This window comes from Lactuca serriola, chromosome 1, assembly GCF_051521515.1.
Source record: "Lactuca serriola cultivar US96UC23 chromosome 1, Lser_US96UC23_V15, whole genome shotgun sequence".
NCBI classification, from domain to species: Eukaryota; Viridiplantae; Streptophyta; class Magnoliopsida; order Asterales; family Asteraceae; genus Lactuca; species Lactuca serriola.
In genome coordinates, this window is record NC_136408.1 from 50,914,225 (window position 1) to 50,982,788 (window position 68,564).

A 68,564-nucleotide genomic window follows, 5' to 3' on the forward strand; every position below is an offset into this window, starting at 1 on the left:
ATTGTTGTATTGTATTTGAATCCGTTTGTATACTTTGTAGAGTAATAATTATACTTAAATAATTATTTAGTTATGTATTCTTGTTACCCGTTAAGGCTTAGCTTAGCTTACCTTTGGGGTTATGGTTTTAGTAAGTGTTTGAATACGTTACTAACGAAGCATCACTCAGTTTTACTATTGAATAAGAGATAAGCGAAAGAGTTGTTAAGTAGGAACATACCAATAACAACCGTTGGGTCTTGGACTGCTTCGCCTTGACCCCAGGTCAGGACCATTTCTGATCCTTCTGCACCTTGATTGTTATCCTTGGGGCAACTACGCCCGAAGTGACCGGTTCCTCCATACCCATAGTAGGTGTGAATGGTCTCATTATTGGTGTTGTTGTTAAGGTTGTTGCGATTGTTGTCATTTTCATTTGGCTGACGATTCTGGCATGGATAAGTTCTACAGAATTTGGCGGTGTGATTCTTTCGGTTGCATTTGTTACAACGCATCTCCCGGCAGGCTCCATTATGATGGAATTTGCACTGGTTGCATTTTGGAAGGTTTTCAGCATATGGTCTCCTGGTTGCTGGTGTAATAGGGGTCATGGTCGCATGAACAGCAACAACATGTTGCTTCCTTGAGAACCCTTGAGTGGGTTGTCCCTTTCTCTTACTTCCATGATTTTGCTTCCTGCTCTTAAGCTTGGGGTTTGGAGTTCCTTGATAGGTTGTCACTTGTTGGTTTCCATGTTCGTTCCTTTGGCTGGAATTGTCAATGCTATTCCCGCCTCCATTGGGGTTGTTTGCATTGATTTGCGCCATCGCGGCGGTTACTGCTGCCGTTACAACAACTTGGAATGTAGTAGAGTCCATCTGCAGGAGCGGTGTCTCGCGGGTGCGCTTGTTATTCTTGCGGGGTGGCATTTTCCTGTTGCATGTTGATAAGCCAGATCGTAAGTAATGATAGTCATTCCTCATTGTACTCCAGAAATTTTGCATCTTGTTGTATAATTCTTACTGCTTCCATCTACATCCCTATGCTGCATTTACGGTAGTAGGTAATCACAGATTTGGAACGATCGTTACGTCTACCCCAGAGGATATGGATTGTTTTGGTTTCGAGATCCTTAAGTACCATCTTAGTACACGAAAGAGAGTCATATCGGATAGTAAGGGGGAAAAGAAAAAGTTCGATCCTAATTGTGGCGGAAAGTGTCAAGTGGTGGTGCTGATGAAGTGGATGCACCTCGGAGACGAGCTACTTGTTGTTCGGTATCTTGTAGTCGTACTTTCCATACTAACTGTCTCGCTCGAGAGTCTCCATTCACTTCCTGTGTTTTCCTCTCATCTCTCTCAATAGAAAACCACATTTGTTCCGTTCGATTTGGGGTGTCCTGAGCTTGGTTATCAATACCTCGGGTGCGTCGGACCATGACTGGGAGGGCCTGGTCAGCTCGTCCTCTATGACTAAGATCGAAGAGACCTCAGTTCCTACCGTAGTGTGGTCGTATCCCCTGCTGATGAATCTATATCCAAATATCGTGTGCCTAAGGGGGCATGGGACCACCGGGGCCCACACGATATGTCGGTACTCTGGTTTTGCATGGAGGATTGATGACATCGGATTCTCCATCCGATTCATCATCATCATTTCCCTCGGGCTCTTCCTCCTCGAGGTCTACTATTCACTCGGTGGGGCCACTGCAAGTTCTACTTTGTATTCCTCCTCTGGTTCTTCCTCTGAGTCGAGCCACCCTGCTATTCCCTGACTAGGGAGATAGGGGTTTCTTGGCTAATGATACTCGTCTATAGTGTATTGCACGAACGGCTATGAATACTAGAAACAAATAGCATACCAATTACTCCTATAGTAATTTAATTTTGTTTAGGTTTGGTTCTATAAGCTCTTTGGATAATTAAATGGTAAGTTTTTGATTCATTGTCCATCGGTATTTTGAATGAATGTAGTTGATCAGGTTACATTCACCCCCAATACGACTACATAATTGCCCGAGTTTAATAGCGATGTCCAAATCCTCCAAAGACTTTTACTGTTATTGTTGTGTTTTTATTCTAAAATGCACACAAAGGTATGTATTTTAATTATTATGTTCAGAGTTGTTTAGTCCCATTGTATTTATAGTTGCATATCTTGTATGATTAGATATGCTAGTTCACTATAAACAATGCTCTGATACCAATCTGTCACACCCCCGAACCAAACGGCAGAAACGTCCGGGGGCTTGTGCGTGACTTCATCTTGAAATATCATTACAATGAATATAATTGAAACATAACATCATCATCATCACACATGTAATATTACAACATTCATTGTTTACATCGAGTATTGTATTTGAATATTACATGTCAAAATAGTACGAGTATGATGAGACAAAATATAACACAATATCCATTAGTTTGTTTCGTTCATCCTGCCTCAACGGTATCCTGAGAATACAAGTTATTTTGAAAACGGTCAACATAAAAATGTTGGTGAGTTCATAAGCATGTTTGTGAAAATGATTTGTATAACTTTGAAAACCACCAGAAAATCTGATATTTTCTGAAAATTGTTTAGTGTGTTTGTGTTAGATCTTGTATTAATGCATGTATGTTATTGTTTATTTGACTAAAAAGGTAAAGAGAATGTAGAGAGAATGTAAGAGCATGTAAAGAGAATATTCCCAGACAACCCGATGTTGTCTGTACAAGAGAAAGTTGTCGTACCAACCCCCGAGGTTGAGTACTAGTAAGAGAATGTTTCCGAGTAATCCAAGAGAATGGTGAATGGTGAATGGTCATCCGTAAACTTCATAACGTTAATTCCTCTAAGCGAGCTGTCATAACCATACTAATTTATGACAATTTCACCTGTCTTGGCATCGTTGGACGCCGACGGAAAATAGAATAAGGTTTTTGTCACCCTAGACTGAGTTAGTCTAACTGTAGCGAACAACTTAGGTGTGGGATGTCATCCCCGTATAGATCTATACACAAATCCCCGCTCTCCCTCCAAGAGACTCTGGTTATAACTACAGGCTACGATCGTATACTTAATAGGTGCCAACCGATAAAAATTCGCTAGATCCTTAATCGAATTTACGCGAAGAAAAATGTATAAACTCATTCTAGGACCAATGATCCCTGTAAGTGAACCACTAAGGCATCACTAAACATGTAAATCATTTCAAGACCTAAAGGGAATGAGATTATATAACATGGGCCCAAAATATATGTGAAAGGACAACTAAGGCCCACTTCACATGTAAGATATTTATAGGCCCAAATAGCATGCAAATAGTATCCACTAAAATAGCATAAAAAGAATAACGCATATAAAACCCATTCCTAGGCCCAATAAACATGTAAGTGGACCACTAAGGCCCACTATACGTGTCTATTATTTCCAGGCTCAAGGAATGTGAATGTCTATCCTAAGCCCAATATACATGTAAAAGGACACTAAGGCCCACTAAACAAGTATATTATTTCCAGGCCCAACAAGGATATGAATACCTATCTCGAGCCCAATATACATGTAAAAGAACACTCAGGCCAACTAAACAAGTATATTATTTCTAGGCCCAATAAGGATATGAATACCTATCTCGAGCCCAATATACAGGTAAAATGACACTAAGGCCCACTAAACATGTATATTATTTCCAGACCCAATAAGGATATGAATGTTGTTTTTAACCCGTTTGTTATTGTTTTGTTTATTTTAGCTTGATTATTTACATAAATGATATCTAAAGCCCACTTTTTGTAAAAATGACATTCTTGGCCCAATAAGCCAAAAATTTACAATTAAGGCCCAATTTTGTAAGAATAACACTTTAATCTCCAATTTTGTTAAAAACTTGTGTTGATGACTACTTTGTGATAAAAATAGCATTTTAAACCCATTTTTGTCAAAAATATCATTTTGGCTTGGTTTTGTGAAAATACATATTTTTCTGGTTTTTGGCTTTTCCGAACTAGTTTTTAGAAAATTTGTAGAAAATTCATCGTAAGTCGAAATCTGGATCCGTAAATTTTGGAAGTTTGGAAATTTTGTCTACTTTGTTCACAATTTTTCTCATAATTTTTGATGGCTTCAAACTAGTGTGAAATTACTCATCTTCACAGGTTGGACCGAAATTATTTCAAATATGATAGGCAGTTTTGTAAAATTCGCCAAAAATTTTAGAAAAATCGTATGAAAACGTGCGAGTATTCATTTTAAATCTATAAACCTGAACTTTATCCATGTAAAACAGTTTTGAAAAATACTTCCATTTGGATGGTCAAAACAGTCCGAGATTGGACCAAAAGTTTTCTGTCAAGGGCTGTTTTGTGGGTTTAGTTTATAGATCTTTGAACAAAACACTTATTTTTGCTATATCAAGTATACAAATCCCAGATCTACATGTTCACATGTAATACTTGTGATAAAACATACTTTTCTCAAGATTCATATGAAGATCCTAGTGATAAACTTCAAGTTTCTTAACATATTTTTAGATTAGTGAAGAAATCAACACATAATCACCAAATAATTCATGGAAAACACACATAGACATGCATATACACATAGATCTACACAAAGCAACTTGTATTCTCCCCCAAAAATCATATAAAAACAGAAAACAAGGGGTATGAACTCACCTTGGGGTTTGGTTCGGTTTTGGTGAGAAGATAGAAGGAGAATTCGGCCTAGCTTGCTTTTTGAGAGGAGTTTTCGAATTCAAGATGGATCTAAGAGTCATGATACACGAAAATATGGTGTAAGAGGAGTGATTTTTGAAGAGATTAAGAAGCTAAACCATGGATCTAAGCAAAACTTACCAAAGATGATGATCTAGGTGAAGATCCTCTTGAAACTACACCAAAACTCGAGAATTTTGAGGGGAAATGTAGGAGAGTTCTTAAGAGACTTCTTGTGAGAGTTTTAGAAAGTAAGAATAATGGTGAGGAGGCCTTATGGCCGTGAGTTTTGAAGAGGGGAGAGGGAGAGAGAAGGATTGCCTAGTTATATGAGATATCACCTTGTTGTATGTGGGGTTGAGGTGGCACTTGCTCATAATTTCTCATTTCTTTTTTTTTTGTCTAGTAAACACCTTAGGCCAAGAATTTGGGCTAGGAGGAAGGAGTTGAAGTGGTTTGGGCTCAATCTTGGCTTTACTCGATTTTTATGAAGTTTAAGAATACTTTTCGGCCCATTGGGCCTTTAAGGTAGTTCACTGCCCAAGTTGTATAAAGAAATGGACATTATGGCCCAACAAGGCCTATTAGAGATGAAAATGAATTATTTTAGGCCCACATGGCCCAAAAAAATCTAGTTTCATGATTGTGGGTCCAATTAGAGCCCAAATAGTCAATTTGAAAGTTTATTGGTCCATTAGACCCACTAAGAGAATCCTAGTCCATAAAGAACTTGAGTCGGGATTTCTAGGGTTTCCAACCCTTATTTGAACATATGAGATATATTTGAATAGGAATGGAGCATAGTATTCACTTAGAGTACAAGTTATTACACTAGGTGAATGATTGCATGAGAGTAGAATTTCCTAGCAAGAATGCTAGTTGTGACATACACACACACACATGCATGACATTAGACCTGGAAATTCGTGTATTCGTGTCATGAAAACGTGTCAGCCACGAATTTAACACGATACGATTACACGATGAGAAATAAGCTTTATCTTAATTTTTAAGATGTATTCGTGTCGTGTATTCGTGTTGTGTCGTGTCTCTCACAGATTCGTGTCTTCGTGTCTGAAATTGTCAGGTCTACATGACATACACTTTTGATCTTTGAAATACTATAAAGGTGATAAAATTTTATGACATGCATATATCACATAAAATCATAGCATTTTTGTAGTAAGGAGCATATGTTCTTTTTACTAGTTGTACCATGTTAAACAACTATAACACACACACACACACACACACACATATATATATATATATATATATATATATATCATGTTTGTAACTAGTTTATTTGTAAACAATATAACAATGTTTAAGGTAGTTAAGTTTGTAACCAAGATGCGATTTTCACATAAAATGATAATTTATTTTTGCATAAACAAAATATGTGAGCACATGTATCCCCCTCCCCCCAAAATGTATAAGGGCTTTAAAATGGGGCCATAAGCACTTACCTTGGATATGTGAATTTGGTTTAGACTCAGGGATGTGGTTGTTTTTTGGGAAGCACCTGGAGATGGATCTAATAGCAAAAAAAATTAATCCCAGGTTTGGACTTGAAGCACTCACAAATTAAACAACAAAAATTTTAGACTTGGTCTTGGAAAAACCACAAAAAACGGTAGCACAAGGTGGAAGGTGGTGGTGGCCAAAGGTGGTGATGGTAACGGTGGAGGTTGCCAATCGACGACAGTGATGCTATAGTTTCTTTTCTGTTCAAAGAATGACGATAGAGTGAGGGGATGGGGTAGTAGGTGGCAATGGGTGTTTAGGGCTATTGGTCACCATAAATTAGGAGCAAAAGAGGTGGTTCTTGGTGGTGGAATGATACCTCCAATGGGGGTGCTTTTGGCCGAGAAAAAAGAGCAAAGAAGAGAGGGAGAGAGAGGGGTGTTTGGCTATGATTTTTGTGATGAAATGAAGAGGCAATAGACTCTATTTATAATCTCATGCATGCCTCACATGTCCATGTGTAACATTTTGATGATGAGGTTTTTTCAATTTTAACCCTAAGTATGAAGAGTTATTGCATTTTAGCCCTTGTGCATGAGAAAGCTTGCAAAATTCCCCATAGTGGCATTTTTGTAATTTTAGGATGAGCTCACGTACATTGGGCGTACATAGCGTACGCGGGGTGTACGTGCTTGATCCACAAACCCTAATGTTTAGGGTTTGGACCCTATATAAGCATCATTAACTCTCAAGTGCTCACTCCCTGACCAGCCTCCAACCCTCATTTCGTCTATTGCAACCCAAATCCCTTGTGTGCGCGTGTGTGTGTATGTTTCTTTGAGCTCAAAAGTGTGTGTTTATGGTGCCTTTGAAGCAAGGTGAAGAAGGAAGCATCAACTTGGAAGACCAAGACCTCATATATCTAGGAACACCTCACCTCCAAGCTTCATTTTGAGGTATAAAGTAATGAACTTGATGATCTTATCATTAGATCTTGCTTATGTTCAAAGTTTATGCTTTTTAGCCCCATATTCTTGGTCCTTTTTGGTATGAGCTACCCTAAACCCAATGATTTGTCCTTTTGGATGTTTTAGGGTAATTGGAGTGATAAAAATATGATCTTCGCTCTTAGTTCTTCCCCATGCATGAGTTTGGTGGCCTTAATGGCTTAAGATGTTGGGGTTTTTAGTGTTAAGAATTTATTAACCATGCAAGACCATAAAGTTAGAAACTTTATGGTCAAGGACAACATTTTGGGCTTGGATCTGGTTTTGGACGAAAAGTCTTAAGGTATTAATCCCTTTTGAGAAGGGATTGTTGATCAGGTGCGTACGTTGGGCGTACCAAAGGGTACGTTGTGCATACACGGTCTTCACCCCGACTCCTCGCTCAAACAAAGTCAGCCCTGCATATGAGGTTGGGTCGACTCGGCTGGGTTGAATCGGCTAGTTTGTTAGGTTTGACCAATCTTGACCAAAGGGTATTTTGGGTAATTTGGTATTAATCTAAGTTGGGTAATATTTTGGATAATAGGTGTCAGGTGTAGCCGGTTTTCGGAGCGGAGATTTATTCATCTTGTGTTCTGGCTGAGAGGTAAGTTTTCCTCACTGTAGTTATGAGTCAAAGACACCAATATCAGCCCACTAGATTATGAATCCTGGTTACAGGATAGTACTATGCTAGTATATGAATGATTAGTAGATCTGTATGATTATTTGTATTGGCTGGTTATGTGTTATGTTTATCTGTTACATACGTCAACATATTGTGGTTGTGTTGAGGCGATCCTGCTTTGTGATGAAGGTCAAGACACTTGAGGCGGTCCAGATAGGCTGTAGGCCTCGTGAGGTGGTCCAGTCAGGCCGAAGATTCGTAGAGCGATCCTGATAGGTTGTAGGCCCTGCGAGGCGGTCCAGTCAGGATGAAGGCTCATATTTGCATGCTTTGATTGTTTTGTAGTGTGTTGGTACTTTGGGGGAATCTCACTAAGCTTTAGCTTACAATTTTAGTTTATTGTTTCAGGTGTTTCATAGGATCATGGCAAAGCGAATGTCTAACCATGCACATCCTCCTATTTTTCATGATATTGACTTTTAGGAGACTCTGACATGACTTTTACTTTTGAAAAAATGGTATTTTGTAAAAAATGATGCTTAATGGTTGTTTTTTGAAAAATTTTAAATTCTTATGATTTTTGGAGTGTTTCAAGTTGGTATCAGAGTCATGGTTTGAGAGAATTGGATAAACATTCGTTTGAATCCAGACTCAAACTAGGGAACTGCAAAGTTTTTAAAATGCTTTCAAAATTGTTTTCAAAAGTAGCCAAGGAAGGATGCGATGTGTACGATCAGCCAGAGCAAGAACGTATACCCCAAGTTACCCATATTATTATTTGATGTTATGTTTATGGTAGAACAACGTGCTAGTGGTAGGCTAGGGATCTTAAGGAATTGCATGACAAAATTTCATGATATGTGATTCCTGATAGCCTAGGATTACATCTTGTATGGAATTGACATCATTATTTTAGTTGCTTAATGTATGCATGATAGTTGTACATAACTAAGATTTTATAGCTTGAGAATGTTTGGTTTGGCCTTATTTCCTGTTCTTTTTTGATGAAGGTATTAGGGTAGAATCAAGTATTTGATTGTCTATAGGATCCAGTGTTATGTATGATTAGCATAAACAAGTGTTGCAGGGTTGGTGGAAGTTTCATGGATGGGTTTATGTGTGAGCGGTCGGACAGTTGAGAAATGTCTAGCCATTCTCTAGGGAGTGAGGATAGGATGTATGAGTATCCTAGTATGTGATGTTAGGGTTGTTGTGATGATCTTTTGAGACAAATATGGATAGGTGTGGAATGTAGTATGTGCCAGTACTACCGAAAGCACATCACCCGTACACATAATAAGGAAGTCACAACCCCTAGGGTTTCATTATTTAGAATAGCTCGTATGGTATGAAATGCGTCTTGTATTTTCTGGTTTATTTTTGGTATGATGCTCACGAGGGGATCGGGTTTAGGAGCTGGAGCGGGCAAGGTTGACTGAGGATCAGATTAGGGAGTTGATTTCTACTGAGGTGGTTACTGATCGATTCCGGAGTTGTTTGGGTCGTCCAAGACCGCCATGATTGAGCTTTTTGATGATCATCATGCTACACTTTCTAAGGCTACTGTTGCTGCAACTACCACGGTTGTTGCAGCCGCTGGGGTTCGAGGAGAGAGAGCCTTCTAGTACTAGGACTTCGATAATACGAAGCCTCCAGTGTTCGATGGAGTTCAGGATCCAATCATTGAGATAAGGTGGTAATCCGATGTTGAGGGGTATTTCTTTACATGCTCCTGCCCTGCTGACCAGAAGGTCAAGTGCGCCTTTAACCTTCTTCGGTCAAGGGCGAAGGAATGGTGGAGATTGGTGACTGGCTCGTACACTCCTAAGTAGAGAGCTGTTGTGACATGGGAGCAGTTCTCTGAGATGTTTTGCATGAGATATGTTCCATTGGTGGAGAGGGAGAGGTTGAACTAGGAGTATTTTGATCTGAGGCAGGGGACTAAGTCGGTAACTGAGATCACCAAGATGTTTACTGAGAGGGCTTTTTGTTTAGGGTTTGTTGCTTCTGAGAAAGCTCAGATGACCTGGTAATTGAGCATGCTCAAGACAGACATCTGCCAGTTTGTGTCCACTCAACATTATGGTACACTTGTGGAGCTACAGGAGGCCGCAAGGAGACGGGAGATTGAGATGGAGCTCTAGGCAAGGGAGCGGAGAAAGGCTTTGGTGCAGACGCAGACTGCAGCAAAGCGGTTCATGGTCACTAATGTGAGATATGGGGGTCATAGGGGCCGCACTTGTGGCAAGTGTACCAAGGTTCATGATGGTTCTTGTCGATTTTCTTTTGGATGCCACAAATGTGGCAAGGAAGTGTTGGAATAGTGTCTAAGGCTGCAACTATATTAGGCAAGTATTTGACCCGATTGTGCATGGTCCTTTTGGGTTGCCTTCACCATAGCAACTTGATAGGATGATTTATTATGAGAGAATAAATATTATTAATATATTATGAGAATAATATAAGGAATAATAATATTGTTATTTGATTAATATAAGTCATAGATTAATTAGTATTAATTTGGTGACTTAAAGAGATTAATTAAATAAGAGGGTATAAACTGTCAATTGTTTGATAGTTACACTTTGGGCTGTAAATCCTTATTGGATAGAGGATGGACGAATTCTAGGGCTTGGGATAGCCTCAATTTGTCCAAGGCATATCTTAGGTAAGGATTAGGATTGCTTTAAGGAAAGATTATTCAACTAGGGTTTAAGGGTGAAACCCTAAGAGCCTTACAAGTATAAATAGACCCCTAAGGCAAGGGAAATCGGCATCTCTTCTAAAGAAAGAAAACCCTGGCCGAATTTCTTCCCTCTCCTCTCTCTCAAATCATCCTCCTTGCTAGTTGGTGTTTGTAAGCCATTAGAGGAGTGACAATTGTGACTCTAGAGCTCCAAGACAACAAGATCAAAACAAGAGATTCAAAGGTAAACTTCTAGATCTGATTTTGTATTGTTCTTATACCTAATTAGTCATTAGAAGTCTTGGATTCAAAGCATGTTTAATTAGAGAAACCTAGATCCAAGCATTAGGGTTTGAATGTGCACATAGGAATGTTCATATGGCCAAAATCCATCAGTGGTATCAGAGCCTAGATTGGTTTCTATTAAATTATTGCTTGTTTGTTTGAATCTTGCTTGAAAATTTTGAATTTTATGTTTCGGAGTCATGGACTCGGCGAGTTGGCCTGACTCGGCGAGTCCCATGGTGCACTCGGCGCCGATCCAAGCGTCAGGAAGGGCCAGATTCGAGATTTTTTCATATTTATCTTATGGAAACTTGCCTTTATCATATTAGATCAACCCTAATCCGATTTTTTGATATATATGACTATAATCTTGATCTAATTAAAGATATTTATCAACTAATAAAATATTTAATTTCCTTATGTGATAATTAATTAATTATTTTGATTAAATTGGTAATTATCTTGCAATAAATCATTAAATAAATCAAATATGGATAATTATGGAATTAATTGTTAATTGAGATTATTTGTTATTTGATCCTCCATGTTTTAAATGTTTAAAACTTGTCCTCAAGTTTTGAAATTTATGCTTTATGATTAAAAGTTTTAATTTAGAAAAATTTAAATTTCAAACCCTAGAATTTTACAAGTTTAAAATACAACCCTATATTAATATAATATTACAAGATTAATATATATATGTATAACTAAAATGCTAGTCTTACCGTTAGTAGGCCTCATTCACGAAGTCGATCTATAAGGTGGGTATAAGGTTGCAATGGCGCTTAATGGGTGTACACTCACACCCACCGCTTGCTTGATCGGTGGAGGGTCGTTAGCCGAACGGGTAGGATAGGGCAACCTCATCCTCTCATTAAAAGTATAATAAGAAATATAAAGTAACTACAAATTTTTTTTTAAAATTTCCCAATCTTAGTTACTTTAGGAAAAGTGAATTGATGCAATCCCATGAAATTACACTTTGCACCTTGCTAAGAAGTTAGTGGAGCGTGTGTGGTTTACCGGCACACAAATTGGTTCTAAGCGAAGGTGGCAAAGGGTGATTCATTGTTTATCATAGTTCGATGGAGCGTGTGTGGTTTACCGGCACATCGAATAGGTGATCGTTACAATGAAGGCACCATGTGAATTTGCATGGTAATTCACACCCGCTTTGTGATCCTCGGTATCCCAGTCACAAACAAGAGGGGCATATCGAGATTTAAACATGCCATTGAAATGTTTCAATGAATCTCATCTAAACCTAGGAATTCTCAAATTCATTTAGAACTTAAAGTTAGGTTTTCATGGTGGAGAATTAGTGAATCGTCATTCACTTACCTTCAATTTGTTTGCATATTAGATTACGGCATCCCTTTTCTAATATGTAAATATTGTTGTTTGATCCTAGCCCTAATTTTTCTTATTGGGTGATAATTAGGGATTCATATTCTAATCTATCTTTGTCCTTTCTATTTGTAGATGTCGAACGCAAACAACGCTGCTACTAGTTCACTCACATTGATGAGCCTTTGTCAAAAGGCCACCTTCGATGGGACGAACTTTAGCGAATGGATAAGATACATTCACACTATTGCTCGCTATGAGGATAAGGAGTATGTCCTCGATGAGAAGCTCGAGAAAATCAACCCTGAAATCGCTACTCCGGCTAAAATGACCGCTTTTGAAACTCACGAGCGAGATGCAACGAAGGTACATTGCATCATGATAGCCACTATGAACTCCGAATTCCAAAAGTCCTATGAGGACATGTACCCGTACGAGATGCATCAAGACTTATTGGAGAGATACCACCAAAACGCGAGACAAGAGCGTTATGAGATTTTCACTAACATGATTTCCACTAAGATGGGTCCTGGAGAGTCTCTTACCGTGCACCTGCAAAAGATGCAAAGGTATGTCGACCGTCTTCGCAAGTTGAATGTTGACTTTGGGTAAGACTTGGCGATCGACATGGTGCTTCACTCTTTGCCTCCAAGATACAATCAATTTAGGATGACCTACCATATGAACAAAGAAGAGGTCACCCTAAGCAAACTACAAGGTCTCTTGAGGATCGCTGAGAGCAACTTCAAGGACAAGTCTATTGCACCAACTCCCAATCCACCCACTGCTCCTGTTTTGGCTATTGGACAAGGAAAGGGAAAGAAGAAGAAGGCTTCGTCTAAGAACTATCGCAAGGTTAAAGCCCGAGATGGTGCCTCTTCTAGTGGGACCAAAGTTGATCCTGCTAAACCCTGCCCTAACCTAAAGGAGGCAGAGTGCCACCACTGCCACAAGATAGGACATTGGAAGAGAAGCTTCCCAGAGTACCTACAAGCCATCAAAGAAGGAAAGATTAAGCCGTCTTTCGCAGGTATATACACAATTAAATCTAACGATTCTAATCATGCTATTTCTTGGGTTCTTGATACCGGTTGTGGTTACCACATTTGTTCTAATGTGCAGGGACTAAGAAGAAATAGGGATGTGGATGCTGGAAGAATAAATCTAATCATGGGGAACAGAAGATCGTCGCCTGTGACCAAGATTGGAGTGTATTCTTTAGTGCTTAGGAATGGTTTAAGTTTAGATTTGAACAATTGTTGCTATTCGCCAGAAATGGCTAGAAACATCATTTCATTTCATGGTTTGTTTAGACAAGGTTTTAGATTTTCTTTTAATAATGAGAATGGTTCTATTTTAGCTTATCTAAATGGTGTCTTTTATTTTGAAGCTATACCATGTAATGGAATATATGAAACTGTTATGATTGTTGATAACTTAGGAAATGATGTTTTGAACATAGAATCTTCCAATAGTATGGATAGAGCATCCTTGTGGCATTGTCGTCTTGGACATGTCAACAAGAAGCGCATAGCCCAACTCCAAAAGGCTGGAGTGTTGGAGTCATTCGACCTTAGGGAAGATGACACATGCGAATCTTGTTTACTTGGAAAAATGATTAAGTCGCCCTTCACAAGTACGTGTGAAAGGGGTGAGGGTCTATTGGACCTAATACATACCGATGTATGTGGACCGTTTAGATCAACCACGAAGGATGGGAACCGCTTCTACGTGACTTTTACCGATGACTATAGTAGATATGGGTATATCTATTTAATCAAGCAAAAGTCAGAAACTTTCGAAAAGTTCAAAGAATTCAAGAATGAAGTGGAGAATCAATTGGGCAGGAAAATCAAGATGCTTCGATCCGATCGAGGAGGAGAGTACCTAAGTCTTGAATTCCACGATTATCTCAAGGAGTGTGGAATAGTTTCACAATTGACGCCTCCTAGGACACCGCAGTTGAATGGTGTGGCAGAAAGGCATAATCGAACCTTATTGGATATGGTTCGCTCTATGATGAGTCGTGCTTCACTATCAATCTCTTTTTGGGGGTATGCCTTAGAGACTACCGCCCATATCCTTAACCGAGTCCCTACTAAGAAGGTTGCCAAAACACCTCACGAGATGTGGACAGGGAAAGCTCCCTCGTTAGCACATATCAAGGTTTGGGGTTGCGAGGCTTTCGTAAGACGAGATACTCACGACAAGCTCGAACCTCGTAGTGAGCGATGTATTTTCATCGGCTACCCACATAAATCCTTTGGATATCTCTTCTATAGACCGAAGGACAATTTTGTTTTTGTTGCAAGGAGAGGAGTTTTCCGAGAGCGAGAACTCATTGGCCAAGGAGACAGTGGGAGGCAAATCGAGCTTGAAGAGATTCAAGAGTCGATAGATGAAGGAACCTCTACCGCTGGCACTCAACCCGAGGAGGAAACTCCGGTTGAACCAATTGATGAGTCCTTACCTCTTAGATGTTCCGAAAGAGTTAGAGTTCAACCCCAGTTTTATGGTTTTCATATTACTACCGAAGGGGACACGTATATTTGTGATGGTACACTAATAAACCTTGATGAACCTAATAGCTATAAGGAAGCCATGGCAGGCCCGGAGTCTACAAAATGGAAAGAGGCAATGGATAGCGAGATCCAATCCATGTATGATAACCAAGTTTGGAATTTGGTTGATAATGTGCCCGGACGTAAGACCGTTGGGTGCAACTAGATCTTCAAGAAGAAGACCGACGTGGATGGAAACGTACACACATATAAAGCGCGATTGGTCGCGAAGGGCTTTACTCAAACTCCCGGAGTTGACTATGACGAGACCTTCTCACCAGTTGCGAAGATAAAATCTATTAGAGTGATGCTAGCCATTTCCGCATTTCATGATTATGAGATTTGGCAAATGGATGTCAAGACTGCTTTCCTTAACGGAAAGTTGGCTGAGGGTGTTTACATGGCTCAGCCATCGGGGTTTGTGGATCCGAATCATCCGAATAGAGTGTGTAAGCTTGAGAAGTCTATTTATGGACTTAAGCAAGTGTCTCGCAGATGGAATCTTTGCTTCGATGAGAAAGTCAAAGAGTTTGGATTTGTACGAAGCGAAGATGAATCGTGTGTATATGTCAAAGCCAGTGGGAGCATAGTTAGATTTCTCGTTTTGTATGTCGATGACATACTACTAATAGGAAACGACATCCCGACTCTGCAGGAGGTTAAGTCCTGGCTCAGGAAGTGCTTCGCTATGAAGGACCTCGGAGAGGCTTCCTATATTTTGGGAATAAGGATAGTAAGAGAGAGAAGTAAGAGACTAATAGGACTTAGTCAGAACACTTACTTAGAGAATGTACTAAAACGTTTTAGTATGGAAAACTCGAAGAAGGGAGAATTACCGATACAAAGTAATGCCAAATTGAGTAAGACTCAAAGTCCGATTACCGAAGCTGAAATAGCAGAAATGAGCCGAGTACCATACGCTTCCGCAGTTGGCTCAATCATGTATGCTATGACTTGTACTCTCCCTGATGTAGCCTTTGCTTTGAGCATGCTTAGCAGATATCAAGGGAACCCTGGCAGAGCCCATTGGATTGCGGTTAAGAATATCCTTAAGTACCTTCGGAGGACGAAGGAATGGTTCTTAGTCCTTGGAGGGAGTGATGACTTGAAGGTGCGAGGGTATAGTGACGCCAGCTTTCAGACCGACATGGACAACTATCGTTCATAGTCGGGCTGGGTCTTTACCCTGAATGGAGGAGCAGTAACTTGGAAAAGTTCCAAACAGGAAACCATAGCTGATTCAACGTGCGAATCAGAGTACATTGCAGCGAGCGAAGCGTCAAAGGAGGCAATATGGTTGAAGAACTTCATCGGTGATCTTGGAGTTGTACCTGCCATAAAGGAGCCCATGGAGATTTTCTGTGATAATGAAGGAGAAGTTGCCTTGACCAAGGAACCAAGGGATCATGGTAGATCTCGACATATCGACAGAAAATATCACTTTATTAGACATCATGTAGAAGAAGGACAACTCGTAGTGAAGAGGATATCATCAGAAGATAACCCAGCAGATCCGCTTACGAAGGGACTGAGTAGGGTTAAGCACTTGCAGCATGCTAGGAGTATTGGGCTGAAGGATGATATTAGTATAGATTAGATAGTAGTAGAAACGTGTAATAGATAAATGTAATTAACATTAGATGATTAAATAAAGGAGTTTTATTTATGAGTAATGTTATTGTCTTATGTTAATTGTTTAACTATTGTTTCATTTTGCATGTTTTGACTTCCAGAATAATTGAGTTTATTAAGAATAATCGAATTATTCAAATTTTCCACAATCGTTCATATGTTGGAAGTAGATATGAATGAAGATTGTCGTGAATTGGTGCGTAGATTGTCTAAATGGTATTAGACATAGCAAAAGATTGTTGCGACGTTCATGAGTGCTTATGAACTAGTTTTGAGCATTGGAACAAACCCGTGCTTGCTGGAATCACCTTATGGAATATGATATAAAAGAGTGATCGCAAGACGATAATATCATATAGTCTTAAAACCTAGATATATGGTTTGTTATTTGTTAATTGGTTGTACATTGATAATGCGAAAACGCATTGGTAACTCGATGTTATAAAACACATTGTTGTGTATAGTTGATTAATGAATAAGTAAATGCATATAAGTCGAAGTTTATATGTAACTTTTATCCTAAGAAGGTAAAAGCGATATCTCGGCCGGTCGATGATTTGATTTGACTTATGTGCCGGGCCCGGTCAGAACTGAATTGATGTGTTCGATTAAGTTCTATGTCGAATAAATCAGAGATCGAGAAACCTAAATGCTTGACTAATCATTCCATAGAATTATCAGCATGATATCTAACAGAGGACTGTACGATCCCTTATCTAAAGGACAAGATTGATTAGATCAGAGTTTGACAGCGTCTTTGAGAGCTACGATTGCAAATCGAATTGTACTTGTGCATATAGTTACTAGACTTATCCAAGTGGGAGACTGTTGGAATAGTGTCTAAGGCTGCAACTATATTAGGCAAGTATTTGACCCGATTGTGCATGGTCCTTTTGGGTTGCCTTCACCATAGAAACTTGATAGGATGATTTATTATGAGAGAATAAATATTATTAATATATTATGAGAATAATATAAGGAATAATAATATTGTTATTTGATTAATATAAGTCATAGATTAATTAGTATTAATTTGGTGACTTAAAGAGATTAATTAAATAAGAGGGTATAAACTGTCAATTGTTTGATAGTTACACTTTGGGCTGTAAATCCTTATTGGATAGAGGATGGACGAATTCTAGGGCTTGGGATAGCCTCAATTCGTCCAAGGCATATCTTAGGTAAGGATTAGGATTGCTTTAAGGAAAGATTATCCAACTAGGGTTTAAGGGTGAAACCCTAGGAGCCTTACAAGTATAAGTAGACCCCTAAGGCAAGGGAAATCGGCATCTCTTCTAAAGAAAGAAAACCCTGGCCGAATTTCTTCCCTCTCCTCTCTCTCAAATCATCCTCCTTGCTAGTTGGTGTTTGTAAGCCATTAGAGGAGTGACAATTGTGACTCTAGAGCTCCAAGACAACAAGATCAAAACAAGAGATTCAAAGGTAAACTTCTAGATCTGATTTTGTATTGTTCTTATACCTAATTAGTCATTAGAAGTCTTGGATTCAAAGCATGTTTAATTAGAGAAACCTAGATCCAAGCATTAGGGTTTGAATGTGCACATAGGAATGTTCATATGGCCAAAACCCATCAGGAAGGGCATTATGCCAAGGATTGTCGCCGGTGATAGTTTCATTTTATTCACTTCTTTTTATAGTTTATTTTAGCACATTTCATCAACATTTTAGTTAATTTCCATGCATATTTTTCTTTTTGTTATTTTATGACCATTTCGGGTACTTTCTAGTTTTGTGAGCTTAATTGCAGATTTTAAGGAGACTAGCGGTGCAGAATCTTTGGGAGGTGATTGGATTTGGAGGACAACAAGAATTTAAGGCTTGGTGATAATGGAGTTGATGCTTGGAGTGGGCTTGCTTATTAATTGAAGGGTTGGAAGAAATAAACTTTAAATTTGCGAGGTGCGAGAGAGTATTCGAGTGTGCGGAGATTAATGATCGGGCGATTTCGAAAGCTATGGATCATTTAGAGAAACCAAATTGGGCTTAAAATGAAGTAAACTTAAATAAAAATGTACTAGAAGCTGTTTGGACTCGAACTGGGCCAAGTGGGCTGAGTTGTTGAGGCCCAATATTCAAAGAACCCATGATCTGAACCCACCCGTGCACGACTCAACAGGGGCATTTTCGGGATTTTAGTTTGAAGGCTATATGGGGAAGGTTGGTATGCATCTTTTGGAGACTCTTAGACATCCGAAATTTAAACAACTCTCTTGAGATTTTGGAGCTTTTGGAAGGCCAAGAACCCTCAAGAACTTCATCATTTTTGCTATTGATTCTTGTTAAAGTTTTGGTACAATCTTTTCTAACTTTGTTTCTTTGAGTTTAGCCCTGCTTGGCTAAACAAAACTTGGTTGACTTTCATTGAATCTTTCGAAATTTTGTTGAATGTTGAAGAATCCATGAACTTGTTCTTAAATCTTTATGGGAATGTTTTGTGTTTTAACATCTTATCACTACTTGTATGTTTTTTTATTCATGAGTTTAAATGTGTTTGTGGTGATTAGTTGGCTAATTTCTTGATTAAGTAAAGGATCCTCAAATTAGCAAGCAACAAATGATTTTTGTGTTGTTTTTGCTTCACATAATCATAAAAACATTTCATCCAACATGGTAGTGATAGCATTTGACTCCTCTTGGATTTGGTGACATTTTGGTTCTTAATGCTAGTTAACTTTCACTAATTACATGCTTAATGAAAATTGTGACTTTGACTAAGGAAATTGTTATGAGCTTCTCTAACCATTTTAACAACTAAGAAAAGTCTAGGTAATCTCAAGCTTCTTGGATTACTATAGCCAAATTAAGGATTTAAAACAAGTATTGTACCATTGGATTCGAATGATATGTTCATCAAAAGTCAAAGTTAGGAAACCTTAAGTCAATCATCATTCCCTTATTTATTTTACATCAAACTCTTATTTTTGTTGAAATTGTCTATTTAAATCTTAGTTTAATTCTAGTTTATTTCAAGTATTTGAAAAGATCAAAACCCCCATTTTTATTTTTATTTTCATTTTACAAGTATTTTTACAAAGAGATTTTTCATAGAGTTATAAAATTGAACCAATCCCCGTGGATTCGATCCCTTTACCACTGTACACTATTTTAGTGTGTAACATTTAGGGTATTTATTTTGTTGGCCTCGACAACCACCAACCAGCAGGTCCATGTACGAAGAACCAGGATATGTTATCATTGTGAGCAGGTTGGCCATATTAAGGCCAATTGTACCTTGCTCACTGCAGGACCAGCGCAGGCTCCAACACCAACTACATTTAGGATCACAAATGAGCGCCAGGGTAGGGCGGAGCCCCGGAGGGCTCGAGGTCATGCTTTTCAGCTCACGACAAAGAAGGCCAGGGCGGCGCCGGACGTCGTTACTCGTATGTTTCCATTTATCATTATGCCAATTGTTTTATGGTATGCTTATGTTTATGTTTCTGATAGGTACCTTCTTAGTGAATTCTTTTCCTGATCTTGTGTTATTCGACTTGGGTGCGAACAGGTCCTTTATATCTCAGTCTTTTAGTAGGGGTTTCGATATGACCCTTGGAGAACTGGAGTGTCCGTTGCGGGTTTCTATCGCCAACGAACACAAGATTTCTGCATTGAGTGTTTTCCAGGGATTGTGTTTTGGAGATTTTTGGGGTGCCTTACTCGATTGATTTGATCCCCATTCCCATGGGAGAAGTGTGTTTGATTGTAGGGATGGATTGACTGAGTAGATTCAGGGCTATAATCGATTACGAGGGTCATCGAGTGGTAGTTTGAACCCAAGTGGGGGAGAACTGGTTATCTATGGAGAAGGTACCTGATTAGGATCAACCTTTTGTTCTGCTGCCAAAGCTCGACGGTATATCTAGCATGGGTGCATGGTTATCTTGCTTATGTGGATGGTGCCCAAGTTGGGAAGCATGTTTCGATTTCAAATGTGCCAGTGGAGATTTGATGATCCAGAGAGAAAACATATACGGCTTTGTATTCAAATCAATCTTTGGGCTTTTATTGGGCATCACTGATATCATTAGAAGATGACCAAAATAATGAAACACACAAAACCTAAATGGCAGATGATATTCGTCTTTCAGAGATGTGTAAACAGAGAGGAATGCAAATACATGGAGACATTGGACGTTTGTAAGAATCTATGTAGGCATTTGATTGAAAAGTCAATGGTTGTGGAAGGAATAAATATGGTCGGCTTGAAAATTAAGCCATTAGTTGAACACGTTTAGACTTTTAGCCATATATATATATATATATATATATATATATATATATATATATATATATATATATATATATATATATATATATAACGTAAGGTTCAATAGAGAACCATAATTAACCAAGGAACCAATGAACCAATCTTTTTTTCAACTTTTAGAACTTATTTTTTATCAAAAAAAAACTAAAAATACAGAAATTCATAACTTTTTATCATTTTTCCAATGATATAAAATTCGATTTTTTTTTACGTCAAATTCACAATGTGAATCTTCGAAAATTCACAACGTGAATCCTGATTCACACAGTGAATCCGAAAAATATTTTTCACATTCACAATGTTAATATATGAATTTAGATATTTTTAGATTTTCTTCCGATAAAGAATAAGTTCTAGAAATTGAAAAAAAAAATTGGTTCCTTGAAGAACCCATAATTATGGTTATCTATTGAACTTTTATATATATATATATATATATATATATATATATATATATATATATATATATATATATATATATATATATATATATATATACTATTTTGAAGTTTCTAATATTATCCGTTTTAATCAAATGTCAAATTGTAAGTTATTTTATTGTATCTACTTCCTATTTGTTATGTTTCTTTATTACTTTCCGTTAAATATCATTAAAAAAATCAAAGCATTTTCTCGAAATTGTAAAAGGTCCATTGGATTTCAGACATCTTTTGAAATTCCAAAGTAATTTTATTTTGTTCCAAACTTAATTTTTTGTAAAAAAAAAAATATCTTTTAATGTGATATAAACTTAGTAGAGTTCATTATGAACAAAATGGTTAATTTTCCAAACACGGTTATTTTGATTAAATTCTCAATTTCGAATGATCATTTCTTTTTATATGATTATATCCCAAAAAAATTATATTCTTTTTTACTGATTTAAAGTTATAACTTATTTTGTACTATACGAAAATAAACTCATAGATTTGAACTCCCATGATGGTGATTTCATGATAATCACTTAAGATTTTAACATATTATAATGCAGTGATTTTATGTTCGAATCTTATGTTTCCATCCCAAAAACTAATTAGGTGGCACTTTTTTCCAAGTAAATAGGTGTAGATATTGTACTAATTATGTAATTATCCATTAAACACTTAGAGATTCAAATTATAAACTACATAAACCTTTTAATACTCACAAGTTATCTGTACTAAAAGGCCATATTTGGCCTTTTGCAAGTACTAAATTGGCATTGATAGACTTGGAACTTACGACCATACATCAATTCATATATAAAAATATATATTTGATATGCATATATATAAAAATCACAGTAATTATTAATTAAATAAAAAAACTTTTGGGTATCAAATCTTTTTGAGTATTGACAATCATTCAAATCAAATAAAATATGAATCAATATGTAAAACTTTAGATATCTATTTAAAGCCCTAACCGAAACTAATGGCATATATCATCGTATTGTATAAAGGAAATGTTCAATTCTCGTTATGTGCGAATAGATTCTTATAATATAACAATGAATTGGATTTATCTGATACATGAAAGAAACTGACATGCATACTCAGTTTGGATTTTTCTTCCTGAATGATTTTATTAAGTTCATTTGTCAATGGTATCGTCGATGAACACGTGAAGAATTTTCCATCACACATTATGATGATTAATTATTCAAAATTCCTTTACGTGGTAAAGATTAAAAAAACATATTCAAATTTATGATGAAAGAGTTTGCTCTAGTTTTATATAAAAAAAAAACATAAATGAAATATAATTAAACTTTGTAGTAGTAATAGATGAATAGAAATTATCAAATTATGGTTAACTCTTAATGCCCTTTTAAAAATACGCACCTCTAATCTATAAAGCCTTTGGTTAGCATTTAAGGGTGTTTGGATAAATAATTTTTAGCCTATTAATTTATTGCTTATTTGCTTATTGTGGTAGGAATAAACATTTTTTTAAAATGTGTTTGGATTAGCTTATTGTGGTGGGAATAAGCAATAAACAATAAGCATTAGAAGTGTTTGGCAATTAAAACAACTTATATGAGTAAAATGATCAATAAACAATAAGCATCCCCCCCCCCCCCCCCCCTTGCTTATTAAAATCAGCTTATTTAGTTTATTCCTACCGTAATAAGCTGATTTTTAAAGACTCATATCCAAACACTTAAATTTGATTATTGCGATGAGATTAAGTAATAAGCAGCCTATTTTTTTTTCCTTTCCAACATCCCCATAATTTATCATCTTAATTGGAAAAATATATCTGACGACTCACATCTGAAAAAAAGAGCACGCGTTTCTTTCCATCTCTACCCTCGTCTTCCTCTTCTCTCTTTTCAGCCATGAACATCATCGGACTTCACAGAGGACCACCGTTGTCTTCGCAGGACACCGTCGCACGCACACCAACCGCCGCATGCTGCTTCCCTGCCATCATAGGTCTCCTTTTCCCTCCCAACCCTCTCCGACGACCTACAACCCTCCACCATCGCTCTAGCCACCACCGGTCTCCAGCTCCGTCAAACTTGTCGACAACAACATCATGTAATGGTTGTGTATCTGAAATCGACTTTATACTAGGGTTAATTTCTGAAATCAAATTTCTTAATCAAATTGTAAGCGAGTCTTTGATTGAAATTTGTATGAAGTCTGAAATCGAATTTATTTACAGTTTTCTTCTCCGATCTGAAATTGAATTTTTTGTGAAAGAAATCTGAAAATGTAATCTGTATGAAGTCTGTTTATTGTTGTTGTTAATAAGGTTGTATAAAGTTCTTATACAAGGTGGATGGCTTTGTAGGTGAAAGGTCTTGAATCTTCTTCTGTCGGCTGGGGTGGTGCTATTGACCCAACTGAAGCTTATCTTCACAGGGAAACAACAATGGTTGGCAATGGCACAAAGATCCCCAATTGCAGATACAATTGTGATGACATATGGAGCAATCTCGGTGTTTTTTTTTTTGTGCAAGAAAATATTGGTTGCTATTAATGCGGATCATTGGTAAAGTTGATTGCTATTATGAGGGTATTGATGATTTACAAATAGTGGTTGCTATTTTTATTATTATATCTTTGTCGTTCTAAAATTTTTTATTGATTCGATTGTTTATGGTTTAACATTTGTTATTTTGTTTGTTAATTTTTTATTGATTTGATTGTTTATGGTTTAACATTTGTTATTTTGTTTGTTTATTGATTATTGATTCAGTTTTTATAATTTCTTGTTTATTATTTATGGTTCAATTGTTTATTGCTTTTTGTAGTTTATTGCTTATTATTTATGGTTCGATTGATTATTGGTTGTCGTTTGATTTGGATTTTGTATGGTTTATATATATATATATATATATATATATATATATATATATATATATTCAAGAAGTTGGTTCAGTTATTTTATAAAACTGGAATGTTGAATTCAACAAAAAATAGTACATAAGGGTAAAATTGTCATTTTTATCAGTATGCATAACAATTCAAATGTTCCAACCAAACAATATGTTAAAATTCAGGTTTTTAAAATTCAAACCCTTTTAGAAAAGTCAGAACCTCTTAAAAATATAGATATTAAAAATTCAGATCCTACCAAACAGCCTCTTAGCCATAAGTTTTTCGTGCCTCATAAGTCATAAAGACATAATCTACAAGGCAATCCAAACCCGATAAGAGAAAACTATTTAACTACTTACTAGTTTAAGACTTTGTTACCACTAGGACGATAGGGCATATATATGTGGGCAAATTTCATTAGACCCGATTAATTCGAACATGACAAACATGACGCGACGCTGTAACAGAGTTAGGGTTTCTATGGATCCATCGCCCTCTCTCCTAAATGATCATCCTTTTTCATCTTCGTATGTCCAGATCTAGGGTGGTTTAGATTTTGAAACCCTAACTCCGTCCAGTGTCTCAAAATCGAGCAACAGATGTGGGTTAAAACACATTTTTATAAGGGAAGTACGTAAATAAGAGATATGATGGTGGCAAGCTATGGTGGTGATGATGTTTACTGGTGGCGGCGTCAGTGTTGACCGATGGTGGTGTTGTTAACGATGGTGGATGTCAGATCGATAAAGAGGAAGATGACAGGGTGAGAAAGAAGAGGATGAAACTAGGGAAAGGGAAGGGGGGAGGGTTAGGGTGTGGATATTTATATTCTTTTTTTTAATCTAAAAATGTTTTAAAAAATAAAATAAAATTGAAAAAAAAAATATTAAACGTAAAATAGTCATTTTATGTCGACAGGGACGACCCAGGTGAAAAAAATTATACAGGTACTATCCGAGTTAATTTTTGAAAATAAAGAATAAACGTGTTTTTTGGCACCTACACAATAGACGATTCGTGTAATTAACTTTTTTTATTTATTTATTTGAAATATATTTGACGTACTCACTAACAAATTGTTAGTTGGTAGAAAATTATAACATTTAGTAAAGTAGTTGATAAATTAATTGAAACATAATTAATAAAATGACATGTGTAATATTGATTTTTTAAAGTTAATAAATGATATATCTTTTATAATTTTTCAAAAGTTTAATAAGTTCATTGAAACGTTAGTTACAGTAGTTTTAATAAAAATTAATTTATAAGTTATTTTTTTGGTTTCTCAAACATTCCAAACCACAAAAACTCAAAAGATTAATTTTGTTGCGGCATGATAAACATAACATTGATCGGCCCATGATATTTAGGATAAATTATATAAGACTATCTGTTATACCCACCACTAACAATTTTAATGGTAGGTGTCATATCATCACCACACACAACCACTACAAGGTTGGTATACCAACCACTATAACCCTCTTATTTTTTTATTATATATATATATATATATATATATATATATATTATTGTAGAGAGAGAAAGAGAGCTAGAAAAAGATAGAGAGAGAGACAGAGAGAGAAATAAATCTATTGGATGTGGGCTTCTGTGGTTTGTACCACAATCCACCACAACCACTAGCTACCACGAAGTAGTGGGATGGTGTGCACTATCTATAATGGTTAGTGGCCACCACGAATGCATTCGTTGTAAGTATACCTGATGGTCTAACTATGTTTTGTCTTTTTCGATTTAATCATATAGTATTATTTTGGATAATGAAACCTACTCTTTGACTTTTTTTTTTTTCAATCTAAGACATTTTACCTTCTGTCATAAATGACGATATTAAATATTTATCTATGTAGCATGCATTTAATTATTTAAAAACATGTGATGTGGCTTTTTTTTATATAGAAAATCTATTTTAAAAAATGAAAATTATTTTTGACATATGTCATTTCCTCAAGACTTTTATTACATGTCATTATATGAGATTTTAAATTTTTTAAATTCTATATGTCATTATGTGGTATTTTCATTTTTATTATTTAATCAATTTCACTAATTAATACACCTACTATAATTAATACGCCTACGCATTTAATACAATTAATATTATATATATATATATAATTAATTTTATTAAATGCGTTAATCAACTCTTCCATGTTCATTTCTTTTCCTACTCTCTCTAATTTTCTATACTTAAGGCACAATCATTGATATTACCTCTTTGAATCTCACGTTTCGATAACAATATAACTCTTTCCAAACTAAATCAAGACCACTTTCTTATGTGGATTACAATTTACCATGGTATCAATCATGCAGTTTATGTTCTTGGTTCAATCATACATGTCGATACACAAATCCTCTTGTACTGTAATTTTTTTCAAAAATTGTTTAATGTTACACGTTGATATTAAACTTCTATTTTTAATAAACTTTTATAGTACACGGGTCTCACACCTAGTTATATTAATAATACATTTGATATATATATATATATATATATATATATATATATATATATCTTATCTGATTATATGATCTCTTATGACATGGCATACTTTATTGTCGCTATGAACACCATCGATGTAACCTCCTTACATATCATTTCTCTTCCATCTATGTGTAACGAGAACAAGGTTCAGTTTCTAGGTAAGTTCATCTTTAGTGATGTATTTTCACAAGGTTGAAGACTTGTTTTGATGGATCTTGATCTCTATTTCAACAACGTTTGAATTTATATGTATTGAACTTTTGGCGCATATGGATCTCAATCTAGGTTTCATCGATGTTGAATGAGGGAGAGGTAAGATAACCTAAAAAACATTCCATATATAAGATGAACATGTTGGAGATATTTTTTATAGTCCGGATGCACACATGACATGCAGTGAATCAAGAATCACATATGTAACATCCTAGTAATAAAGTTTCATAATTTGTCCAAGATCGAATCCGAAAACATTCTACAACCAAACAATTGTATCGAAAATTATTCTAAAAGCAATGAAAGCTAACTACTACACACATTATTATTCTTCTTGTCATGTTTCACTCTTCTTCTTTCTCATGTCCTTATCTAGATAAGTGGATTCACTTATAGAAACTTGATAAGGCAGTCCATTGACATATTGACTAACATTATTCTCCTCATCCGGTACTAATTTCATTGTAAAAATCACGTGATTTAGGAATTATGTATTGTACTATGTCATGGTTATCTTATTATTTTTTAAACTAACGGATTATTTTTCTAGTTTCCATATTTCCTCCGATTAGCAAAAAAATTTCTTTGAGTCTTTCAAGAATCTCATCCCATGACAAATTGTTCAAAACACACAAGCTAACCAATTTCTTGAGGATAATCCAACATGTTAATACTCGATTATAGAGTTTTTTCACCATAAATATAGTTCTTTGATCATCATGACATTGACACACACACACACACACACACACTGTAACGCCTGTGTTTCTGGGCTAAACATTAAAGACGATGTAATAGTCTATGTCAACTATTGTAACGTGTTTTGAAGTACTAAGAATGAATTATGTGCTTTAAACTTAATTATTATGATTTAATAAATTAAGGATAAAAATAAGGTCGAAAATAAATATTAGATAAAGCTGATATCTATGAAGAAAGTTGTAGTGGGTGAAACAAGGATTCCGAAGATATAAAGAATACCGAAATCCGAGTTATAACGAAGAAGGTATGACCTGTCGAAGTTTTGCGACAGAACCGGCACGATGTTGTATGACGTACAAAGTGAATTTACGATAAAGTCTTTTTTAGCCTTAGAAATCTAAATGAAAGTCGTAGTAAACGTTAAACCGGGAGCCTAGTCCAAATCTGAATTCGTATGAGAAAGTTATGAATTTTCTAAGATTTGGTATAGCAGTATGCAACCTAGAACTCGAATTTTAGATTGAACAATTTTTAGCCAACACAACCTGAATGAGAATCAAAGACCTCATCGATAGTAATTTAACGGTAAAAAGACATATCAAAACGGACATCGGATGAAGAAGTTATTAATTTTTAACGAATTTTTCCTGTCCCGGCCTGCTAAAAATATAACTTTAAAAATAAAGTCAAAATTAGCCGACGGAGTCTAAACGAAATTTGTAGAGTATAATCTCACCTACACGTGGATATAAAAAACGTCAAAAACGGAGCCCGTATGCAAAAGATATGAATCTTGGAAGTTTTAAATATAAAATTTGAAGCTTATCCGAATCCGTACGCCCCGCGTACTCGGACTAGGTCAGAAGTTGGCCACGTTGACCTCTTTCTTCAGACGGAGGCACGTATCTCACCCCATCAACACGTACGAGTCCCGAATAATGAACCAATGCCACGTCTCGTACACCCAGCGTATTGAAATTACGCCCAACGTAGAACCTCGCAAGGCAGTACACCCTGCCTACATGAAGATTACGCTCATCATAATGCGAGGCATCATCCTCCTATAAATAGTAAGCGAAGCCCTTCGGAAATAGTTGTTAATTCTCTTACTCTTTCATTCTCAATACCCTCTCTAGCTACTCTAAACCACCCCGAAGCCTAGGGAACATCCCTAACACCCGAAGCAAGTCCTGAATCCCCGAAGTCCCCAAGAAAATATATTTTTCGAGTCGAAACTCTGCCCGCGTAGAGCCTAGTTTTTGGGAAAACATCCCGGTTTTATCAGAAACGATCGTTTTAAGAAACGAAGTGTTGCCCGATTATCGTCAAATCAAGTGAGTGTGTAGTCACTTTCATCTTATACATAGATATGAAGTATTTTATATAAAATATGTGCTATGTGAATATATATTGTTTGTTTATTTGAGATGGATGTTGAATGAATGATTTATACAGGTTTTAAATGAATTAAACTGTATATGTATTTTATATCTACAAAAATATTGGGTAAAACATGGGTAGATGAAATAGTTGGTATGTGATGAAAGATGATTTGGATAAATGAGATGATCAGTGATATAGATCATGAGATAAGGGTGAGGGGTAAAATATGAGAGAAGCACTTACTCAAACGTTGGCTTCCGTCATTCAACAGAGTATGGATGACAACCATGGGCTATTCTAGACGGTCTGTGGAACACTAGCAGGCTCGCAACCTGTAAGTGTTGTGAACTATATGTTCATCAGATGTACTCTAAAAACTCATTGACATGTATTGCAGGTGGATTCCTGTGAATAATACTGTTGATAAATGAGAGTTACGGACTTAGCACATGCTATATAAACCTTGCCAGCTATGGACTTAGTGCCTGTTGTATAAACCCTGGCAGCTATGGATTTAGTGTTTGTTGTATAAACCCTGGCGACGATGTACTTCGTGCCTATTTGACATAAATTGTTGAGGAACCCCCGAAGCAGTGTTGTCACCCCGATGAAAATCCTTAGGCTAGATCTCTTATGATAAATGTTTTAGGGACGTAAAGTGAGGATAACGGGAACGGGTAATTAGGATTATTGTTGGTTGATGAAATTAATAAATTTATTATTTGTGGGTTGAAAACCCTATATGCTCACCAGGCTCCCAAGCCTGACCGACTCAGTTTTCTATATTACAGGTAGAGAAACAAGGGCATAGTTGGACGATGACGAGAGATTTTGGATTATAGGCCAGTAGATATAAATAACTGTTGTAAGGCTTATAATATATTGTTTTATGCTTTTGGTATGTATCGGAACATGACATCCCGAAGTTTTTTTTATATAATGAAAATATATTTCTTTAAGAAATACTTTGACGATTTTTTATTATATTTTGTTTTGGGAACAAATTCTGTAACATCATTTGGAAGATTACTTTGATTTTATTTTAAAAACATAAACTAAATCGGTCTTTTCTGGCCGAGAAATTTGGGGATGTCACACACATACACACACTAAACGCTAGTTCTATTTCAAGTCTCGAATTATGAATTAAAATTGGATCTGGGGTCCCATATTAGCTTAGGGTTGGCATACCATAAATGGTACAAACTCTTTGTAAGTGCATCCCTTTTCACCATCACCTCCTCTTTTGGATAAATTTACGTGGGTGGGTCATCCTCCATAATAGGATAAGATACCTTAAACTTTCCCACACTTAGTTCATTTATGGTGGTCGTTGGGCACCATGTATCATCATCTTCATGTATTTTTTCAATTTAACTTACTGTACAATTAACATTCATTGAAACTCTCTAAGTATCTTCTCTTCTTTTCAGGCTAACATAGTTTCCAATCTAGATTGGAAACCGCTTAACATTATCGACTCATGTGAACAAGGAAAGCAACACAACACATCCTTCATATCCAAGTTGTGCTAATAAATTATCTCAGGCCTTATGTTTTTGCATATGGATGGTGTAGTTTACATTTAAAATCTTGCCAGGACAATATTCTTTGATTCTTAGTTGAGTCTAAATGTAACATCCCAACATTACTAGTAAAAATTTTCATTTTCAACCACCAAAAACCGTACAACCATTTGTTCAAATGTCAATAACTGTTTAAATTCATTCCCAAATATCAAAGTGATCAAAAACAAATAATGCGAAAATAAACTCCAGGGGATGTAGTGCGATCATATCACGTCGGGTCATTCCCTTTGGAACCAGAAGTACCTAAAATATTTAAACCGCAAAATTGTAAGCACAAACCTTAATGAGTTCCCTAAATACCACATACCATACATAACATCGAGCCCCGCCCACATAATAGACCCCGCCCAACATGCAATGCAAGAGTCACAAAGACAGCTAGCATCCTACATAGTATAGTGTGAAGACTCACATTTCTCACGAAGTCAGGAAAACCACATATCAACGTCACGAAACAGGTGCTACAACCTGCCTATCGAATCACACAAGGTCACACCTTTCTCTACACTCTAGATCTAGCAATTAAACAAAAGTCAATCCAGGTCAAACGTCAACGAAAAAAGTCAACTTTAGCAACCTCCACATCGTGGCCTCCCATTGGCCACATTGTGGAAGCATTGCGACAAAATAGCCGAGCAACCCCCAGTCACCATGTTGTGGGAACTAGGTCTTCACAACTTAACTGGTTAAGCTGTTTTCCTTCAACCTCAAGAGCTCCAAAGCTCAAATCTAATACTCGATCCCCAATGTCATGATGGATAAAGTTTCCAACTTTATCCATTAAGACATCCCAATAAGTCAAGATATTAAAACCTAAGTTGTTAATGATATCTCTAAGGAATGAACTCATCCATTAAGCCATGCAATTCCTTTTTCCAACCAACACCATGGTCTAGAAACTAAATAATGCATACAAGGGTTCTGGAATCCACTCAAACTCCAAAAGCAAGAAGATTTAGACCAAAAAATCATAAAATGGTCTAATATTAGATCTAAAGATTTAATGAGCAAGGTGAGGACTTTTTACCTCCAAATGATCAAAAATGGAGTGAAGATACAAGATAAAAATGGAACCGAGCACACAAACACAAAGATGAACTCCTTCTTTCAACCTTCACAAAGTTGGTTTCATACACTCAAACACACATATGGAGGTTTGGGTTTGGATGAGATAATATCTCATAGGGTAGATGGTGCCAAATGAGGCAACACTTGGAGTTAGTGTCCTTAAATATGGAACCAATCCCAAAAATTAGTGTTTTGGCCCAAAACAGTCCCTCCGTTGTAGCCAGATCTTGCCACGTCATGGGAGGCTAAATAACACATCCAACCGGGCCATGCCTCGTTGTTGTGGTGCCTCCTCCACGTCATGGCCTTCTAAAACTCATAATTTATTGAAAAGTCATACCTCGAAGATCCGGATGTTACTCTAGATTCACATAATTAATTTTTCTCATGAATTAGAGTAATGATGTTGAAGAAATAAATTCGTTATTAAAATGACAAAGCTATCATTTGATTATAATGTCAACAACTAAAAAGTGTTCATGGCATATAATTCAAGAACTTCATTCCTAATTCATTATGAGAATGAAATTTATTAAAACTTCCCAACATGAGAAAACATAATAACTGAGAAAAAAATAAAACATTAACGGAATTTGTTAAAAATATTAATAGAAGTGATCATGGCACATAATTCTAATTCCAATGTAACATGAGATTTATTTATTTATTTGTGAAGCATGACCACTATGACCACTCGAGTATAAGCCGATCGTTGATGAAGATATTTGGCACATAACTTAGATAATGTCCGACATGAAAACTAAAAGCAGGGCCGGTCCATTGGGTTTTAATGCCCCGGGCGAGATAAGAATTTTATGCCCATATGTTTAGACCGCGCCCAATAGACAAAACACATACAAAAAAAATTATAATACAAAAATTCAATTAAAGTTAAAGTCAAACAGAACCGATACAATTACAAACCAAAACTTTACAAAATCACTTAAAAGGATGCCTTGTGATTTTTGAATAAAAACCACTATTATTTTACATTAATCAAGACTTTGTTAAAATTGACTTTCAATATTTTGCTTACTAATTCAATCTTTATTGAGTCATGGTGCTTCCGGATCATATCCATTCTTCTTGTAAACTTTGTTATTTGAATAGATACTCATGGACTTTCATCTTTATATGCTTCATCCAAAAATAATTTCTGCAAAATAATAAATTCATTTGATTTAACTTTATCAACAAATTCCTTATTCTCACAATCATTGAAACAATCAATCAAATCATTGGAATTTCCAATCGGATGTGTAGCAATATTATGTATATCATTAAAACTATTAATCAGATCATTAGAACTATTTTCACTGACTTTTTCATTTCTAACAAAAAATCTAATTAAAGGAAGATAGTACCCAAATTTTTTGTTTTTGTTTACACTATCAATATCAATATGTCAACTAACCTGGAAAAGGGGTAATGAAATCAGAAATAAGAACCCTTTTTTTTAAAACTAATGTATAATAGCAACAATAATTAGAACTCAGAAGTTCAATTGATTAGTATCTGGTATACCTCCAGCCAAATGAATCACTAAACATAACATAAAAATTCAGAAGTTCAATTGATAAATATATTGTATACCTCAGAACGGAATCAGAAAAGTGATAAGAAAAAATATTTAGGAATTACTGAATAACAAGGCCTCGAACTCTGGTCTGCAACTCATTCAAATCAAGAAAACTGAAATGAAGGCTTCAATCTCTTAGTCTCTAAGAGTCCAACTTCGGACTCCAAGTTTTCTAATCATACAAATCTGAAAATGGGAATCATCAAATTAGAATAGTTATAAGAAAAGGATAATAGGAGAAAAGAATCACCAAATCAGAAAAGGGTATCCCTCAAACGGTAATCAATGAATCACTAAATCGGTATACCGTATACCTCAAACAAGAATCAATGAACCACTAGATCAGAAAAAGGGAAACAGGAATCCCTAAATCCTTACAAAAGCCACAAAAGTATTCAGAAGTTGGAGAATATGAAAATAGAAGTAACGAAAACCGAAATCGGATTAAAAACATACATTTAGTCAATTTGAATTTGATTAAGACAGCTTCTCGATCTTCTACAGCTTCCAGATTTCGAAGCGTCGATTAGCAATCAGCCAATCACACATGTGGATATAGCTTGCGCTGTTGTTGCCAATTCTTTTCCGTTTTCCCGCTCAGATTGCACGCTTTGCACCAGAAAAAAGAGTATTAGGCTAATTTTCTTGGGCTGAAACATATATATACATATTGCTTATTGGACTAATCTGATGCCCCTCCATTTATGCTGCCCTGGGCCTTTGCCCATCTCGCCCATGTATTTGGGTCGGGCTTGACTAAAAGGCTTAGTATTGGAATACATAGCGAGTGATGATGGGTGCTACACAACTTAAGAAAAATCATGGGTATTATTAAGATACATAAGTTTCCAATCGAGACTTAAATATTTTTATACTCGTTAAACAAATATGTTTATTTTAACAAACACAATTCATATATACATATGTAAATACATATGCATATTCTTACCCTTTTCTCATCATCTCGTTCATGCCAAATTGGAAAGAAAGAAGAATCTAATATCCATGACAATCAACGATATAAAATTTTAGGAAGGCTTCGATGCTTGTTATTTAATAGGCCAATAAGGACAAATTTGATGGATCAACGTGTGTGTTTTAATAATTCACAATGTGAGACGCTATATGTTTAAAACTAGGTGTGAACCATGTGTATTACACGGGTTGATTTAAAAAATATTAAACATTAAAGTGTAAATAAAAAAATATTTTTTAATGTAAAACTTTAAAATAAGAAAAAAAGAAACATATTTATTACAATTTAATATCATATATATTAGATTTAATACTTTACATGTATAAGTATACAATTTTAATTTTAAAAATTGAAACAAACCAAAAATTGACATGTGGATAATATTTATTTCAAAAATACCACAAAATGACAAGTGTCAAAACTCATGAGAGATTAACATGTGGCAAAAAAAAACCTTCAATTATTAAGGAGGATTTCAATGTGTGTGTGCGTTTTACAATTTTTAGTGTGTGTATGTGTGTGTTTTTGAGTTGCAAAAAGGTAAGGGGAAGGAAAAGGTGTGGTTGTTTGTCTCCGATATATACCACCTTTCTTTTTCGAGCAAGAATTACTAATGGGAGGTAGGATGTTGGTTTGCATGATAATGAGAAGGGGTGGAAGATAAGTAGACTATGGTGGCGTGGGGTACTAGTAGATAGAAAGAGAGAGACTATGGTATTGTTTGTTTTTTTCAAGCAAAAAATCATTAAGTCTGCGGACCACCTCTGCAACCTCTAAAGAGGTGGACCAAACGGCTGCAGACCGTAATAAGAAGCGTGTTTATTTTTTAACATCTGCATGTTGCGGAAGATGAGTAGACTATGGTGGCATGGGGTACTGGTAGATAGAAAGAGAGAGACTATGGTATTGTTTGTTTTTTTGAAGCAAAAAATCATTAAGTCTGCAGACCACCTCTGCAACCCTCTGAAGAGGTGGATCAAACGGCTGCAGACTGTAATAAGAAACGTGATTGTTTTTTAACATCTGCATGTTGCGGCAGATATTAAAAATTAAAATAAACTGATTCTATATACCAAAAATAGTTTTTTAATACCGAAAATTTTACAATATATGACATTTCAGCAAAAAATAATGACATTCCAGCAAAAAATAATGACATTTCAGCAAGAAATTATCATTATTCAATATAAAAAAAGAAAAATAATAATAATTCAAGAAGAATAAACAAAAATGAAAAAAAAAAAGGTAAAACAAGAATTTAGCAAGATTTCAGCAACATATAATCAATATTCATCAATATTTCAGAAGAAAAAAAAAAGAATAAGAGGTTGGAATATGCAATACAAGTGCTGCCCCAAACAGAACACGCACAAAGATTTTTTACTTCGAAGACTTCTAAAAAACGAATAACTGTGAGATGAAAAATATTGCGTGTGTACAACGCTACGTAACAATAAGATGTCTGAAGCGGTTTTTTTACAAAAAACAAGCAGCACCTACGTGTGAGTGGGATGAACCATTTTTTATTTTTATAAATCACCTAAAGAAAAATAAAAAATACAAACTACTAGTCATTTCACATGGACCAACAACTGTTAACCTCGATGAGACAATGGCAAGTTACATAATTTTCTCTATAATTCATCTATAATATTAACTCGAGAATTTTACTAAATTTTATTCATATGCAAACTATAGATGTAGTTCTTATCATTATAACTATTACAATTATGTTAGACCTAATATAGGAGTATCTATTTGTATCTTATATTTTACTTGGCCCATTTTCTGTGTTCATTCTAAACTATTAAATAGCCCACTATTGTATATTGAGCCCAATTATATCTTAACTTACCACCTTCAGATATATATTTCTCTCATTGTATCATTTTCAAAACAATGTCAAAGTTAAGTATCAAACTTTTTAATTCAATATAAGCATTAGTATTTCATAATCAATAGTAATATATAAATAAATGAATTGTAATTATTGTATCTCCGGAGATACCATAATTTCTTGATCCATCAATGCTATTTCTGATCCATCAAATTAAAGATTGTCGTAGGCCCAATAGGTTTTTACTTAGAAAAGTGTTTTAGGCCATGAGAAGTAAAGATAACGGAACAAGATATAGGAACGATGTATAATGGTTTTAATTAGATTAGTTTCAGTCTTCATTGGTTGGGTAGTTGGTGTCTCAAATCAGATTATGAACCGAGTAATATTTAGCTTTTATTTAATTAAACTAATATCATTTCAAAACTGAAAAGCTTTCTGAAACTAGCCTCTGATCAAAAACCGTAGGGTAGACCAAATTTTGATCCGAGAATCAAACCGGAAAACGGTCAATTTTTAGACCACAAGGAGTACCCCCACCGCACCATGCGGTGGGGGTGATATGGAAGTGGGAGAGGCGGAGGAACACCACATCCTCCGATGCGATGAGTGTGAAGGGTACCGGTGTGAAGTTCTTCTTTTCTCTTCTTTCCATTTTTAGCACTTGTACAGTATAATATTATAATATTTTATATTTATTAAAAATTAATATAATTGGTGTGGGAAAGTAAAAGGTGACAGATTCTAGGGTTTTGAAAGGAGAGTGGGAGAAAAATAAGGTTGTGTCTAGGTGACAGAATAAATGCGAAAAGTAAGGAGTGAGTATATTGTACACTCCGCCTTGGAAAATTAGTCACCATAGATGCAATTTACCCTTTTATGCCAAAATTTGTGTGTTTGCTTGGCTTTTTAGTTAATTAAAACAATATTTGATCATTGTATTACAAACCTTATTTATACGATGATTATACTATAGTTTCTCCTTACATAAATTTTCATGCAAAAGGTTGCATTTTTATTGATTTACTTCTACTTATTCAACACAATAACTTTGGTTGTGATGTTATAGTTGTTATTTATAAATGTAAAATAAACATAAAAGTTGAACAATATTCCTTATTTTGTTGGAATACTAGGTGTGAGACCCGTGTATTACACGGGCTGATTTAGAAAAAAATTGAACATTAAATTAAAGTGTAAATAGAAAATATTTTTTAATGTACAATTTTAAAATAAGAATGAAATAAACGTATTTATTGCAATTTAATATCATATATATGATATTTAATACTTTACATATATAAGTATATGATTTTAATTAAAAATTGTAACAAACCAAAAATTGACAAATAGATAATATTTACTTCAAAAATACCATAAAATGACAAGTGTTAAAACTCATAACAGATTAACATGTGATAAAAAAAAAACCATTAAGAAGGATGATAAGGAGGATTAGATGATATTTTGATATTTTGTTTTAAAATTTGTGGTACAATGATAAGGAATCACCGCAAATCGGGGGCATGAGAATCAGTGCACGAAATATCTTTTTCCCATTTATAGTAATTGGAACATCCACTTGTATTACTTGTTGAAGCCGTCATATCTTTGAATTGAGACTTGATCACTAAATTTTATGACAATTTTTTCTTCACATAATAATAATAGTAAAAATTTTGCTATTTATAGTAAAGAGTAGCATCCACTTGTCTTACTATTTTAAGCCGCCATCTTTTAATCATAAATTGATCACAAAATTTTGCAACATCTTTTTTCAATTCACAGAAATAGTAAAACCTTTTCCTATTTATAGTAATAGGAACATCCACTTATCTTACTATATAAAGACATCACCTTTTAATAACAAACTAAAACTATATAACATTTTAATTCGCATGAAATATTTTAATATATAATGCATTATTAGATTATTCACTAAAATAAGTAAATAACTATAATAAAAAAATGACACGTAAGAGACATTGTTCATTTAATTCGTTACCCAACTTTATGTCTAATTTATCAGAGATTAATGTGAAATGAAATTCTTCATATATATATATATATATATATATATATATATATATATATATATATATATATATATATATATATATATATATATATATATATATATATATATATATATATATATATATATATATATAGGATCATTTGAGAACTCAAAGTTTTTCGAGAACCCGAGAACCGATCGTGAGCCGTTAGATCAAAATAATAAAAAACTACGATGTTTTGTGGCTTTTTTGTAAATACTTTGAACAACAGGACACGGGGGCATCATAATTATTATGAATCAGGGGCATTATAGTAAAAAAAAAATAATTCAGACCCTATCATCAAATTGAATCACGTCAACCCCCACCTACCCCCCCCCCTCTCTCATCCCGACTCCTATCGTCGCATCGCCTCCAAAGAGTGCCTCATCATCGGAGATGATGTCTCATCCGTCAAAACCCAATATTCTGCAACTTGCATCTCTGGAAATAATGTGATTCAGGCCCAACAGTGCAACTTTTATGGCGCAACAGTGCAACTTTTATGGCGCAAGCTATGAATGTTGATAATCCTCACCGTGAAACATTACATAAATTCTTCGAGTGTTGGATCTGCGAGCAGAATTCCTACCTTGAAGAACTTGTCTCCGTCTCTAACAACCACAACCCGATCGAAAATGACGGCCGTTCTGATTCCATTGATCGAGAAAGCTGTCAGGCATTACGAGCAGTATTACTAGGCGAAATCAAATTGGGAGAAACGAGATGCGATTTCGATGTTTTCGCCTACGTGGCGGAGCAAGCTGCAAGATGCGTTTTTGTGGATCGGAGGATGGTGGCCGACATTAGCAAACCATCTTTTCTACTTGAAATCAGGAATTCAATTAGAGGCTAAAATCGGTGATCTAATTCGTGGATTGAAGACTTGGAGATCTAGGAGATTTGTCACCAAACCAGATGAATCAAATCGACGAATTACAGAAGAAAATCATACATCAAGAACGAGTATTAAGTGAGAAATACGCTAAGGAATAGGAGGCGGTTGCGGACAGGTCGATGGTGGAGCTTTCTAACATGGTGTCGGAAATGATCAGGACGGAAGACGGCGAAGTCGATACTGAGAAGTAACTTTCATTCTTGACAACGTTTGATTTTAGCTGCACTTTTGGGTTTATCTGCCTTCTTTTCCATGAACGAGACTTCAATCACCACTCTTTCACCTTGGAAGGTATCGATCTCATGTTTGATTACCTACATTGATATAGTGGTGCTTCAATATAGTGTTTTGTTCACAGGTGTGAGAGCTAGCTGAAAAAGAAGATGAAAATGGCATCTTCAAGCTCCTTCGTACTGATATCACACAATTCCTCACCACCATTCTCATTGGCACAGCGTAAACCTTACAATTTGTTTTCATTTCCAATGAAATCTTGTTATTAACAATCATAATATTGTTTCCAGTGTAGTCAACATTGGAGCTACTTCACTTTTCACAGAAGCAGCAACAACAGTGTTTGGTGAAGTTGTGTTAGTGCAACAACTGGTGTAATCACTGTATGTATCCAAAACCTTACTTTTAAATCTATACAATAGAATTTCATTTTAAAAACCTAAATGATTTGGTTGTTAATTTAATTTCAGGTTGTTGTATTACTTCTTACTGAGATCGCCCCCAAAAGTATAGTTGTCCAAACGTAAGGGAATATATCCAAAGAATCAACACCAGAAAAATTGGAAAATTAGGAGTCCAACGCTTCAAAAAGGAATACATGAGGAACCTTTAGGCTTACTTAGAAGAACAAATGAACTTTAGGTCCGTTGTTTACAAGAAAAAATTTAGTTTAACAGTTATGATGATAGTTATGGACTTATGAAAATACCTGTAATTAAGCTATATCTCTCTATTGAAATGTTAATTGTGCGTTGAACATAAACAAACTACGATTGTTGTGATTTTTTTCTCTGTTTATTTACTTTCCTGTCATAACAGGTACCAATTACCAAATGAGAATGTTTAAAGGTGGATCAATATTATCTACATGTGTCATGATGATGATGATGATGATGATGATGATGGAGAGGTAAGGTAACTAAACTATATACTAGTGGTATTAACTCTCTTGTTTCTGCCAAAGTCATTGAAATCAATGAACAACTCAACATCTATTAAATTATTAGGATGGCTGACATTTTATAACAAGACAATGGATTGGAGCGAAAATGGCATGTTCATGGATTGGGGTATCATTCTAGAACCAAGCAAGAATTATCGAGGATGCAACAATTGTACACTATGATGGAGTAATGAAATCATGGTTAATATTAGATTTAAAAATATAAAATCTATTAGATGAAACATTTCAAATACGATCACCCATATCTGCAACCGTGCAATGTAGAATAGTTTCATATATTTCATATTGTAATTCACTTGTGATTCACATATGAATTACATGTGATTCACATGTAAATCACATATGAATTACATGTGATTCACATGTAATTCACATATGAAACACATGTGATACACATGTAACTCATATATGAATTACATGTGATTCACATGTAAATCACATGTAATTCACATATGAATCACATATGATTCACATATGAATCACATGTAATTTATATATGAATTACATGTAATTCGCATATGAATTACATGTGATTCACATGTAATTCACATATGATACACATGTAATTCACATATGATACACATGTAAATCACATATGAATTACATGTAATTCACATATGAAAATGTAATTCACATATGAATTACATGTGATTCACATGTAAATAACATATGAATTACATGTGATTCACATGTAAATCACATATGTATTTTTGTGAGTGTTTTTATATCAATCAATTTCTTTTTAATTTTCTTGTAGATTTTGAAGAAATTGTGGTGAATATTGAAGAGGTGAAAATGATAAATTGAAGAAAATATGGAAATATTGACACGAAGACATGAAAAAGCTTGGAAATTTTGAAGCATCTTTTTTGTTTTTTTATATTTTATATTGTATCGAATAAAATACTTATTGTATTGTGCTTATAAATTAGTAAATAAAATGAGTTTTCTTATGATTTCGTTACAAATATTATAAAATATGAAATATGCATAAATGTACCAAAAATGTTGATTTTTTTGGTTAAAAAATTATAGAATTTTTTAAATATTCCTGATTTTTTAATTTTATTGATTTTTAAATGCTTTTAAAAAAAATTGCATATTTTTAAAAAAATATATATCTTTTTTCAATTTTTTTCAAAAATTCATCTTATCTATAAAGAATTAAAAAATCTGCACTTCAAAAAAAAAACTGAAAAATACTATTTTTAAAAAAAATTGAAAATTTGATTTATTATGTAATATTTTAGACATTTCTATTAATATTTACAATAACACAAAAAATTAAACATTAAATGAGATTAATAAGATTACGATCATGCCCTTCATGAATTAATTTTGATCTGACGCTCCACTTTTAGTTCTTGGGTTCTCGGGAAACTATGAGTTCTCAACCAATCTCACCTATATATATATATATATATATATATATATATATATATATAGAGAGAGAGAGAGAGAGAGAGAGAGAGATGTAGGCTCTAATGTTTTTCACATATATAAGTGTGCTAGAATGCATCAATAAAAAGTTAGTAGAAAATTAAATTATTATTTAATCAAATAAAGATAAATATTAAATGATTTCCATAATTATATGTATATTCAATCATATCCATAATTATAAATTTTTTTTATGGAAACTAATTAAATTCGTCATAAATGTCAGCAATAATATTTTTTCAAAATGAATTCGTATATAGAAGAATGACAGTGTATTCTGGCAGAATGAGAGTGTAATCTAGTAGAATACACTCTCGTACTTTATATTCCATGTAATTTTATTGTATTTTTAAGTGAGTGTGTTCTGAAACAAAACACGAATCCATACATAAAACCCTAGATGTAAATTCATTCTAAAAGAATGTTATTACTAACATTAATGACGAATTTAATTAGTTTTTATAAAAGGAGAATTATAATTATAGATATCATTTAATATACATATAATTATGGAAATCATTTAATATCTATCTTTGTTTAATTAAATAATTATTTAATTTTACTAAATTCCTATTTTTGCATTCTAACACACAATAATTGTAAGATAACATGTTAATATATATATATATATATATATATATATATATATATATATATATATATGTGTGTGTGTGTGTGTGTGTGTGTGTGAGAGAGAGAGAGAGAGAGAGAGCGTTTAATCGAGAACGTTTCTTATTGCAAAAAATATTTGAAAACAAATTTTGACCACACAATTTTTTAAAATTAAAATCATCATATAATATTAATATAAACTAAGAAATAAGTAAAAAAAAAATTAAAAACCCACAAACCAACATCAGTCACCACCCAAACTATACTATCCACCACCACCACCCGTTACCGCCACCCATCACCACAACCCCCACCCACCACCCACGAAAACCACCACCCAACATCATCACCATCATCCGCCATCGCCAACCACGACCATCATCCACCACCCATCACCACCAACCCCACCCACCACCATCACCACCACCACCCACCACAACCACTACCCACCCACTATCACTATGCACCTCCACCATCCATCACAACCACCCACCCACCACTATGATCACCACATGCCACTACCACCACCCACCACCCATCACCACCACCCGCCGCCACCACCTATCACCACCGACCACCCGCCACCATTACCCCCACCACCACTCACCATCATCAACACCACCCACCTACCTCTACAACCCATCACTACCACCTAGACACCACCCACCATTATGACCACCACCCGCCACTACCACCAACCACCACACACCACCGATCATTACCACTCACCACCACCACCATCATCCATCACCACCACCCGCTCCCATCTCCCGCACCTACCACCTACCAAAACCACTACCCACCACCATCACCACCACCTACCCACCTCCACCACCCATCACCACCTCCCACAATTATGACCACCACCTATCATTACCACCACCATCACCACCACCCAACTCTACCAGCTACCACCCACCAAAACCACAGACCACTAACAACCACCACCCATCAGCATCACCCACCTTCACCACCCATCACAACCACCTGCCGTCACCACCCCACCCATCACCCACCAAAACCACCATACACTATCACCACCCTTACCACGAACCACCTCCCACCTCCCACTAACCCACCACCACCACCTATCACCCTCACCCGTCTCCACCACCCATCACCACCGCTCGCTACCGCCACCTGCCACCCATTATAATCACCACCCCACATATCTGATGGGTTTTGGTCATAAGACATCCTATGTGCTCATACAAACCCTAATGCTTGGATCTAGGTTTCTCTATTGTACATGCAAGTTATCCAAGATTATAAACCCTAATTCTAGCATTCAAGTAATCATATTAACATGAGAATAGGTTTAAGATGTTACCTTGATTGTTATGTAGCAATAACAATCCCAAATCTCCTTGTATTGACTTTAGAAAGCTTAGAATCACAAATATCACTCCTCTAATGGTTCATAAACACCATAAGCAAGAGGATGAAGAGGAGAGAGGATGGAGGTTGCCCAAAACGTGTTCTAACCCTAGAATAAAGCTTCACCACGTTTTTAGGTCATAAGGGTCTTATATATAGTGAGGCTATTAGGGTTATCTAACAAGGAAACCCTAATTTGGATGCTTAAGCCCTAAGCAACCCATGGACTCATTTAATTAAGGCCTTGGACGATTTCTTCTTGGGTTTCCCCATAGAATTCGTCCACCCCTTAATACAAGGCAATCCATGGCCCAAATTGCAATTATCTTATAATCACAATTCCAGTCCCTTAAGTTTAATTAATCTCTTTTAGTCACAAAACTAATTACCAATTAATTATTGACTAATATTAATTAAACAATATGATTTCTCCTTTAATATATTATTCCCATAATATATTAATAAATCATATTTAATCCTTTCTCTCCATAATTCATCCTATCAAGTTGCTTTGGTGAAGGCAACCCAAAAGGACCATGCACCATCGAGTCAAGTACATACCAAAATAGTTATGGACTTAGACACTAATCCAACAGTCTCCCACTTGGATAAGTCTAATAACTATTCTGCGTATGACTTCAGATCCTAATCTGCAATCGTAGCTTTCCAAAGCCGCTGTCAACTCTGATCCTATCAGATACGCGTGTCCTTTAGATAAGGGATCATATATTCCTCCATTCTAGATATCATATGAGATATGATTTCAAATCATTCTCTTTGTACTATATCTCGATTCCCGATTTATGACGACTGACTAATTGAACAAATCAAATTAGCCCTAGCCCGGCCGAGCATTTACGTTTGTCATCACAAAATCATCGAGGGGCCCAAAGATATCGCTTTTATCCTACTTTGGATAAAAGGAACGGATAAACTTTGATACAATGCTTGCTTGCACTCACTCACCTAATCACACACAACAATATGTTTTATAACACCATGTTACTAGTGCGTTTACATATTATCAATGTGCAACCGATTTGCAAGATACAACTCACACATCTCGGTTTCAAGAATATAAGATATTATCGTCTCACCAATCACTCATGATACAATTCATGGAGTGATTCATGTGAGCGTGGGTTTAATCCAATGCTCAAATCTTATTCATAAGCACTCATGAACGTTGTAGCAAACATTTTCTTATGTCTAATGCTCTTTAGACAATCCACACACCAATTCACGACAGTCTTCATTCATATCTACTTCCAACATATGAATGAGTGTGGCCCGTTTAAATAATTTGACTGTTCTTAACCAATTAAATTATTCTGGAAGTCAAAACATGCAAATGTGAAACGCAAGAATAATACTAATCCCATATGGCCTCAAACCTTTGAGTATAAATAAAACTCCTTTTATTTATCACCATATCGATTACTCATTATTTGTCGTTTCGGGTAATCAACTTCTTACTTGAATTATTACACTTGTCCCATGCTCTTAGCATGCACACAATGTTTACCTATGGTTCTTACTTTGTGAAATAGACCAAATTGAGCACATTTCCAATCATTCTCATTTCACAACTCCAAATCCTTTTTCATAAGTGAAAGAATATCAAATTGTTGATACTTATAGAATATGCTAGATTCTAACATTCTATGCAACGATCCTTTCGTAATGTCACTGCATCAAAGTCACAAAGACTATTGTCAATGATATTATAAAGTCCTCTATCGGAGATTGTTACAAGACAATTCCTTAGATATGATGTCTCTCACTCAAAGTACATTCCTTTGAACATCCTTTTGCATAAAAGTTTCTAATCTAGACATAGATTTTCAATATTCAATTTCCAATATGGACACGCTTCCATATTTTCCATATGACAACTCATTCTTAATAGAATCTTATCTATTCGTAACGACGTCGATATGGTCCATCCAATATGGAAACATTTCCATAATTTCCATATGACAACTCATTCTTAATAGAATCTTTTCTATTCATAATAATGTCGATATGGTCCATCCAATACCATGCTTCCAACTACTCACAAGCGACCAATCCTCGTCAAACTTTGGATTGTCCTTTGATAGTTGTTTAATTATTTTAGTCAAAACCAATTCTAGTCCCTTTTCCCTCTAAATGCGCTTGACATTTGGAAAATTTTAGAATGGTCAAACATAAAAGCATTTGCAATCGATCCTATACCCGAAACGTATGGAACACGACGCATAATGTTTTATTTGCTATGTTCTCAAATTCGAATTGTGAAGAGGAATGCCGTAATCATAATCGAAATTTTAAGAACACACTATGTACCCTTGACTAAATTTATTAACATTCCACAACCTAAGCCTTTAGATTTGAAATGAAGCATAATATTCTCTCCCTTAATTATAACAAAACAACTTTACAACCCTTACGACTTTGCAAGGATATAACTCTTGTTTTCTATAATTAATATTGCCAACTTGCAATACGTGCCTTAATAATCATACAATAATAACATTTATGCTCTCACTATCATGATGATTATTATAAAACATAACACTTATGCTCCCACTAGCTTTGGCATGTATTCAGAAACAGCTTAACTTTCAGAAAAACAATGCTTATTGAATTTCTTAAGTTCGTGTTTCTAATACTTAGTGCTTTGATAATCTTTTATCAAGGCTTCTTGAGCTAATACACTTTTGCCTTAGATAGTTCATATGTGTGTGTAAACAATTGCCAAACCTCACAATTCAAATTATGGAAAGGGATACCGTAACCATAATCGAATTCGAGAATGTAATTTTACAGTCACTATCTTCTTTAAATCTTTCTTAGTGAAAGCATTTCCTCACAATCATTTTCATGAAGGAGGAAATCTTATGACACTTAGATTTAAACGGTGTATTTGTTCCTATCCATGTGAATTTGTCAAAACCAAAGTTTACGACAAATTCAAACTCATATGGATCGAACTTTCTTAATCATGATTTCTTGCTTTATGGTAGCACAGCTACCCACCACGTCTTCCAAGTAGTTAAGCAGCTCACCTTTTCCTATCAATGTACCTTTCATTGATCAAGGTCCTTTCCTTTTATGCGTTCAAATGAGAACTCATAGAACTCACATGCATAATTAACTCAATTGGAACAGCACAGAAACAAATAATGTCAACACGATAGGTTGTAAACCTCAACTCGTGTGCTAGTGATGATCTATAAGGTTTATTTGATTTGTTCTTGAAACCTTTCAAGACCATTAAGACTCCCACTGACTCCTTGACATGTAGGATTCTCTTGTCAATAAACATTTCTTGACAAACAAATATTCAAGAGTTAGTGTAGCTTATATCAAAACATTTCATAAATTGGTCCTAGTTGGTCTTTGTCTTATCCAAGACATCACAACTTTCCACATTTGATGAATGTTATAAAGCTTCTTAATACTTATCCACTCAATGTCACAATCTTAACTCTAAGACTTGTTTTGGAACGAAGTATGATTGACTTCTTGATTTAACCATTTCTTCAATTCTTGATTCCTCTTCTTAGACATACAATTGTACTAAGGCTCACTTAGAGGATTAACTGAGATATGGTTCTTAATCATTAAGACCTATCATAAAGCATAAAAGCTACTCTCCCTTCTTCTTAGAATGGAGAAACTTTTATCTTTCTGCCTACATGATTCTTCTTATTCGTTTTGCTATTGATTTAAACTTTTTCAATCAATTCATAATTACACTTAATCTTGTAAGTATAATCATATTTACTAAACCTTTAGTAAATCATGACGAATATCATTGTTTCTCTTATGGTGGACTTGGTTAACATGCAACTTTGTGTGCTCGATCTCCTAGTCCTTCACTTGACACTTTGTCAACGAATTAGTCTAATTTCTAAATATGAAATTTCTCATTTATCATGCAACCAAGTTGCGTGATTCCAAATTTCTGTCCAATTGAAACTTGGGCGATGAGAAACTCTCCCTATTTGGTAAATTCTCGACTTTCCATAAATAACATAAATAAGAACCAAATCCATTATTGCTAATAATAGAAACATTCAAACATCAATTTTTCATATACGCCATTGCAAGGATAAATAAATAATATAAAATCAAAATTTATTTTATTGCGGAAAAAATTTTGTCCTTACAATGCAATTCATTGAAAAACTATGCTAATACATCTTTCTTAGCAATCTAATTCTAACTCTAAGTAGTAGCTCAAGAATCTAATCTTCGAGAAATGCCATCGAAATCCATTCCTTCACGGTTAGATTCTGCTCACTTCTTCCTTTAAGCTTCCTTTCTTTTCTTCGATCCTACAAAACATCAATTTTAATCTTATCACATTATGTATTAAGAATCTAGAATAGAAGCTTAAAAGAGTTAGTTAATGGATTTTACCTATATTGGAGCCATATGTTTCGACTCTCCCATCTCTTAGATCTCTTAGGTAAATGGGGCAGCTTCGTATCCAATGCCCTTTCTCTTGGCAATAAAAGCAAATTGACTCTTTTGAAACATGACATGGAACTACTTCAGACATCGCCTTTCTCTTATGATCAACCTTTTCCATCATAGCATGTCTTTCGTTGCCATTGTCTATATCCATAGAGGTCTTGAAGGCAGATTCACCAATCAACTTTGCTTTTCTGTTGCGCCAAACCATTGCTGATTCAGCAGCAATAAGCATATAGGTGAGATCTATAAGGGTCACATCGCGGTTTATCATATAGTACTCTCTTACGAACTCACTATATGAGTTAGGAAGTGACTGAAGAACCCAATCAACATCCATCTCCTCACAGACAACGGATCCCATTATTCTTAACCTATCAATGTGTGACTTCATCCCTAGGACGTGTGCACATACCGACTTTCCTTCTTTATGTTTACTTGCCAAAAGGGCTTGAGTGATCTTGAACTTTTCAAGCCTTAGAACTTGTGGGTTAGGGAGAATAATTGGAGGAGGAGGAGGAAGTGAAGTATGTTCTCTTGTTCCTCGATCGAATCGTGGAATATCATCTTCATGTGGAATGCTTGTTCCACGGGATTTGAGAAGACCATAGTTGTCAAACTTTGACGTCTACAAAATGGGAGAAAACGAATTCAAGTTAGTTGATAGATTGAGTCCTCAGTAAATCACCCAAATGAGATACTAAGGCTAGGACCCAACACAATGTTCTACAACTTGGGAGAGGGATGCCGTAACCCAAATTGCAGAACATTTGAAGGTAAGTGAATGACGATTCACTAATTTCCACCATGAAAAACGAATAAGAAATTTTAAGTTTTAAATCTATGAAAACTCCTAGATCCTTTGAGATTCATTGAACTTTCAATGGCATGTTTAAATCTCGATATGCCCCTCTTGTTTGTGTCTGGGATGCCGAGGATCACAAAGCGGGTGTGAATAACCATGCAAACTACATGGTGCCCCCACATGTTACAGTCACCTATTCGATGTGCCGGTAAACCACACACGCTCCACCGAACTATGACAAACATTGAGTCACCCTTTGCTACCTTTTCTTAGAACCATTTAGTGTGCCGGTAAACCACACACGCTCCACTAACGTCTTCGCAAGGGCACAAAGTGTAATTTCCTGGAATTGCATCAATTCACTTTAGCTTAAGTAACTAAGATTGGGAATTTGAAAAACATTTAGTTACTTTAGTAATTCATTATACTTATAATGGAAGTTTTTCGTCCTATCCTACCCGTTCGGCTAACGACCCTCCACTAGTCAAGAGTGCGGTGGGTAAGAGTGGATACCCATTCAATCGCCATTTTATAGGCAATTTCCTTAAACACCCCTTATAGACTAGCTTCGTGAATGAGGCCTACTAACGGTAAGACTGACCTTTACTCATACATATATATATATATATATATATATATATATATATATATATAATGTTAGACTTTTAATGTTATACATAGTATAGGGTGTATTTTACAACTTTTAAAATACTAAGTGGTCAAATTTAATAATTATACATTTAATTCAATTAAATTGTAAACCAAAACTTTATGGATTTATTATTAATCCTCTTTTAATTATACACCTTAATTAATTAATAAAACCATAAGGGTGTGATTTGAATCCTTTTCAAAACAATACTAGAGTTTTAGAATTTAACATTCCTAAATTAAACTTTTAATCAACTTTTAAATTCCAAAACTTGAGGGCAAGTTTTGAAACATTTCAAAACATTAGGGTTGAGAATTTAAATATACATCAAAATTAAACAATTAATCAAAATTTAAATTCCAAAACTTGAGGGCAAGTTTTGAACCATTTCAAAACATTAGGGTTTCAACTATTTAAATTTCAAAACTAAAACTTTTGAGTTCAAATTTAAACTATAAAATCTAAAGGGGAAAATATGAAACATTTCATAACACAAGGATCAAATAACAAATAATCTAAAATCACATAATTATCCATATTTGATTTATTTAATGATTTCTTGCAAAACAATTTACCAATTTAATCAAAATAATTAATCAATTATCACATAAGGAAACAAATATTTTATTAATTGATAAATATCTTCAATTAGATCAAGAATATACTCATATATATCTAAAAATCGGATTTATATTGATCTAATATGATAAGGCAAGTATCCTCAAGGAAAAACAGCAAGAAATCCCAGTTTTCCCTCATTCTGACTAGCCGACTCGTCGAGTCAGGCATGGACTCGTCGAGTCAGCATGAACTCGGCGAGTTCATCTAGAAAACTCGGCGAGTTCAGCCCACAGAAACACAAAATCGATTTTTTTTTCAACATACAAAGCACCAATACAATAGAAACCAATCTAGGCTCTGATACCACTCATGGGTTTTGGTCATAAGACATCCTATGTGCTCATACAAACCCTAATGCTTGGATCTAGGTTTCTCTATTGTACATGCAAGTTATCCAAGACTATAAACCCTAATTCTAGCATTCAAGTAATCATATTAACATGAGAATAGGTTTAAGATGTTACCTTGATTGTTATGTAGCAATAACAATCCCAAATCTCCTTGTATTGACTTTAGAAAGCTTAGAGTCACAAATGTCACTCCTCTAATGGTTCACAAACACCATAAGCAAGAGGATGAAGAGGAGAGAGGATGGAGGCTACCCAAAACGTGTTCTAACCCTAGAATAAAGCTTCACCACGTTTTTGGGTCATAAGGGTCTTATATATAGTGAGGCTATTAGGGTTATCTAACAAGGAAACCCTAATTTGGATGCTTAAGCCCTAAGCAACCCATGGACTCATTTAATTAAGGCCTTGGACGATTTATTCTTGGGTTTCTCCATAGAATTCGTCCACCCCTTAATACAAGGCAATCCATGTCCCAAATTGCAATTATCTTATAATTACAATTCCAGTCCCTTAAGTTTAATTAATCTCTTTTAGTCACAAAACTAATTACCAATTAATTATTGACTAATATTAATTAAACAATATGATTTCTCCTTTAATATATTATTCCCATAATATATTAATAAATCATATTTAATCCTTTCTCTCCATAATTCATCCTATCAAGTTGCTTTGGTGAAGGCAACCCAAAATGACCATGCACCATCGGGTCAAGTACATACCAAAATAGTTATGGACTTAGACACTAATCCAACAATATCATCCCCACCACCCTTCACCACCACCACCACCTACCAGCACCAAACATAACTACACACCACCATCACCCATCACCACCACTCGTGATTATGTGTTATAATCACACGTGATTATTTGTATTTAATCACATATGATTTATATAGACAATATTCTTTTTTGTCCATATAAATCATGTGATTAGACACATATAATCACATGTGATTAGATATATTTAATCAAATGTGATTAGATATATTTAATCACATATGTCAATATTGCTTTCTCGATTCAATAATTATTTTTTGTCAACTTTAATCATATGTGATTAGATACATATAATCACATATGATTTATATGAACAATATTCATTTTTAAGTTTTCATTTCAATAAATTTTCTCATATATTTAATCACATGTGATTATAGTATTTAATCACATATGATTAATGTGGACATAAATTTGTTTTAATGTTCTTGACTCAAAAATTGTTCTCGTGTATGTAATTGCATGTGATTATATATATTTCATCACATATGATTTATTGAATCAAGAACATGAAAACAAATCTTTTTCACATAAATTGTATGTGATTAAATACACAAGACCAACGTTTGAATTAAAAACGCAAAAATGAATATTGTCTACATAAATCATATGTGATTAAATACATATAATCACATGTGATTATATGTACCTAATCACATATGATTTATGTGGAAAATATTCATTATTTCTTAATTCAATAGTTGTACTCATGTACTTAATCACATGTGATTATATGTATCAAATCACATATGATTTATACTGATTATATTCGTTTTTGCATTTTTGAATCAATATTTTTTCTTATGTATTTAATCATATGTGATTGTATGTATTTAATCACATATGATTAATGTGGAAAAAGAAAAACTATTGAATCAAAAACGCGAAAATGAATTTTGTGTATAGAAATCACATGTGACTAAATGTACAAGAACAATTATTGAACAAGAATGTGAAAATTAATATTGTCCATATAAATCATATCTTATTAGATACATATAGTCTCATGTAATTAAATACACAAGAACAATAATTGAATCCAAAATGCAAAAATGATATTTTCCACATAAATTTTATGTGATTAGATACATATAATCACATGTGATTATATGCATTTAATTACATATGATATATATGGACAATATTTATCTTTGTGTTCTCGATTCAATAGTTATTCTCGTGTATATAATCATATGTGATTATATATATCTAATCACATATGATTAATATAGACATCATCATTTTTTGTCCATATAAATCATATGTGATTAGATACATATAATCACATATGATTATATGTATTTAATCACACATGATTACAGTTGACAAAAAACAATTACTGAATCGAGAATGTAAAAATGAATCTCCACATAAATCATATATGATTGGATACATATAATCACATGTGATTATATGTATTTAATCAGATATGATTTATGTAGACAATATTTTTTTTGCGGTTTTGATTGAATAATTGCTTCTGTGCATTTAATCACATGTGGTTATATGTATATAATCACATATTATTTGAGGTGGACAAGATTCATTTTTGCCTTCTCGATTCAATAGTTGTGCTCATGTACTTAATCACATACGATTATGCATATAATCACATATAATAAAATACATGAGAACAACTATTGAATCGAAAAACCAAAAATGAATTGTGTCTGTAACATCCATAAAATTCATGAAAAAATTAAACTTCTAAAACAACCCAAAAATTATCGTTGTTTACAAATAGTTTTCAAAACAATGTTAATATCAGAGTATTCCTAAAACCACAAAACAAAACATTAGGAGGTGCACAATCACGCCTTCGCCTTCCTGAGATCATCTAAGGTACCTGAAACATAACCCAAAACTGTAAGCTCAAAGCTTAGTGAGTTCCCCCAAAATACTAATACACAACAAATAGCACATATACAATAACAACATTCAATGGATCCACAAATAGCAAACTGGATTACCCCTGACCCACAACATAAGTCTTGCTTGCCCTTGGCCCACAACTTATGGTTGGCTTGCTCCCCGGCCTAATCAATCCTCAGACTAAATATCACTAAGCCCCCAGTACGAATATGGCATGCCCCTCTCGACCCTCAGCTCGTATCTGGAATGCTTATGAGCCCTCAGTATGAGTCTGGCGTGCCCTCCCGACCCTCAACTCATATATGGTTTGCTCCAGGGTTTTTTTGGCTATGTCACAAAGCAGTACAACCTCAACCTAACCCACACAATAGGTCGACATATAACATATAATATCATATATAGATAAACAAACAGTTCACAGGTAGTCCTACAGATATACTAGACTAGCATATCAAATCTAGCATGCATATCTATTCTATACTCAACATATTAACAAATATCAGGTTATCAAACCAACGGGCCGTCCTTGGTGCCTTCGACCCGAAAGTATAGTGAGGAAACTCATCTCACAACTAGACAAAACTAATAAGGCCCAACTTCGAATCTCAACTCTCTACTCAATACCGACATCCACCAAGTGACTAATTCCATCAAAATCCCGAAATATCCAAAATACCCTCAAACTCCAACTTGGTCAAAGGAAACGGTCAAGGTCAACATTCCATATTAACCCAACACGTTTTGTTCCCCTTTAACCATGTCGTGTTCCACGAGCATCCAAAAAGATGGGAAAACTTCAGCCAACACGTCGTGTTCGCCAGAGTTCCAAAAACTTAATACATTCAACTGCCTTTTTGACCCCAGGAGATCCAAGGATCAGATCTAGACCAAAATGTGATTAGGAAGGATAAATTTTACAACTTTATCCATTGGGACTACCAAAAGGTCCCAAAAACCCAAATTACAAGCTTGACAATGCAAGGGCTTAACTACAATACCCTTAATCCTTAAGATCCGAAGTCTATCCCTTCCAAAAGTGGGTCTAACACCTAAACCATCCCAAAGGTTGGTGCGTTTTAGACATGCATGACCAATACATGTCTTCAACCCATATTAGGTCAAAAAAGGGATTTATGACCTAATCTCTATGCATGACATCAAAACTTGGTTAAAGACCAGATCCAAGCCACTACTAGGTAACCTTGAACTAGAGATTCATAAAGCTGCAAACTTTATGAGATCCATCCATTGCAACATCTAAGAACAAGAATAAAAAGGGACAAAACTCAAGATATAACAACTTTGAATGATAAAAACTGGGTCTTGGACACTTACAGAGGTCCAGAAGAGTGCCAAACTAAAGAATGGGGCTTGTTTGCTGGATCTTTGCTTCCTTCTTTCACATTCTTCCTTCAAAACATAAACTAGCTTCACAAATGGGAGAGGAAAAGATTAGGGTTTCTTTTCATAGCTTGAGGGGTTGATGGTGGCTGAGGGTGAACAAAGCCTAGTCTCCACATTCCTTTAAATAAGGGGAAAAACCTGGAATATTAGGGTTTCATTTTCAGCGGTCAACACGCCGTGTTCCAGGATGAAACATGTCGTGTTGCCCAAATAAAACCCGCACCATTTAATATTCAGACACGCCGTGTTGGTGCCTCTAACACATTGTGTCCAAACCCCAAGAATCCTACCACTTTACCAATTGACATGAAATGGAATTATAAGGATGAATTTAGAAGTACTTGAATATCGGGATGTTACATGTCCAAAGAAATCACATGTGATTATATTCATATAATCACATGTTATTAGATGTATTTAATCACATATGATTAATTTTGATAAAGATTTGTTTTCGTGTTCTTGGTTAAATATTTGTTATCGTGTATATAATTACATGTGATTGTATGTATCTAATCACATATGATTTATATAGACAAGATTCGTTTTTTCCAAATAAAATCATATGTGATTAGAAACATATAATCACATCTGATTAAATTTATTTAATCACATATGATTAAAGTGAAAAAAAAAACAATTATTGAATCGAGAATGCGAAAATGAATTTTAGCCAAATAAATCATATGTGATTAGATACACATAATCACATGTTATTATATATATCTAATTACACATGATTTATGTGAACAATATTCATTTTCGTGTTCTTGATTCAATAGTTGTTCTCGTGTATTTAATCACATGTGATTATACGTATCTAATCACATATGATTTATGTGAGTAAGATTCAAATTCGTGTTCTCAATTCGGTAGTTGTTATCATGTATTTAATCATATGTCATTTATGTATTTAATCACATACAATTAATATGGACAAATGTCACACCCCCAAACCAGAACGGTGGAAACGTTCGGGGGTGGATGACGTCATGTATAGTATCACAACCATTGCATTACAGTAATCAAAGTAAACACAACCATTACATTAAGACAAAATTGAAAAAATGGTCCCTGTGGTATGCATTTTTTTGGGGTTTTAGTCCAAACTTCGACTTTTTTGGATTGGTGGTCCTTTTGAGCTAGTTTACATGCAGTTTTGGTCCCTGTCCAAACTAAAAAGACTATTATACCCTTAATGAATTTAATTTTCATTTTTCTTTCACTTTTTAAAATTATTATTATTATTAAATATAAAACTAGGCCTCTCTCTCTCTCTCTCTCTCTTCGTCCTCCCCCAGATCACCATAAAGAATCTACACACATATACATACACACACTCGACATATACAAGCAGTCGCCACTTGTTAGCCTTCAATGACTCCGCTCGATCCTCCCACCATCGATTTCATTCAACAACGCATCAAAAGGAAGCTCGAAGATTTCAGACGATGACCGCTCCTTCTCCGACTTAGTCTGCGTTAGGATGAGAAGAAAAGATCCTAACCCCACCTTCTCTTCTTCTTCTACCTGATCCGACGGTGGAAGGGCAACGACAGGTGGTTGTAGTTGGTGGATGTGGACAGCCTTGCTGCTTAATTTCTGTTGGTGGATGCTCGACGAGGGACCAAGACGAAGCAGAAACGACGATGGCATTTGGTGGTGCTGGGTTACGACAAGATGGAGGCGTTTGGTGGGTTTTGCCAACAGTCACAACGAGTAATTTGAAAGAACAGAAATAAATAGGTGTTTTCTTGATCTGATGTCTCCTATCCCTGATTCAAGATTTGAAATTTAGACCACAAAATTTGAAATCGAACATCTAAATATATCTCTATTTGGGGTTCTTAAGATCAGTTCCAATAACAACGAGTAATTTGAAAGATTTGTATCAAGAAAATCGAGAAAAGCTTATTGTACCTTATGCCGATTAATGAGGTTTTTCCTTTGCATTTACACCGATATGTTACTCAAATACAAGCTTCACTACCTTTGTTTCCTTTCTTTTCAGAAGAGCTCAACGAGAGAGAGGGCTGGGAGGAGCAAGGTTATGGTCCGGAGGTATTTGGGAAGGGTGTTTACTGGTGGTGGGTCACGACATGGGGAGGTGGAGGAGGTGTTCGAAAAATTAAGTGGGTTAAGATGGTGGTGGTTGTTTCCTCCGATCAGTAGCAAGAAGGGGGAAGAACATGGAAAATGCGAGAAGGGGGAAGAACTGGTGCTTTCTTTCTTCAAATGGTGAGATACGAGAGAGAGAGAGAGAGGGGGGGGAGAGGGAGAGGGAGAGGGAGAGGGAGAGAGGTGGGTCCCACAATTTTTGTTAATAAAACTTTATATTAAATAGAAAAAAACATAGAAAATGCATCAGAAGGGTATTTTTGTCTTTTTAATTTTACGAGGGACCAAAACCACAAACAAAGTAGCTCAAAAGGACTGTCAATCCAAAAAAGTCGGGGTTTGGACCAAAACCCCAAAAAATGCATACCACAGGGACTATTTTTGCAGTTTTGTCTTACATTAATTAAGTAAAAATTTTTACATCATTTTGATTCATGTTTATAGACACCAAAATGTATGACAAAAGCAAAAGACGAGACTCTATACGCTCCTTCTTCTCAAAACTCCATGAGGTACCTGTTTACTGATTTCCTGAGAATAGAAGCAGTTTTGAAAGAGTATTAGCATAAAGTTGGTGAGTTCATAAGTATGTTTTGAGAGGATAAATCGGTTAATAAATCAATGAATGTACTCGTATGCTTCCAAGAAAATCCATTATTTTCTAACATGTGTATTTTGTTACTGAATCTCGTTGAATGTGTTGTGCATTGTTTGATTGAATAAGAAACCTCTATTTACAAGAAATACTATGGTTATCCCCAGTATATATAGTAAGTTTCGGAAAGCTTTGACAGCTTTAATATGTATAGTAGTTCTATTATTTTATAATAAAACTATTTAAAATCATCATCATTCATACATTTATCATATATTTTTAGTACCAAATTTATGAGTTGTTATAACCATACTTGACCATTGAATTTCCTGAACGACGTTCTTCAGACGTCAGAATCGAAATGACTTTGTCACCCAGGCCTGCCGGCCTAACTGTAGCTAGCAGTTGTGGTGCGGGATTGTTTATCTCGTATAGATCTATACAAAAACTCACATTCCCCCTCCAGGAGACTCTGTTTATAATCTCAGGACTTTTGTTAGTACTTAAGTAAATACACGAAGAATGCTTACTCATAAAATGTTGTACTAACGATTACATGTAGAATAAAATGAATCCATTGAATTTTACTTGTTATCTATATACCTCATAAACTACACATTTAATAGTTTATATGTCTGGTTGCATTGAATCTATGATTTGTACCTTGATATGTTAATTGTTCCATAAACTATACCTATTATAGTTTATATGTTCGTTCATGAATTTCAAAATATGTTTTATATTGAAAGTTCTATGATTATGATGAAGTCTTCCCTTATGCTCTGCATAATACAAAAGGGACAAAATATCTACATATTTTATAAACGTATAGAAATTGTATGATTGTATCAATTGCATCCGTTTTAAGTTTATTGAAATCCTTTTGTATAAATTTCATAAAATCGTTTATGTTTGGCTTGTATTCCCCCTGAGAACATTAAGAAACAGTAAAGACATAGGGGTATGAACTCACAGTTAGTTGTGTGCAAACGTCGAATCAATGAATTTGAATGAAGACCCTTGAGTTGTAGCGTGTGGCACTTAACGGAATCCTAATAACAATTAAATACATATATGTATCTAAATTAGCGATTTCGTTAGATAAAGCGTTAGAAAAACACTTGTTTTTGGTTAAGGAATGTTACCGGGACTTGATTGAATTGAGGAAAGTGGGTTTTCAGTCTAATTCACTGCTTAGGAAGTGTGTACGGCCGTGAACCGTGTACGACCGTAAACTGCTTCTTGAATGGTGTACGGACCTTGAATCGTGTTCGGTCAATGAAGATTTGCAGATTTGAAGGTATATGGCCGTACACTCAAGAACAAGGTTGCTGGATTCAATGAAGAACATGTTCTGGATGCTCCAAAATGATCCCTAATGGTGTTTTTCGATGTTCTCCGGAAGAAATAAGGGTGGTTTAGGGGTGTACGGTCAAGAGTCTAGAGAGAGAAAGAGAGAGTGTCCGGTTAGAAAAGTGTAAATGAGGGGTGGGGGTCTTGTATTTATAGGGGTTTTCGAGTTCGGTGGTAGGATCCACCCTATGCTGGCTGTAAACAAGTGTACGGCCGTGAACTCAAGCCAGGGCGTGAATGGTTGTTTTGATCGAAGGAAAACTTGAAATTTCGCGTAGTTTTGGTCCCGACTCATATATGAAGCTCAATTATATAATAAAATGACTTTCCAAACCAAAGGAATTCAACGGGACTCAATAAAATCCAAATTTTATTAACAAAATTCGGATAACGGAAACAGAAAAAGATTCGGGTTGTCACAACAAAGAACAACTATTGAATCGAAAACACAAAAATGAATCTTGTGCATATAGGTCACATGTGATTACATCATATAATCACATGTGATTTAATACACGAGAACAATTAACGAATTGAGAATGCAAAAATGAATCTTGTATACTTGTCTCACTAGAAAACAAACTACATTCTGCCTTTCCTTGTTCACTCTACCAGATTAGGGTATCCGTGAACAATAACATAAAACAAGTAATGCCTACATAATAGCAGAGTTAGTGTAACTCACCTCCTTGAACTTGAAAATTAGCTAGCATAATCAAGATGGATCATTTCCTTTTCGAGAACCTACACAACAATTATAACATTATTTAGCTTGTGCTTTGTTGTATTACTTAAAACTTATGTATATATTTTCTTATTTTCTCTTTGATTGTAGTGCTCTTTTTGGGATCTATTTTCTTACCTTTCAACTCATTCTTAAATTTTGATAAAATAATACTGGTAAAATTCTCCTTTTTATCTTTTAATAACTATAGAGATCTCAGTTTAATGATTTTTGGTTGATTTTATTTTAAATTTATAAGTTAGTAACTTTAAGCTGTCACTTTCTGGACCACTCAACACTCTTGGATTAAAATGTACCAATATACTAAGAATTACATCAGTCCCTTTATGTGTAGGAAACTATACATCCATATCTAACTACAAGATTTGGAATTTTAGCATTTGGATTTCTAATGAATTTATTATGATTTTTTGAAGACAATGCATAAATCTATGACAACATGGACCAGCATGAGAAGATTGCCAATTTTACCCCTCAAGGAGTTGGAATTTTGAAATGTGATTCAAAGTTTGAAGAAACTAGATACACTAAGATTTCCAGAAAACTAAGTCTCATGATTTTTAGGTGTTCTTAATGACTTGCACGAATTTTAGAAGTTGGAGGACAGATTCGGGAAAACTGATCATAATAGCTTTTAAATCACTTTTGGTGTTCTATTAAGGACTTAATAGTTAAGCCTTAAGTTTATCACTTTTATATGATTGTTGGTTACTTATTAGGCTATTGGGATGTGAAATTTAATTTAGCCTAAGGGCCTTAATGCTTGGCGTAACGAGGGTTCAAAGTTAAGGATTTTCACATAAAATGCCACTTTTACACTTATTAGGGTTAAGTTGTCAACTTAACCTATTAAGCTCTTTAATTTATCTCTTGGAAGGAAAAACAAGCCCTACACAGAGGCAAATTAAACAAAGACATAAAAATATGTTTGGGGGAAACTATGCAAGAATATAAAATCCATTTTATAATCTTAACAACCAAACATTCAAGTTGTTGAATATGTTTGGAAAAATAAAGCCCAATAAAAACAGAGGAAATTTAATTTAAACAGAGACAAAAAAAAAACAGTCAACACGCACCTACAAACTGCAACAATAAATACACCACCTTGTTCTTGATTTATTTGTGGAGGTTTTTCATTGAGGTATTTCATCGAACACTTGGCGTTCATAAAAAAATCTATAAGTTGTCACAAACTTAAATGTCTCAAATGGATAACAATAAATACTTCTAACAAAAGTACATATAGTAACTATGCCCAATTAGAGTTCTGCTTATTTATATACTTCATGTCTTCGACAGTTTTCTAAATCGTGTAAACAATATATTGCATCAGAATATGTTGAAATCGATTATCAATTTGGAACAATGGACTTCTTATTTCAGTAAACAACAGTTTTAATGAGCGATAAGCTTAGGGTAAGTGCTAGTAGAGCACATATAAAGGTACCTGGTTTCCACAATGAGTGAAGTTGAGCTTAGAGGATACAATGGGGAAACCACAAATAGACCATAAGCCCAATGAAATCGATTGGAGATGACAATTTTGAGTTGAAATCCTGTCGCCATCCCTCCAACCATTTGTAATCTAGCAAATTTAAATGTCTCAAATGGATACATGACTCAAAATCATCGTTTTGTTGTAGTAGAGACTCTTCATAGTGAGGTTAGGCATCCAACAAAAAAGACTGGAACCGTAGAAAACATCACGACCACTGTCGATTGACTCGAATGAGATGTTAGAGAAGATAAGTGTGACAACCCGATATTTCTACTCTATGTAATGACCTAAAAAGTCAATTATTGTAACCACTTTAGTGATAATGAAATTAACTTCGAAAATAAAATGTCCAAAAAGTTTCTATTTAATTACCTACTATGATAGATGTCATTAAACCGTGATCGTACGTAAAAAGAACGCCCAAATCCGACTTCGTATATTGAAGTTATGATTTTTCCAAGTTCGGCTTAGCAGCGGACAACTAAAAAAACTCGAATCGGAGATCGAGCGACTTTTGGCCGGAATGACCTAAACGAGAATCGAAGGTCTCGACAATGGTAATTCAGCGGTAAAAAGTCTGGCAAAAACCGACGTCAGATTTAGAAGTTATGAATTTCTAAAGAAATTTCTTAAACACGACATTTTTAAAAATAAATAATAAAAATAATTTCGAAATTTGCCGACGGAGTCTAAACGAAAGTTGTAGAGCGTAGTCTCACATACGCGTGGATATAAAGACCATCGAAAACGGAATTCGTATGAAGAAGATATAAATTTTAGAAGTTTATTAATTAAATTAAATATAAATTTAATTATAAACTCTTGGTATTATCCGAAGGGAGTCAGCAGATAGGGCCGAAGTACACCCCGCGTACTCAAGGCCAAGGCCTCGGATCGTCCACGTCCCGATCTATGCGAAACTAGCCTTGTCCCATCCGAAGTCCGAAGCAATCGAGGACTCAGTCATGCATGACGTACGCGTACGCCCCGCGTACCCTCGTACGCCCTGCGTACCGAGGCGGTTCCAGCCCCTATAAAAGGGATGCGAGGGTTCCGAAGAAAGGGCTCCATTTCTCTCCTTTCTTCTGCGTTCTTGCCTCGTTTTCCGTGCCCGTTCTAACCCGAAGCCCCGGTCATTTTGCTCAAGTCCCGAAGGTCGTTTTTACTCCCGAGAATAATCCGTTTCCCGAGACGAAACTCTGCCCGGTTTCCATCTCGCTTTCTTCAAACTTTCAAGTGAGTTCATACCCCTTAATTAACGTTTTAAATGTTTTATAAATGCTTTTATATGCTTTCAAGGGGGGGGGGGGATACAAGTAAAACACACAAGTATCATCGTGTGTTATATAAAGAATTATTATATGCTTTTATTTAACCAAATCATATGTGATTTATAAACTTTATAGGGAACTCTCATATATAAAACATGTTACAATAGCATTCCATCTTTTGAAATATAAATTGTTGTAATGCATGTATAAACTAAACATTTTCTTACATTATATGTATACTTGTCTATCTTAGGCTCTACAAAAATCTATACTTTCATAACAAATGATTTCTTTTCTAGATATTTCTAAACAAATGAGACACACTTTTAGAAAGCTATAATAGGTATAGTTTTATGAGGATATTGCTAACTCTTACATACTAGAAACACGATTTTCAAGAAGTCACTTTCATATACAAGGACAAACGAACATTTTAACACGTAAATCTGTTTTTATACTACGGTTTGTGAGACATTAACTTCACGTACGTTCGAGTACACATTTCAAGTCCTGTATTATATACCAGAATCCCTTGGAGGGGGAGCATGGTGTTTGTGTATAGATCTATACGGGCTTGAAAACCCGCGCCTTGACTGTTAGCTACAGTCCATAATTGGGGTTGACAAACGTCATAACATTCCAACGCCTGAAGAACGTTGTGTATAGGCATTCCGAGTCAATAGTATGGTTATAAAACTCACATGGGGTATTAAAAATGCATTGATTTACGAGGTTTTCAAACATATTGGTTATTTTACACTTACATACATTTTAGAAACAAACATTGGTCTTGAGAGAAGGCTACTTTTATACTAGTAGAAAATATAGGATTTTCTAGAAACAAACAAACAAGGACAAAACATTTCATTTCATACAAACATTGTCATTTAATACTTATGAAACTCACCAGCTTAAATGTTGATCTACTCTTTCAAAATTACTTGTATGTCCCAGGGATTCAGTAATTTCAGGTATTAATATGCTTTTGAAGAAGGGATGCTGCGGCGCCAGTTTAATCTCATATTTTGACATCATATTGTAATTGGTTTTGAACATGTAACTTTTGACAAATGTAAACTTTCAATTATATATATGATGGTTGTATTGCTTTCTTTACTATGTATTCATTTGTTACGTTACCACATTAAGTCATCCGCCCCCGAACGTTTCCGCCGTTCAGGTTTGGGGGTGTGACAATAAAACCTACGCCGAAGATGACGACGACATATAATGTCATCTGATTGTAAGCTAGACGTCAATGACGATGTTTTTCATCGGTTGATATGAATGGAAAATTGATTGAGATAGGAATACTGGAATATATATGGAGAGAATGTATATTAGGAAGAAGAAAGGCACAAGGTGGGGGCTCTGTTGGAGAGGCATAGCGGGAGGAGGTGGTGTTGGGTGGAGGGCAACATCTGAGTGAAGTGTCGCTGGTTCTGTGCTTGAAGAAGCAAGACACAAGAAATCGTTAGGTTAAATTACACATAATCCCATCTCTTCGTTAAAACTTAAACGACGCGTTTTTTTTGTTCTCAAATGTTCTTAAATACCATTTTGTTCTCATTTGAACACACACACACACACACATATATATATATATATATATATATATATAAAGAGAGAGAGAGAGAGAGAGAGAGAGAGAGAGAAAGAGAGAGAGAGAGAGAGAGAGAAAGAGAGAGAATTGCAAAAATGGTCCCTGTCGTATGCATTTTTTGGGATTTTAGTCCAAACCAAGACTTTTTTGGCTTCGTGGTCCTTTTGACCATGTTTCCATGTCGATTTGGTCCCCATTAAACTTAAAATGACTAATATGCCCTTTTTAATTTGTTTTCCTCATTTTCTTAAAATTTTTATCTTTTATTTAATTATATTAAGGTAATAATAAATAAAATGGGACCCTCTCTCTCTCTCTTTCTCTCTCTCTCTCTCATAAGCACACAGACCCAAATGATGTTATATCTCTTATTTCCCTCCTTGAAACTCCTTTTATTCCTTCATCTTTCTCATTAATCTCTAGGAAGACGATGTTCTTGTTGTGGTCTTTTTTCTACTCCATCATAAGCCCAGACTCCTCATAGATGTGCCCTCGTCATATCCCTTCACTCCGCCATCATCGCCTCTACTGCATAGCAAAGCTTCATTTTCAAAAGAGAAACCTCAGTTGCAGGATTTCATCTATGGAGTCTCAGCTAAACTAAACTCATTTCGAGGTAAAATATGTAAATAAGAAGAACTTTGCAAAAATATTTTTCTGGGAATTTTGCTAATCTTCTAATTTCATCTTAAGATTCATATTTCTTGAAAATCAAAATTTATTTCAATAGGAAATAAGCTGATTTGTGGAATTGGTTCTGGTAAGCTTATTGGGGTTGTATCAGTTGGTTTAGATTTGAAGGTGGTTGACGATGATAGTAGTAATATCTAGGGTGGTGTGATGGTTAGAACATATAGGTGGTCGTTGGTAACCGGAGCTCTCTTTATCCCATCGTCGGTAGAAGAAAAATCCAACCTTACTACCTTCTTCATTCGCTTGATTTACCCACCGTCAATGTTACACAACTCCCGTTCCTTTCTCTTTCCACTTCATCGATCCCTCTACCTTCGATCATTTCTCCCTCTTTAAACTCAATCTCCGATAATGGCGCTGGTAAGGCTGTGGTTGAGTGACGATTTTTAGTTTGAATCTTGGTATTGATATAGATGATTGTATAAACCTTGATTTATGATATGAGTTTTATGGGAATTAAGATACTATAATGACCGATGGTAGAAGCTAAATGCATCTGAAATTGTTTCACGATGAACTGGGAAATTGTTTCAAGATGATATGGGTTTTGTGGGAATTACGAGACTAGAATGGTGCTGGTAAGGCTGCTTCATCATTTTTGGTTTATGAACATAATTAATGTTTTGGGGCTTTAGGTTGGAGCAAATGAACTGGGAAAATGGCTTTGTACAGGAGAGAGAGAGAGAGAGAGAGAGAGAGAAAGAGGTGGGTCCTCTATTATTTTTTGATTGTTAAAATAAATAAATAAATATTAAATTTTAAAAAAAAAAAATATATAAACCCCAAGGGTATTATGGTAATTTCAATTTTCGTATGGATTATTTTCACATACAAACTAGTCCAAAAGGACCACGAAGCCCAAACAGTCGTGGTTTGGACTAAAACCTCTAAAGAGTGTATACCACAGGGACCATTTTTGCAATTTTGTCATATATATATATATATATATATATATATATATATATATATATATATATATATATATATATAAGAGAGAGAGAGAGAGAGAGAGAGATATTGAAGTTCAATTGAGAAAATAAAAAAGATTGAGAATGAGGGACTCATTCTCAGCCAATCATTTATTTTTGCCGCAAAAATCTCTAACGTACCGACATAATTGGGAAAGGAATACATATGTATTTTCCAACAAAACATATTTAAACAATGCTAATCATTACCTTAATATATACAAAAATATAGTTTTTTTGTTTTTGTAATTTTTAAGGAGTTATTTTTATCGAAAAATGATTTTAAATACATCAAAATTCATAATTTTTTATTCTCTATAAATAGACATCCATATTGATATAGTTTTAAGATAAAATAAAATTTTTATTTTTTTATAGTTTCAGCTCTTGTTATTCATAAGTGAATAAAAATACATCAAATTTTTAGTACAGTACATTCGTTATTCACTTAAGAATAAAAAGTACGATTAATTATTTTTTGAGTTTAAATATCATTCATATATAAATATAACATATATAAACTCTTTACAATTTAAAGCAACTCTCGTCACATGTCATGATTACATATGACTAGAATGTCTATTAGTCTTCCTCACAAGTTATATTCATATATGAAAAACACATTTATCATAATTTTGTTACAGTTAATTTGTTATTCATATATGAATAAGTAGTTCAAAATATTAAAACGCGTCGTCTTTTATTAACATACTACTTATTCATATGCAAATAACAAATGAATTATAACAAAAATCTGATAAATTTTTTTATTTATATATGAATATAACATATGACGACCATTAATACACGTTTTATTCATATATAAATATAACGTGTGACGAAGACAATGTAAAAAGAATATATTTTAGGTAAAAAAAAGTTTTATTACGTGTTATATTTATATATAAATGATATCTAAACCGTAAAAAAGTTAAGCATACATTTTATTTATAAATGAATTACGAATGTACTGCAATAAAAATTTGATCGATTTTAATTCACTTATAAATAAAGAGAGCTAATACTCTAAATTTTTTTTATTTTATCTTAAAATTATATCAATATGGATGTCTATTTATAGAGAATAAAAAATTATGAATTTTGATATACTTAAAATAATTTTTTGATAAAAATAACTTTTTAAAAGTAAAAAAAAAAACAAAAAAAAATGTGTTATGTATATTAAGGTAATGATTAGCGTAGTTTAAGGAAACATGTTTGGTTGGAAAACATTTGTGTATCCATTATTCATTTCCATCGGTACGCCTAAGTGTTTTGCGGTAAAATAAATGTGTGACTGAGTATTTTTTTTCTCAATTGAACCTTCACGTTAAGCCCTTAAGGTTTATATATATATATATATATATATATATATATATATATATATATATATATATATATATATATATATATATATATATATTAAACAAATATGGTTGTTATAACTATTTAAAAATACCGTTTTACCATGCAAATGTTGAGTTTTGTACCGTGGTATAGTTCTTTTCAAGATTATTTACCGAAAGATAGTACTTTTAAGAATAATTACTATAAGATAGTAAATTAATTTTTGATCGGTTTTGTTTCCTTTTTAAAATATTTAATTGCCCTTTCAATTTTATCGCAACCACCACCATTCCCCTTTCAATTTTGAGTTGTCTGTTTTTTTTTTCATACGTGAATTATATTTATGTTATAGTGTAGAAGATATACCATTACTGTGGGACTTCTATCCATTGTAAATCTGGAAGACCCATGAATATAATTTTTTGGACTTGTCATATTACAACAATACAATGATCGGATCTCTTAACGATCCCATTCCCAATCTCTTCGATATGATCTCTGTGAAAAATGGTTTTTTCTGTCTTACAAGTACCCAAACCTTTCAAATCCGTTCCACTTTACCCAGTGAATACACCTAATATTAATCAACCGAAAGTTAAATTTCGTTTGTAATGATTTCAAAACCCCACATCGGTAACAATATATCGAAGAGTAAACATCTACATCCCAATCACCGACTTGAATGGTGATGAACACAAGTTAGTTTGCAAATTGTGATGGTTTTTTCGGGGCTGATTATGTCATTGACCGGACGTCTTCATAAAATGGAGACGACCTTTGCTTTCTTCTGGTTTAACGTGGCAATTTCCGGCCATGAATAAATGACGAAGAGAGAAGAGAGGGCGGTGGAGGGGGTTGCCAACATCTCAATTTTGAAGGCTATCGACATGGAAAATGGGAGGGTTATCCACGAGAATATTTTTTTTTCAATATAAAATTAAGGTTGAAATTACTTTGACCACGTTTTAGTAAATATTTTCTAAATAACAAGTGTTTAGTAAATATTTTTTCCAATCATTATCGTTTAGTAAAAAACTCTGCAAATGTTCTTTACCATAACGCCAAGCTGGAACAGTGCTCCCGCTGTTAGCACGGTGTTAATGATAGTCCACCTAGGAAATAACGGCATTCTCGTGTCCTATACCCAACACTCTAAGGCCTACTGGTATACAGACCACGGTGGGTCTCGTGGTCTAGCTGGCCACGACCGTGGTCCGTGCACACTAGCCCGAACCACCGTGGTTCTCCGTGCTCGTGGTCTTCAGTGGTGGGCATCACGAATCAAAACGACCAATGAGATTGGATTGCTCATTTGAAGAACTGAAACTGTGAAAAAATAAGTCTATGAGCTGGGTATTTTGGTTGGGGAAGAAGACATAGTTTGTATGTCTTAGCAACTTTTACCCTTGAGATATAATAAATTGATAGAAAATACGCCTGATCAGAAATCATTTAACATAAATAGTTTCTAAAATGACAAAATAAACCTTAGATTTATATTTCCTAATTATTTAAGTAATATGATTTAATTAAAATATTATTCTTCTTATTATTATTAAATAACTTATTTTTATAATTAGTATTTTAATATATAAATATATATATATATATATATATATATATATGTTTTTTAATGTATTTTTGAATTAAATTTAATTAAAAAAAATGAGGTGAAGTGGTGTGTTAGTGGTAGGTATCCCATATTAGTGGTAGAAAAATGTGATGCTGATATGACACCCACCATATATGTGGTATGTGGTAGGTATAACGGATGGTCTAAGTGACTAATACAAATATAATAGTTTATAACCGTTTATGTTTTCGGTAGCATCTGCTGATTGGTTAATGAGCAGTATTAAAATCTTGTAAAAATTCTATCCACAATTGTATTTAGTTTAAAGAATTTTTTATGGATAAAGTATTTTCAAATTTTTAACATGGCAAACAAGCGCCTCGGATAAGATACGTGGTTGTGAAGCTCAATAGCTCATAAAAGAAAACTTGTTGGGAAATAGGAAATTTTTGATACCAGGACTTAGGGATTATAAATGGACAGAATCGTAGACGCATGGAAGTCAAATGTTAAAAAGGGGGCTGATGCCTTGTTTTCTCTTTGC

The 68,564-nt window shown here is 34.7% G+C and overlaps 1 pseudogene; it reads left to right on the forward strand.

The window, feature by feature from the left end:
• The first annotated feature begins 22,876 nt into the window (after positions 1-22,876).
• On the forward strand, positions 22,877-38,957 carry LOC145054754 (uncharacterized; annotated as a pseudogene).
• The last annotated feature ends 29,607 nt before the right edge of the window (positions 38,958-68,564 follow it).